Here is a 71,828-nt window from a genome sequence, read left to right as displayed (position 1 = left end):
ACACTACCATGCGTAAAACAGATAGCTAGCAGGAAGCTGCTATAAAGCACAGGGAGCTCAGTTCGGTGCTCTGTGACAACCTAGATGGGTGGGATGGAGGGTAATGGGAGGGAGGTCCAAGAGGGAGGTATACATAGAGCTGATTCACTTCATTGTACAGCAGAAACTAACACAACATTGAAAAGCAATTATACTCCAATAATAAAAAAAGATTACGTTGTATGAATAAAACACAATTTATCTGTCCTTCTGTTGATGGACATTTGAGTTGGTTTTGGTTGGAGGAGGGTACCAACAGAAATACTGAGAACATTCCTGCCTTTGACTTTGGAGGCTCTATGCATTCACTTCTCAGTTCTCTCTCTCTCTTTTTAATTTTATTAAGTTTTTTAATTTTTTTTTTGTGGTACACGGGCCTCTCACTGTTTTGGCCTCTCTCGTTGCGAGCACAGGCTCCGGACGCGCAGGCTCATTGGCCGTGGCTCATGGGCCTAGCCGCTCCGCGGCATATGGGATCTTCCCGGACTGGGGCACGAACCTGTGTCCCCTGCATCGGCAGGCAGACTCTCAACCCCTGCACCACCAGGGAAGCCCTCAGTTCTCTCTTTTTTTAAATTCAAGTACAGTTGATTTACAATGTTGCATTAATTTCTGCTGTACAGCAAAGTGCTTCAGTTGCATATATATGCATTCTTTTTTAAAATATTATATAATAGCTTACATCTGCTGACCCCAACCTCCCACTCCATCCCTCCCCCAACCCCCTCCCCCTTGGCATCCACAAGTCTGTTCTCTATGTCCCTGAGTCTGTGTCTGTTTCATAGAAAAGTTTATTTGTATAATTTTTTAGATTGCCCATATGAGTGATATCATATGATATTTGTCTTTCTCTGTCTGACTTATTTCACTTAGTATGATAATCTCTAGGTCCATCCATATTGCTGCAAATGGCATTATTTCATTCTTTTAATGGCTAATATTCAATTGTACATATGTACCACATCTTCTTCATCCATTCATCTGTTGATGGACATTTAGGTTGCTTCCATGTCTTGGCTATTGTGAATAGTGCTGCTATGAACATAGGGGTACATGTATCCTTTTTAATTATAGTTTTGTCTGGATATACGCCCAGAAGTGGAATTGCTGGATCATATGGTAATTTGATTTTTAGTTTTCTGAAGAACCTCCATACTGTTTTCCACAGTGGGTGCACCAACTTACATTCCCAACAGTATAGGAGGGTTCCCTTTTCTCCACACCCTTCCCAGCATTTATTTGTAGACTTTTTAATGATGCCCATTCTGACCAGTGTGAGGTGGTACCTCATTGTAGTTTTGATTTGCATTTCTCTGATGATTAGTGAGGTTGAGCATCCTTTCATGTGCCTGTTGGCTATCTGTACTTCTTCTTTGGAGAAATGTTTCTTTAGGTCTTCTGCCCATTTTTCAATTGGGTTGTTTGTTTTTTTACTGTTAAATTGTATGAGCTATTTGTATATTTTGGAGATTAATCCCTTGTCAGTTCCATCATTTGCAAATTATTTTCTCCCATTCCATAGGCTGTTTTTTTGTCTTTAAGCCATTTTGAGTTTATTTTTGCACATGGTGTGAGGGTGTGTTCTAACGTCATTGATTTACATGAGTTTGTCCAGCTTCCCCAACACCACTTGCTGAAGAGAGTCTTTTTCCCATTGCATATTCTTGCCTCCTTTGTCGAAGATTAATGACTGTAGGTATGTGGGTTTCACTACTCCTGAGTATAAAAACTTAGGAGTGGAATTGCTGGGTCAGAGGCTATAGGTGTGTTAAGCCTTAGGAAATTATGCCAAACAGGTTTCCAAGGCAGTTGTGCCATTTTACTCCTGCCTGGGATTAGTTAGCTTTAAGGACTAGAAACATGCCTTTAGAATTGAAATAATTCCAGTATTTGAACAAACCCAGCTGAGGCCTGGTATGACTTGAGTGATCTGAATCATCTTTATTTTCAACAGAGGTTTGGAAAATGTTACTCAAGGGCACAGAGAGGAGGGTCATTCTGGAAGATGCCAGGCGGTTTCTTAGTTCCAGATTCGAACCTGTCTCTCCTCTGCTTAGAGCTCTTCTCTGTTAAGTTTTATGCTGGTGGGAAATCAGCCACTGGGGCTGAGGGTAGAGAGCAGAGCATCCAGAGCTGGTGTGTCCCGGCTGTAGACACAGCCTTCGAGGACAGGATAACTGGAAGATCCTTGCCTGGCCCTGTAAGAAAATCTTGCAGTAAAAGTAAATGTGTAATTAACTCTTAGGAGAAAGTATCATTATTTGTAGGTGATATGATTGTGTATCTGGGAACCTGGGAGAATCAACTGGAAGATGAGTAGAAATAATGAGAAAATTCAGTAATGTGACTAATTATAAATCTAACATACAAAAAGCAATTGCTTTTTGATGTGCAAAGAACCTGTCAGAAAATACAATAAAGGAAAAACCCCACTTACAATACCCACAAAAGATAGAATATCTAGGAATAAACTCAATTAAAATGAATTTAAATGAGCCAAAGCTCTAGCAAAACTTGAATAAAAAACAACTGAATAAATAGCAAGACATACCCTATTTTCGAATAGGAAGAAGTGATATTGTATTTTTTTCTCCCTAAATTTATCTAAAAATGCAATCTCAATGAAAATATCTACTTTCTAATTAGACAAGCTGATTCCAAGGTTCATATGAAAAGTAAAACATGCAAGAATAGCCAAGAAAACTCTACAAAAGAAGGTTAATATGGGGAGACTATTCCTTCTAAATAATAAAAGGTATTATAAAACCATACTTAATTAAAGGAGCTTGAACTAGTATATGAATGTACCAGCTAGATCAGTGGGACAAATAATAGAACCCAGAAATAGACCCAAATACATATGGAAGGGTGGCATTTCAAAGTGGTGAAAAAAAAGATAGATTATTCAATAAATGACTTTGGGACAGCTGAGTGCCAGCTGGAGCCATACCTTACTCCTTACACCAAAGTCAATTCCAGATGGATGAAAGTACTTTTAAAAACATAAAAGTACGAGAAGTTAAGGTTGTTTTTCTTTTTAAAGAAACCATCTCCAAGTAGGGAAGCTCTTTCTAAATAAGACATAAAACCCAGAAGCCATAAAGGAAAAGACTGCTACGTTTATGTACATATAAAGTTTATTTATAGAAGATTAATAGGTACAAACTATTATTCATAAAATAAGCTATAAGAATACATTGTATAGTATGGGGAATATAGCTAATATTTTATAATAACTATAAATGGAGTATAAGCTTTAAAAACTGTGAGTCACTATATTGTGCACCTGTAACTTATATAATACTGTACATCAACTATACTTAAAAAAAAAGTAGATTGGGACTTCCCTGGTGGCACAGTGGTTAAGAATCCGTCTGCCAATGCAGGGAACACGGGTTCAACTCCTGGTCCGGGAAGATTCCACATGTGGCGGAGCACTAAGCCCATGGGCCACAACTACTGAGCCTGTGCTCTAGAACCCATGCACCGCAACTACTGAGCCCACACACCTAGAGCTTGTGCTCCACAACAAGAGAAGCCACTGCAATGAGAAGCCCGCGCACTGCAACGAAGAGTAGCCCCGCTCGCCGCAACCAGAGAAAGCCTGTGTGCAGCAACGAAGACCCAACACAGCCAAAAATAAGTCAAATTAAAAAGTTAAAAAAAAAAAGATTAATACTCTAAGGAAAAAAGTTTATTTAGGGAAAAATACTTATTTTAGAAGTTTTTTAAAATGACAAACTTGGAAAAAATATTCGCTACTCATACGACAAAAGGCCCAATTGCCTTAATATTGAAAGAACTGTTATTTAAAAACAAAAAGAGCTGGTAAATATTGATAATCCAACATCCAAAAGAAAAGGGAACAAAAGACAAGAGTAGGTAATTTATAAATGAAAAGGTGCTCAACATTTTTACAATCAAAGAAATGGAAATTCCAAGGAGACAATAAAAATTAAAAAGATGGATAATTCACATTGTAAGCATGCAGGGAAAGAGGCACTGCTGAGGAGAGGTAAATGGTTCTGATTGCTCTCTAGGGCCCTTTGATGTTAACTGTGAAAAACTAAAATGCATGTAGCTCTTCATCTAGCAATTTTTCCTCTACCAGGGATTTACCTACAGATAGATATATCTGAGGGCAAAATCCAATAAATGAGAATTGTTTATAATAGCATTGAATTGGAAACAATTCAAATGGCCTTTCAACCGGAGTCTGGCCAAGTATGTTCTGGAATGGGGATTGACAAGCTTTTTCTTAAAGGGCTAGATAGTATTTTAGGCTATAGAGGCAACATAGAGTTTATTATGTAGGTACTACTTTAAAACTATTCTCAGATCAAGTATGAAAATAGGTCGCTTTGGTCTCAGGTCTATAATATCCACACAATGAAATGCTATCCAGAGTATGATGAGGTATGTCTAAATATTAAATGTGTGAAAAAGCCCCAATGCATACTTTTTAAATAAAAAAAAAAAAAAAAAAAAAAAAGTAAGCGAGCAGGATACAACATCAGCACACAAATATCAGCTGTGTTTCTATTCACTAACAATGAACAATGTGAAAAGGAAATTAAGAGAATGATTTCATTTACAGTAGCATCAAAAAGGATAAAATACTTAGGAATATTTTAAAAATAAAATACTTAGGAATTAAGTATTTTAAGTAGTTTAAAGTAAAATACTTAGGAAATAACTTAGTCTTAGGTGAAAGACTTACATACTGAAAAGTATAAAACATTGCTGAAAGAAACTAAAGAAGACACAAATAAATGGAAAGACATTTCATGTTCATGGATTGGAAGACTTAATATTAAGATGTTCATATTACCCAAAGTGATCTACTGAGTCCATGTAATCCCTATCAAAATCCCAATGACATTTTTTGCAGAAATAGAAAAATCCATCCTTAAATTCATGTAGGATCTCAAGGGACCTCAAATAGCTAAAACAATCTTGAGGGAAAAAATCAAAGTTGGAGGACTCATACTTTATGGTTTTGAAACTTACTACAAAAGCTACAGTAATCTAAACGATGTGATATTGGCATAAAGACAGACATACAGACCACTGCAATAAAACAGACAGCTCAGAAATAAACCTCATATATAGGGTCAAATGATTTTTCACAAGGGTGCCAACACCATACGATGGGGAATGACAGTCTTTTCAACAAATGGTAGTGGGAAAACATTTCAACAAGGAAGATACACAAATGGCCAATAAGCACAGAAAAAATGCTTGACACCACTAATCATTAGGGAAATGCATATCAAAACTACAATGAAATACAACTTCACACCAATAAGGATGACTACTACCAAAAAACAGAAAATAATAAGTGTTGGTGAGGATGTGGAGAAATTGGTTCACTTGGGCACTGTTGGTGGGAATGTAAAATGGTGCAGCGGTTCTGGAAAACAGTATGGTGGTTCCTCAAAAACTTAAAAATAAAATTACTGTATGATTCAACAATTCCACTTCTGGGTATATATCCAAAAGAACTAAAACAGGGTGTTGGAGAGATTTCTGTCCACCAAGTTCGTAGCAGTATTATCCATAGTAGCCAAAAGGTTGAAAGCAAACCAAGTGTCCATTGACAGATGAATGGATAAACAAGATGTGGTATATACATAAAATGGAATATTATTCAGCCTGAAAAAGAAATGATGTTCTAGTATACACTATAATATAGAAGACATTATTTGAATGAAACTTGATATTATTTGAAGTGAAATGAGACAGATGAAGAAGGACAAATATTGTATGATTTCACTTATATGAGGTACCTGAAATAGTCAAATTCATAGAGACACAAAGTAGAATGGTGGTTGCCAGGGGCTGGGGGGAAGGGGTATAGGGAGTTACTGTTTAATGGGTACAGAGTTTCAGTTTGGGGTGACGAAAGAATTCTGAACATAAATAGTGGTTATGGGAATTCCCTGGTGGTCCAGTGGTTAGGACTTGGTGTTTTTACTGCAGGGGCCCAGGTTCAATCCCTGGTCGGGGAACTAAGATCCCACAAGGCTTGCAGCGTGGCCAAAAAAAAATTAGTGGTTATGGCTGTACAACAATGTGAATGTACTTAAGGCCACTGAACTGTACACTTAAAAATGGTTAAAATTTTATATTATGTATATTTTATCAGAATAATAAAAAGAATATTATTTAATATTTTTAAAAAGCAAAGGAGGACTTCCCTGGTGGCACAGTGGTTAAGAATCCACCTACCAATGCAGGGGACACAGGTTCGAGCCCTGGTCTGGGAAGATCCCACATGCTGCTGAGCAACTAAGCCCATGCGCCATGACTACTGAGCCTGCACTCTAGAGCCTGCGAGCCACAACTACTGAGCCCGGGCGCCTAGAGCCCATGCTCCACAACAAGAGAAGCCACCACAATGAGAAGCCCGTGCACTGCAACAAACAGCAACCCCTGCTCGTAGCAACGAAGACCCAACGCAGCCAAAAATAAATAAATAAATTTAAAAAAAGAAAAAGCAAAGGATATAATAATAAGCTGTCATTTGTGTAAATTTGTATGTGTGTATGTGTGTGTGTGTAGGAAATTTCTGAAGGCTATGTAAGGAATATGGTAGGTTTCTGGGATAGCAGAGAGTCTTACCTTTTCAATAAAAACACTGGGTTTAGAAAGAAATATTTGCCGTAAAACAGTAAAATAGTTAAGATCTAGTCATAGATCATCAAAATTCCTCCTGCCACACCAAACTTGCATTTCCCAATCTGCTCCCCACACCGGTCATACCACACCTACTGCTAGAGCCAATACTAGCCTGTTCAGCACCTTTGTGTAATTAGAATAAGGCAACCGTTCCTCTGGGTAGATGTCACCTTACAGGCATGCAGCTTGGAGGGCAGAGAGAAGGATGGGTTTCAGCCTCACTAGCTTTTCATCGGGGTGCCTTTTTTTTTTTGCAGTACACAACATGCACAACTGTTCGTGGTGGCCCTGCCTGGAGCCACTTTTTCCCTACTTGACCAGTGTTATTATTCATAGACCAATAAAGAACACACAGAGCCTTTGTTAAAAACACAATTTCCTTAAAAATAAATGTTTCTTTGAAAAGCTTACAAAAGGTAGAAAAGGGGAATATTCCACTTTTTTCAGTTGTTTCATTGATGGTACAAAAGGCACCATCCAAAATTTCTGCTAACTGTTGGCTGCAGTGATTTTCATAACCACAATGACCTGTGAAACTTTCTGGTTACTTGAAATTTGATGTTTTTCCCAGAAGGGCCTAATTGTTTAGTTAGTAGGGAAAACTCCCTTGCTCTCTATTTTCCTTTCCATCAGTTGGGTCCACGTAACGGAAGCATTGTGTTGAGGGATGTGGTCTTTCTGGATGTGGTCTGAGGGCTTTAATGCGCCAATGTGAGGCCAGAAATTATAGGGTCAACATGACATCTGATTTTGGGTAAACAAAATGCACACCAAGTGGTTTCTGTACGGCCTTTTTTTTTTAAGAACAAGGTACTGTATAAGCCACATTACCTCATGCAAAGAATTGTAATCATTTGTAATACTTTTGAGCCAGGGGTTCATTTGTACAAATCTGGAAAACCAAAACGACCTGGAAATGCCAAGTCAGCAAGGGGCAAAGCAAGAAGGAAAGTCTCAGCTACGCTGACAGTTGGTTTTTGGTGCTTTCTCCACAGACACACAAGTTTGCCTCTCTCAGCGACCCTAAGTCCATGATAAACAGGTGCTTTGTAAAACCAGACCATTCTGAACCTAAAGGTAAACCTTTCTCTCTGTTTTCTTTTTCTTTTTTTTTTTGGCCATGATGCGTGGCTTGAGGGATCTTAGTTCCCCGACTAGGGATGGAACCCATGCCCCGTGCAGTGCAAGCATGGAGTCCTAACCACTGGACTGCCGGGGAATTCCCGCTAAATCTTTTTCTATGAGACATAAAATAGACCTACTTTCAAATGTATTCTGTCCTTTAACAAATTTTTTTAGACTTAGAGAAAAGTTTATTACTTACCCTTTACCCAGATTCTCCTAATGTTACTATCTAACATAACCATATAAAATTAAGAAGTTGTCATGGGTACAATACTAGTAACCAATCTGCAGACTTTATTTGGACTTCAGTAGTTTTCCCACTACTGCATTTGGATGTCACATATCCTTAATCTCCTTGAATCTGTGACCGTTCCTGTCTTCCCTTGTCTTTTTTTAAAATTTATTTTTGGCTGCGTTGGGTCTTCGTTGCTGTGTGCGGGCTTTCTCTAGTTGCAGCAAGCAGGGGCTACTCTTCGTTGTGGTGCACGGGCTTCTCACTGCAGTGGCTTCTCTTGTTGTGGAGCACCGGCTCTAGGCACGCAGTCTTCAGTAGTTGTGGTGCATGGGCTCAGTAGTTGTGGCTTGCAGGCTCTAGTGCGCAGGCTCAGTAATTGTGGCGCGTGGGCTTAGTTGCTCCGCAGCATGTGGGATCTTCCCGGACCAGGGATCAAACCCGTGTCCCTTGCATTGGTGGGTGGATTCTTAACCACTGTGCCATCAGGGAAGTCCCTTCCCTTGTCTTTCATGACTTGGGCATTATTAAAAAGTACTGGTCAGTTATATAGTAGAATATCCCTCAGTTTGGGTTGTCTCAGCATCAGATGCAGGTGAAGTGTTTGGGCAGGAACCCTGAGGCACTGTGCCCTCCTCAGTGTATCGTGTCAGGGGAGAAATGTGTTGACATATCTTTTTATAGTGATGTTGCCTTTGGTCACTTAGTTATGGTGCTGTGTCCTGGATTTGTATACCATAAAGTTACTAGTTTTCTCTTTGTAATTAATAAATATCTTGGGGGAGATACTTGAGATTGCAAATATCCTGTTTTTCCTCAAACTTTTGCTGACTACTTTAGGATTCATCAGTGAATCTGACATTAGATTTGTTTTCTCAAGGAGATTTTCTGTTTCCCTTTTTCTTTCTACATTTATTAATTAGAATTCTCCTATAAGGAAGAGCTGTCCTTTCTCCCTTATTTATTGACTGATTCTTTAAATTTTATTTACTTATATCAATATGTGCTTACGGATTTTTTTATTCTATGGGTTATAATCCAACATTATTGTTATTTATTTCATTGCTTCAATTGTTCCAGCTTTGGCCATTAGGATCTCTGTCAGCCACTGACACATCCCCACCCTTTTCAAATACTTCCTTACTTACTCACACCACAAGATGCTTCAGGCTCTTCATAGCAGCTCTATTTACAATTGCCAATATATGGAAGCAACCTAAGTGTCCATTGACAGATGAATGGATAAAGAAGATGTGGTGTATACATACAATAGAATACTACTCAGCCACAAAAAAAGAATGAAATATTGCCATTTGCAGCAAAATGGAGGGACTTGGAAGATATGCTAAGTGAAATAAGTCAGACAGAGAAAGACAAATACTGTATGATATCACTTATACTTGGAATCTAAAAAATAAAACAAACTAGTGAATATAACAAAAAAGAAACAGACTCACAGATGTAGAGAACAAACTAGTGGTTACCAGTGGGGAAAGAGAAGGGGGAGGGGCAAGATAGGGATAGGGGATTATGAGGTCCAAACTATTATGTATAAAATAAATAAGCTACAAGGATATATTGCACAGAACAGGGAATATAGCCAATATTTTATAATAACTATAAATGGAGTATAACCTTTAAAAACTGTGAATCACTATGCTGTACACCTGAACCAGATAATATTGTAAATCAACAATACTTCAACTAAAAAAACAAAGATACTTCAGGCTCATCTTGCATTTTCCCTGTCCTGGTCCTAGAATAGAAGCATAAATGATATTGCTATCTAATCATGAATAAAACAAAATATAATTATTGATATCTGCATGATAGGACTAAAATAATATCCCAGACCTCTATATCACCACCATTTAGAAACTCTGTAATTAGTTTAGATACTGTGATTTTGTTCATTTAAGTAATTTCTAGAACAGTACATGGCACATAGTAGGTCATAACAATATCTCTGAGAATGTAAGCTCCACACATGCATTTTTCTTTCTTAGCCTCAGAAGACTTATCCACTTGGCTGAATTTGGGTTTCTCTTCCTTAGGACACTGGAGAAGATGGTTGCATTGCATCTCTGTTCACCCCAGGTCTTGTGCTCTGAACAGCGCTCAATTCTGGACCTTAATCGCAGAACCCAGGATGGGAAAGGTAAGGGAAAAGATGGCAGAACATGGCAGGGATTCAAATGAAAGTCAAAAAGTCACCACCTCCGGAGGGCCTCCGAGTCTGCCGGCCCAGCCAACAGGCCTGGCCAGCTCACTTCCCAGGTTGTTATTGTTGCCATTTTTTCCTGAATCTGCTCATTCTCAGCCTCAGCACTGTTTAAATTTTGATGAGAGAGAGCAAGAAAGCAAAGTAAGCAAACATAAGGATTTTTCTCTGCAAACGTTCCCTGGGTTATGTTGGCTCTGGCCTCCAGCCAAGAAAAACACAGATGACCCAAGAATCATCACCCTCAGTGGGGACCTGCCACCCTTCAGCTCAGAGGTTTTCTTATTTTGCAGGCAGGGGTGAAGAAGTGAGAGGCTGGTTTAATCCCAGTCCCGAGGCTCCTCAGCCTGCGGCTCTGCCTCCATGCACTGTCAACTTGTCCCAGCATGAGACAGGGCACCCCTGGCCATGATTTCCGTGGGGACCAGCAGAGAAGCCAGCGGTGTTCACGAAAAAGCAAAGCAGATTATAAAACAGAAGACTGAGGTTCACGAACCCTCTTCACGAGTCAGCCTTGGGCTCAGAGAGGGCATAAAACCAGGCTGATGAAGAGACACCACCTGCTTTCTGCTTTCTAGGTTCCTGAAACTGTTTTTTTTGTGTCCCTGTTGACTGATAGGAAGTCCCATAGCAATGACAGGAATTCCTAGGCCAGGTTTAGAATTGACTTAAACCTGAGGCTTTTGGTATAGATACTATTTTCCCAACATTGAGAGAGGTTGTTGCAAAGGAAGTATTTATTTTTTTCTTTCTTTTTTTTTTTTTGCGGTACGCGGGCCTCTCACTGTCGTGGCCTCTCCCATTGCGGAGCACAGGCTCTGGACGCGCAGGCTCAGCGGCCATGGCTCACGGGCCCAGCCGCTCCACGGCATGTGGGATCCTCCTGGACCGGGGCACGAACCCGTGTCCCCTGCATCGGCAGGCGGACCCTCAACCACTGCACCATTAGGGAAGCCCATTTTTTTCTTTTTTTAAGGAGTAGAATTCTTGTGTTTCTTTACCTCTCTATAATTTAAAATAAATTTATTTATTTATTTTTGGCTGCGTTGGGTCTTTGTTGCTGCACACAGGCTTTCTCTAGTTGCGGCGAGCAGGTGCTGCTCTTCGTTGTGGTGTGCATGCTTCTCACTGCAATGGCTTCTCTTGTTGTGGAACGTGGGTTCTAGGTGCGCGGGCTTCAGTAGTTGTGGCACACAGGCTCAGCAGTTGTGGCTCATGGGCTCTAGAGCACAGGCTCAGTAGTTGTGCCACACAGGCTCAGTTGCTCTGCAGCATGTGCGATCTTCCCGGACCAGGGCGCGAACCTGTGTCCCCTGCATTGGCAGGCGGATTCTTAACCACTGTGCCACCAGGGAAGCCCCCGATTTCGATGTTTTTTAAATGCTCTCTTGTGGGGCCTCACACATGGTGGCCTTTGAACAGATGTTGGTTCCTTTCCTAACCAGCATGAAAGGAGACCCTTTGCTGATGTCTCTTCAGCCTAATAGGGGTTAGTAAGCGTAATAGAGCCTGTCAGGGCTCTGCCCAGACCCCTCTGCGTCCCTTTAAGTGTTTGGCTATCACCCCTTGAATGTGCTTCCATGATTCACAGTGATACTCTTCAATAGAGCAGTGTTCTTGGTAAAAAGCTGGTAAAGTGCTGGTAGAAGCATCTGGGAGTTAATACTCTCCCCTGAATTCCTTTGTCTCAGGTCAGGGAAACTCCGAGGCATAACTTACACTCCTGAGCCCCCAGGATGAAGCCACAGGACTTAACTTGAAAGCACAGAGCTGCTTACCCCTCCCAGTTCTGCTTCCCTTACTCCCACACCAGTCTTCCCAGGAAGCACATCCTTATTAAACCATTAACACTCAAGTCCTCAGCCCAGAGTCTGCTTGTGACCCAAGACAGTCAGCTTCAGGATGCCTCATGCAGAAAAGCTACATGATACTGAAGTTCTGATGGTCACAGTTAAAAGAACTGACCAGATGGTACATTCAAATCATTCAGTACTTAACAGCCATAATAATACTAGTGACTATGCGTTCACGTGCCTAATACCTGGATTACGTTCAACACTAATCCTCATCACCAGCCTATAAGATAGGTAGTTTCATCCTTTGTGGCAGTTTTTTTAAATGGCACAAATCTTTGACTCTCTGTTAAGGTCTTTGTCCCTCCCCCTTGAATCCTGCTGCTTTTAGAGAGATCTGCTCTATTTTGATAACTTGTTCTTCAGTTGACAGGACCCAGCCACCCGAGGACACTCTTCACCAGGTGAGGACATCCAGCCATGCGGGTTGATTACACTTCAATTTACCTCTAGTAGATGGCAGAGTTAGGTCTTGCTTTTACATCGGTAGGTGGTTCTAAATAAGTACACAGAGGTTGAGCTTTTCTTTTTGTTCCTTTGAATGAATATTCCTACTTGCCATGGTTTGTGCTTTGGTTTAAAAACTCAGCTTTGAATAAAGCATTTGCAGACTGAGTCATTTTGACTCACTCCATTTTCAGATGGTTGTGTCAGCCTCTGGGTGGTGGCACTGCAGTCATGGAGTCCATCAATGGCTTCTGCTGGCAGATGTGAACAGCCAGTGCGCAGGGCTCTGCTGGGGTGGCTGCCAGCACCAGTGCCGGCCCTCCATCTCCCATCACTGCCATATGCCAAGTGAAGTAACTCTCCAGGGTGACATGCTAGTAAACGACCAGTAAGTAACAGAGCCAGGTCTCAGGCCCTCACGCTGTGCACCCGGCGGTGGAGGGGAGAGCCCTAGACAGCAGCCAGGAAGCTGGGCCCGCCGAGGGTGTTGCCAGGATCACCTTGTTAATTTTCTCAAGCGGCCTCTCTCTCTTTCTTCATCTTCTGAAATAACTCAGAATCCCTGTGCCCCACCAGCAAAGTTGGAAACACCATCAAGCTACATGAAATAAACTCTTAATAAAGTCCAATTGATCAATTTTTCCTTCACGGTTAATGTTTTTGTTTTTTTGTTTTACTGCTTGGTGTTGGCCTTGTCCATGGTTGCCTCTCAGAAAACTTGTGATGAATGAACGGGTGGAGGAATGAGCAGACCCAGTGGCCCGGAGGTGGTCTGGCCTGGCCTGGCCTCGCCAAGAGACGCCTGGACTGGGAATCGAGGCCAAATGGCTAATGTTCTTTGTCTATCTCAAGATGCTCTTCTGGAAGCTTTATTGTTTTGCCTTTTATGTCTACAACCCACCTTGAATCGATGTTTGTTTTTGTGTCACCCACTGTGTGCAGGTGTCCCCTGTCCTAACTGCGCTGCCGTGTGAGAATCAGAACGTGAAGAACTGGGGCAAATGCTGAAGCCCTGGCGACTGCCATGGCTGAGGTGAACAAACCACCCCTCACCTTTGACCCAGAAGACTCACGTCTCCTACCAGCCCCCGTGAAACAGTCCAGCTCACTTGGTAACTTGGAAATAGGATAACATCTGAGACCCTTCACAGCTCTTGACACTCTGTGTGCAAGAGAAGTGTTGATGATTGTAAGTCTGCGTTAGGGGTGGCTTGCTACACGCCAGAGTTGTGGCGATAGCGGACTCCCAGAGGGTAGATTTGGTCAAAGGCTGGGACTGTTTTCAAATTCTTGGTATATACTGCAATTTGCCTTGCCGAAAGGTGGCTCCAATGTACACTCCCACCCCTCCAGGGATATCTGAGCAGATTTTTCCTACTGAAATGCTAAGGTTTGCTGTCCTTTTCCCCCTGCACGCCTCCCCTCAAGTAAGTTCTGCCTTCATGCTGGTTTTTTAGGTTCGGTTTTGTTTTCCTGTTGGCAATAGGACCCAGGAAATGGAGCTTGTGAATGGCAGGTGGATCTGTTGCCAGGAGTAACGGGAGTATCTGCAAGGCCCAGAGCGATGCCCCAGTAAACCCATGGCCTGGGAAGACTAGCTCCAGATTTACATAATAAATTGCATCTCACAATCTACTCTCTGGCGCCTTCCTGAGTAATCTGCAACGGCAAGCTTGGTGGAAAGTGCCAGAGGAATGCAAGCTCGCCAGAGTTGGCCCTAAGGCCAACACTTAACAGCCTAACTTAAACAGGACTGTGGCCCTTGTGGCAGGAGGGAGCCGCTATCGCTCTGGGTGGAACTTTAATCCCCGAGGGCATGTCTGCACCTCTCTCCTCACCTGTCCCCACTCAGAGATGATAGTTCAAACCCACCCACCAGCCAAACAAAGGGCCACCTCCGAGCCTCCTGAGGGTCTCTTGAGGACCAGGATTAAGGCCAAGGAAACCCTTGGGGGTCAAGGGGGTTTGCGCAGAGAGGACAGCTGAGGCATTTAAACATGCAACATCCACAGAAGCCACTTTTTCCGTCAGAGCAGTTCGCATTGAAGCTGCAGCAGACCATGGCTGATGGTGGGTTTAGAAGACTCAGGGCAGGGGTCAGTAAGCTCACACTGGAAAAGGCCGGAGGATAAATGGTCTCTGTTGCAACTACTCAACTCTGCCACCACAGCGTGAACGAGCCTTAGACAACACACAAGCCAGAAAGCGTGGCTGTGCGCCAATCAAACTTTACTTACAAGACCTGGTGGCAGGGAAGCTATAATATGCTGACTCCTGACTCAGGAGATGGTGGTCAAAAAACAGGGCTAGACCTTGCCTTCAGCTGCTCAGGTGGAAAATATCTTTTTTTTTCATGTCTTCATTTAACAAACACTTAAACAGCCTCACTATGCCCCAGACATTTGGAAGAGCTTTATAAATACTGATGCACTTAATCATCACAGTGATCCTGTAAGGCAAGTAATATTATCCTCCCTGGTTTGGTACAAAGAGGTTAGGTAACTGGCCCAAGGTCACACAGTGGTAAGTGAGAGTGTCAGGGCTTGGAAGGCAGGCAGCTTGTGCTCTTACCCATCACCCCGTGCTGTACAGAGGCAGGCTGGCCTTCATGGAAGGCACATCCACTGGGCACCCTGCTCTGTGTTAGTCTGGAGGGAAGGGAAACAGGGACAGAGGTGATTAAGACCCACTCCTGAAATGGAACAGGACCCTATAGGGCTTTTACAGGACACAAACTCCCTACACCCGCCCCCCACCATGAACTTCACCTGCCTCTTGTCCGTAGAAAACCTTAGCCAAAGAATAAATTTAATCAGAGAAATGAGAAAATATAGAAACAAAGGAAAGCAGTCAAACAGGACAAAATAATAATAGTTAAGCCATTAAACAAAGTCAAGGACCTTTAGTTCCTCCTCAAGGGCTATAGATCATATTCTGAGCCATGTCCTATGAGCTATCTTATAGATACCGAAACCCATACCAGGTTGAAGAAGTTAACTACCTGATGACCAGGCTGTAGCCATGACATAAACTGCCGCAATTCCGAGAACTGGCCTCAAAGAAATGGCAACAAACCGACCCTGGAACTGAAGACGGACTGTGCATAAAACAATCAAGATGATGCTGATCAGACCACTGGTGACATTTTGAGATGACTGTCAGAGCTGACTGTGCTGTGCTGCATGCGGCCCCCTCTCTCTGCCTATAAAAGCTCTTGCCCACTGATGGGCAGTGGGGAGTTGGCCTTTGGACAGGAGTCCGCCTTCTCCCCCTGTTGCTGGCAACTGGAATAAAGCAAACCCTCCTTTCCATTAACACTTGCTTCTCGAGTATTGGCTTTCCAACTAGAGCAGCTGGAGCCCTCAAGGAGCCCTCGGGGGAGAGACCAGTGCAGATTAACGATGAGCGTAACCTCGGGAAAGCAAGGGATGCAGGATGAGTTGAGAACTTGCAAAACTCACCTAAAGGTCAGAAAAATGGTGGCCATGCAAAGTAAAGATGAGCACAAGTGACCTTCTGCAGTGCTGGAAAGGGCCGGTGTCTTCAACTAGGTATCTCATATAACTAGGTAAAAAAGTCATCAAGCTGACCCAATAAAATACACAAATTTGAAAAAAAAAAAAAAAAAAAAAAAAAAGAGCCTGGTGGTGCTGGGTGGAAGCTGGCAGGTGGTGAGACAGCTGTTCAGGCTGCTGCTCTCCAAGGCCTCTTCTGGGCGCTGGAGGGTTCCTTGGCCCCCATCCCATCTCCTCAGAGTTCTATGGGAAGGAAACAGGGTCATGGACAGTGACATGACCAACTATGAACCAGTGCATTTGGCCCACCTGGCAGGCTGATGGCTGGGGGTGGCTTCCAGAGCAGAGTCAAGGCCTTTCCCACAAACCCCTTTGGGATGGCCTGGGATACTTGACACACAGCCTGGGCACACATGAGGGATCCACAGCACAGCCACCCAGGTGACCCCACAAAGAGGGACGGAGAAGGCCGCTCTCTTCTCTTTGGCCATCAGCCAGGACTTGTGCCTGCAGACTGTGTCCCTGGCCTTGCCCAGGGCCCTATGAGGGGACTCAGACTGTAAACTCCTTGAATATAAGAGTCCTCTTGGGAATCCTGGCGCCTTGCACGGGGCTAGAGACTTGGGAAATGATTGGTCCAAACCCTGGCACTGAAGACTCTCTTGTAAAATTCGCTTGGGGCTCTCCCTCCTCTGCACTCACCGTCTCCAGCTCAGAGGACCTCTGATTGGAAAGGCCGCCTCATCCCAGTGTGGATCCCACACCTCAGGCCCTCAGCCTGATGGCCCCAAGAAAGTCCACCTGGAGGCTCAGATTTATTTCCTGCCCCTCCACTTCAGAAAAAACCCAAGCGGAGATGAGGTGACAGTTGTCCTCAGCCCTCTCACATCATCTACTTGCCAACAAGCCATCCACCCACCGATCCACTCAACCCCCCAACCACCTGCCGGGCCATCTGTCCAAAACCTCCTCCAACTTCTGTCACATGCCTGTCCTTCAAGGAGCCAAGGGTCTCTGAAGATGATTCTCTCCTTGAGGTTGACTGGGTGTTGGGGATTTTCAGAGATGGCGAGATGATTCCGCAGTCAGGAAGCCTTCATGGACGCGGGCAGATGGGAGAGGGGCTGGATGCTGGGGCACTGCTGTCTGCCCGCCCAGGTCCGGACCTGCCATCTGCTGGCTCTGTGAGCTCGGGCGATTTAAGTAACCTCTCTGTTCCTGACTCATCTGACCTGCAAAAGCTGGTGAGGTAAACCACCAAAATGGCCACAGACCTTCACCCCTCCTTGTATCATGCCCTGTGCAATGTGACTGCAGCTCCAACCACCCACAGGTGGTGTGATTTTGCTACCTCTTCAATCTGGGCTGACCGTGTGATTTGCTTTGGCCAAGAGAATGTGGCAAAAGTGATGATGTGCCGATTCTGGGCTAGACCTGAGCAAGCCTTGGTACTCTCTGTCTTTCTCCCGCTCTCACCCCTTCCCCCAGCACGTAAACACGCCCAGGCTAGCCTGCTGGGGGATGAGACACCACGTGGATGAAAATCCCCGTCACTCCAGCCAACAGCCAGCCAACTCCCAGAAGCCTAGTAGGGAGCCCAGCCGAAGCCAGGACTGTCCATGTGAGCCCAGCCTAAATCATTCACTCACAGAATCGCAGGCAAATAACTGGTGGTTGTTTCAGGCCGCTAAGGTTTGGGGTGGTTTCATGCAGAACTGCTGTGGCCACAGGTGAGTGATGCGATAGGATTATACGACTCTTGTACCTCAGGGTCACAGTGGGAGTTAAACGAGATGCTCTATGGAAAGCGCTTAGCTCCCTGCCTGGCACGAGGCAACATCCTATGGATATTAACTGTCATCCCTGCTGCGGGACACTGTCCTGTGTGAAGATCACAACTACAATCTCAGCCACATCAACTGGACTACAAGTTGTCTCCACTCGAGAATCCAACCAGCCACTCGGCCCCACCTACAGAAGCCTGGGCTCTGCCTGAAATTTCTAGCAAAACCTTCTTAAAGTTATATAATTAGCAGGTGCATGAACTAGCTGAGGCAGGACGTGCCAGGTCTGGCTGACACGTGGAAATGCTGGACTCCCCGGCCACCTCGATATGGGGCCCCTGCCACAAGACAGCAGACCGTTCCAGCAGTCTCTTCAGGTCCAAAGAGAAACGTGGGTGGGGGGGGGCACTGTTTTTCTTTTTTTTTTAAGCTTTCCAGAGGACATTCTGGCCCGCCTTGGAAATGCTGGGCTTGCGTGCAACTGGACACGAGGGTGAGCAGATGGCTGGCCTCTGGAGACCAGCCTCACTCCCACGGTGCGACAGCTTTGAACACGATGAATTGCAAAGGGTTTGTGGTGCTACCTGACTCTGACTGAAATTCTAATTCCAGAAGTGAGTCACGGACTGGGCACCAACACCGTGGGTGATACGTACAAGGATGGTTTTTGCTGCCTCGTTTGTGGTGACAAAAAAACTGGAAACTGCCGGAATATCCAACAGTAGGGGGATGGTTGAAGAAACTGTGGTACTTATAAACCTCTGTTTCAAAATAAATTAAACCTAGATTAAACCTAAATTTTTGACCTAGAAGGACTGTTACGATGTATTGTTGAGAAAATCAAGTTGCACGATAATTAATGCACTGAGAATAATCCTATTTTAATAAAATGATAAAAATCCCATCTAAGTGTATAAATATTAGTACATGTTAGTGTGGGTAAGGAAAGCATATGGAAGGATACACACCTGAAGGAGTGGAATAGGGGTGAGACTATTAGCTTTTCCTTTCTTTTTATTTTTTATTCGGAGATCATTTTAAACTTACAGAAAAGTTGCAAAAATTAAAATAGTACAAAGAATACCTATATATCCATTGCCCAGATTCACCTACTGTTAACATTTTACCCCTTTAGCTTTATGATTTGTGCATGTTCCCTGTCCCACCTTCAGTTAATTGCAATCTACACACACACACACATACACACACACACACACAGAATTCTTCCTTGATCCATCTGAGGGTAAGTTACATGCATCATGGACATTTACCGCTAAATACTGCAGCATGTATTTTCTAAGAAAAGAGATGTTCTATTACATCACCACAGCATAGCCTTTGGCTTAAGAAATTTAACACTGATACAAAGTATGTCCTCTGATCATAAGAGAATTAAACTAGAAATCAGTAGCAGGAAGATATATGAAAACATTCCCCCAAGATATGGAAACTAAATGACTCACTTCTAAATAACCCACGGGTCAAAGAAGAAATCACAAGAGAAATGAGGAAACATTTTGAATTTAACAATGTTAATACAATCTTTGATCTAATCCACCGATGACACACTGTTTATTAATTCTTCATATCCTTTGACATGTGACTTGATACTACCATTAACTGGCGTGAGTAGAATTTACCTCCCCTCCCTGCTGAAACTGGCCTGGGACATGGGACTTGCTTGGGCCAAATGAAAGGGGGCAGAGTGAGAACGTGCCAGTTCCCGACCGACGCTGGTGTTCTTCCTCTATCCTGTGTCACTGCCACCATTATGTGAAGAGCATCGCTCCAGCACCTGCTGCACTGCTTCCCTGGGACCCAGGGGATACACCTGTGGGGCAGACCTGAGCTGTATGCACAGATTGAACGGGAGGGGCCGAGCCAAGCCCTGCCAACCTGCAGATGCGCGGGAAAGAAATGCTGATTGCTGTGGACCACCAAGAATTTCCCATCTGTTACGCAGCGATGACTGATCGTAGAGTAGCCGACACATACAAAACACTTCCTTCACATGAGGGATCATTGTAAGGCCTTTACTAATGTTAACTCACTGCACGGGCAACGGTCCTTTTTCACAAACGAGGACACTGAGTTTAAGCTGCCAGCCCAAGCTCACATGGTTAACACGCTAATGGTTGCGTGACCATGGGATGCACTTCCTCTGGATGTCTGCTGGGTGAGACCACAGTTGGTGGTCCTCTGAGCCAGTCTGAGCCGGGGCTTCTCCTACTTGCAGCCGAAAGTATCCTGCCAAGCCCACGTGCACAGCCTGCCTCACTCCCCCGGCCTTGTCCTCTCCAGCCCCGGGGATGTCTGACGAGCTTGGGGAGAAAGATGCACTTTTCCCAAACACTAGTTTACAGTCGGGAGCCTCCAAGATGCCCCAAGGGTCACAAAAGACAACGAGTCTGGTTTTCTGTCCACAGACGTGCAGGCAGGAAAAGAACAAACACCAACATGTGCAAAAGAAAAAGTGGTGCGACAATAAAATGGAATTAAACCCCGAGTCAGGAGAGGAAGTGGGCCCTGCTCTGGCTTCATCCAGGGAAGGTCAGTTACCAGAAGCTCAGGTAGGCCTTCGGGCTTGGAGAAGGGATGCATTTTGGAAAGTGAGATGAGGAGCCTCCCCTTGGGAGGCCCGGGGTGGTGGCGGGAGATGACGGGCAGATCCCCCCCGGACTAGTCCTCCCAGCCTGTGCGTCTCAACCTTGGCCATCAGAATCGCCTGGGCTGGGAAGCCACACCCCAGCCCAACGACATCAAATTCTCGGAGGACGGGACCCAGGTGTGGGCGATTTTGTGGCCGAGGCTGAGAAACACTAAGCAACAGCCTCATTTTAACTAGGGTCTCCCCCCTCCCCTGAGGGTAACCACCATTGTTCCGTGGCCCCCAGCTACCAGGCAGCCTGCCGAGTACTCCTCATGTTCTCACGGGTCCTCCTCACAACAAATCACAGGTTTTTAGCAAACAGGGAACTGAGGCACAGCCAGCAAGCAGCAGGTGCGGGACTTAGGCCCGAATGGACCAGAAGCCAAGCTTCTTACAGCCATGCCACACACCTCAGTGATTCAAATGACCTGAGAACTAGGAGAGGGCAGAAATTTCCAAAAGGCCCAAAAGGGTATCCGGGCTGGGTGGGCAGAAAGAGGGGACTGCCGTCGGACTGGGGAGGAGGGCCCAAGAGGGAAGCGGGGCTCCTGGGATGGCCAGTCTGGGGAGACCAGGCCTTCGTCGACTAATGAGAGCAGATAAACGAGGGAACCAGGCCAAGGGCCCCAGAGGCAGAGAACAGATGTCCAATTCTTCCCTGCAGCCTGCTCTCCCAGGACTGGGGGAAACAAGGACACGGGGTTGGCTGAGGACCAGGACCTACCTGCCTCTGAGTTGTTTTGTTTCTGTCTTGGTCCTTCCCTTCTCTTACCCCCTCCTCCACCTCCCTCCTGAATACCACATGAAGGGGAATTTTGAGGGACCCTCTCCACAAATTCCCCAGATGGGACCAGCCAGTTAGACTGGGTTGAGAATCACCACTTCAACTGCGGGAAGAACTCATATGAATAAATGATGAGAAACACCAAGATCTCCCTACTCCCTGGAGATTAACAGACAAAGGATGCAAACAATTTATAAAACAAGGAATGCCACTAGGAAACAAAAAATGGAAAATGTTCAACCACACTAATAATTTTTTAAAGAGCAAATTACTGCCTATGTAAAAATTAGCAACAAGTACTTCAAGTGATAATAATTAATCCTGGTAGTTTGAGGTGAGACTGGTACCTTAACACATTAATGACAGTGTTGGCAATGACAAAGTGACAATGAAAATGTTCACATCTTTTGACTTAAGAATACCATTTCTGGGATCTAACCAGAAGAAAAAAATCCAATCCATGGCAAAAAACCTTAAGCACAAATGTGTTCACTGCAATGTTATATATAAAAGCAGGAATCTTAATGAGGAACACTAAAAGAATAAGAAAATAGAACCATTAAAGAATGGTCACGAAAACCATTTAGCAACTTGAAAAAAAGGACTGTGATGTAACATGAAGCGACACAAGTAAGTAATCCCTAATCTAGTTTCTGTCTCTATTAACTTGCCTTTCCTGGACATTTCATATAAAAGGAATCATACAACATGTGTTCTTTTGTCTGGCTTCTTTGAAATGTTTCAATTCGTGATGTTTAACCCCTGTTGTAGCATTTATCAGTGCTTGCTCCTTTTTATTGCTGGGTAGTACTCCACTGTACACATCTATCACATGTGTTTATCCATTCATCAGCTGAGGGTCACTTGGGCTGTTTCCACCTGGAGGCTATTGTGCATAATTAATATTCATGTACAAGTCTTTGTGTGGATATATGTTTTCATTTCTCCTGAGAGGAACTGCTGAGTCATATGGTAATTCTATATTTAACATTTTGAAAAGCTGCCAGGCTGTTTTCCAACACGACTGCACCATTTTACATTCTCACCAGCAATGTATGGGGGCCCCGATTTCTGCATAGCCTTAGCCACCTGATTATTTATGTCTTCTTGATTCTAGCCAGCTCTGTGAATATCATTTGAATTTCTCTAATGACTAATGATGCTGAGCATCTTTTCATATGCTTACTGGCTATTTGTATACCTTCTTCAGAGAACTGCCTAGTCAAATCATTTGGCCATTTTAATTGCAGTACCTTTTTTTTTTTAACACTTTATTTTTTAGAACAGTTTCAGGTTCACAGAAAAATTGAGCAGAAAGTACAGAGATTTCGCAAATATCCCTGCCCCCCATACACAGCCTCCCCCATTATCCACATCCCCCACCAAGGTGGTACCTTTGTTACAGGAGAACCTACACGGACACGTCACTGTCATCCAAACTCCATAGTTTACATTACATTTCATCCTTGGTGTTGTGCATACTATGGGTTTGGACAAATGAATAATGACGTATATCCATCGTTATACCATTATGCTATCACACATTTTCACCACCCTAAAAATCCTGTGTTCTGCCTGTTAATAATCCCACCCTCCCTCCCTAACCCCCAGAATCTGATCCTTTCCCTGTCTGCAGTTTTATCTTTTCCAGAATGTCATATAATTGGAATCAGACAGCAAGCGGCCTTTCCAGACTGGCTTATTTCACTCAGTAATATGCATTTAAGGTTCCTCCATGTTTTTTCACGCTTGATAACTTGTTTCTTTTTAGTGCTGAAAAATATTCTGTTTTCTGGACATACCAGTTTATTCATTCACCTGCTGAAAGACATCTTGGTTGCTTCCAAGTTTTGGCAATTATGAAAAAAGGTTCATGTGCAGGTCTGTGTATAAACATACATTTTAACATCATTTGGGTAAATATGAGGAGTGTGAATGTTGGATCATGTGATGAGAGTGTGTACGCCTATTTTTGTAAGATACTGTCAAACTGCCTTCCAAAGCAGCTGTACCATTTTGCCTTCTCACCAGCAATGAATGAGAGTTCCTGTTGCTTCACATCCTCGTCAGCATTTGGTGTTGTCAGGTGGTGGATTTGAGCCATTCTAATAGATGTGTAGTAGCATCTCATTGTTTTCATTTGCATTTCCCTGATAACATGATGTGGAGCATTTTTTCACATGCTTGTTTGCCCTCCGTGTATCTTCTCTGGTGAAGTGTCTGTTTAGGGGTTTTGCCTGTTTAAAAATCAGGTTGTTCATTTTCTTATTATTGAGTTTTAAGTCTTCTCTGTATATTTTGGATAACAGTCCTTTATCAGATGTGTGCTTTGCAAAGATTTTCTCTCAGTTCGTGGCTTGTCTTCTTAATTTCTTGACAGTATCCTTTCACACAGCTGAAGTTTTAATTTTAATGAAGTCCAGCTTAGAAAATCTTTCTTTCATGAATTGTGCCTTTGTAGAACCAACCAGGACCCTAAGGGGTCTTCCCTGGGACAGACCCCTCCCCCCACATCCTCTGCTTCAGCTCCTCTCTGAAGTACCCAAATAATAGTACCTGATGCACATTTCCTGAGTTGTTCTACAGATGCCAAAACCCCCACTAGATAGAAGAGGTTAACTACTTGACCATGAGTACATAGCCCCCCAGGCCTACTACAGCCTAAAGACTGATCATGTGAACCCCTGTGACACCACCCTGTGACCTCACCAATCAGAGATGATCACTTACCCTGGGACTCCCTTCCCTCACCTTACCTCTCAAAATGCTTTGCTGAAAACCATCGAGGAGTTCGTGTGCTTTGAGCATTAGCTATCCCGATTCCTTGTACAGCACGCCCTGCAATAAATGCTGCTCTTTCTTTCGCCACAACCTGGTGTCAGTTGTTTGGCTTTACTGAACGCCGGCGAGTGGACCCAAGTTTTGGTTTGGTAACATTTCATGTTGTATCTAAAAAGTCATCACCATACCCTAGGTCATTTAGATTTTTTCCTATGTTAGCAGTTTTATATGATCCATTTTGAGTCAATTCTTGTGAAGGATTTAAGATCTGTGTCTAGATTCTTTTTTTTTTTTCCTGCACGTGGATACCTAGCTGTTCCATTACTGTTTGTTGAAAAGATTATGTTTTCTCCACTGTATAGCCTTTGTTTCGTTGTCAAAGATCAGTTGGCTATATTTACGGAAGTCTATTTCCGGGCTCCCTGTTCTGTTCCATTTATCTAGCTATCTGTTCTTCCACCAATACCAGTGTCTTCATTACTGTAGCTTTAGAGTATGTCTCAAAGTTGAGTAGTGTCAGTCCTCCAATTTCATACTTTTCCCTCAATATTGTGTTGGCTTTTCTGGGTCTTTTGGTTATAAAGTTTAAAATCAGTTTGTCAATATCCACACAATAACTTGCTGGGATTTTGACTGAAATTGCTTTGAATCTACAGATCAAGCTGGCAAGAAATGACATCTTGACAATGTTGAGTCTTCCTGTGCATATATATGGAACACTGCCTCATTTACTTAGTTCTTTGATTTCTTTCATCAGAGTTTTGTAGTTTCCCTCATATACATCTTGTACATATTTTGTTAGATTTATACCTGCTAATGTAAATGGTACTGTTTTTAATTTCAAATTCCACTAATTCATTGCTAGCATATAGGAAAGTGACTGACTTTTGTATAAATAACCCCATATCCTGTAATCTTGCTATTCACCTGTTAGTTCCACTTTGGGGTCTTTTTTTTTTTTTTTTTGCATTACGCGGGCCTCTCACTGCTGTGGCCTCTCCCGTTTCGGAGCACAGGCTCTGGACGCGCAGGCTCAGCGGCCATGGCTCACGGGCCCAGCCGCTCCGCGGCATGTGGGATCTTCCCGGATCAGGGCACGAACCTGTGTCCCCTGCATGGGCAGGCAGACTCTCAACCACTGTGCCACCAGGGAAGCCCTGGGGTCAACTTTTTATCAATTCTTTCAGATTCTCTACATAGACAACCATGTCATCTGCATACAAACAGTTTTATATCATCCTTCCCTATCTGTATACCTTTTATTTCATTTTCTTGCATTAGCCAGAACTTCCATTAGCTAGTACGATGTTAAAAGGAGTGGTAAGAGAGGACACCCTTGTCTTGTTCCAGCTTAGCTGGAGGGCTTCTAGTTTCTAAGTATTCTAGTTTCTCACCGTTAAGTATGATGTTTAGGTGTAGGTTTTTTGCATAAGTCCTTTATCAAGTTGAGGAAGTTCCCCTGTATTCCTACTTTGCTAAGAAAGTTTTTTTTTTTTTTTTTTTTTTTGCGGTACACGGGCCTCTCACTGTTGTGGCCTCTCCCGTTGCAGAGCACAGGCTCCGGAGAACGGCATGTGGGATCTTCCCAGACCGGGGCACGAACCCGTGTCCCCTGCATCGGCAGGCAGACTCTCAACCACTGCGCTACCAGGGAAGCCCCTGCTAAGAATTTTTATCATGAATGGGTATTGGATTCTGTCATGTATCATGTGATATGACCATGTGATTTTTATTCTTTAGCCTGTTGGTATGATTGCATTATTTGGAAACAGGGGTATTTGTTAAACTATGGTACATGCCTATAACAAAATATAATTCTATCATATATGATTTTTTAGAACATATGACAATGTGGAATGTTATCTGTGATCACCTAAAAAAAAAAAACCCCAAAAGTCGTGTATCTTATAGAACAAGATATACAATATGATCACAGTTCATTTTAAAAACTAGTATATGAAAAAAAATGACACATGCAAGGGCATATGTATGTGCATAAGACAAAAGGCCTTGTAGGATTTATACCAAAATATCTAAAGCAATGGGCTATGCTGGGTTAGAGAAGCCTCTCTGGTAGCTGGTAACAAGCCAACGTGAAGTAAAGCAAAAAGGGTCATTTGACATGTAACATCTAGAAAAGGCAAATCTATAGGGACAGAAAACAGATTGGTGGTCGTCTGGGCTGGGGCAGGAGTGGGGACTGACTGCAAATGAGCACCAGGGGCCTCTCTGGCCCCATGTTCTACAACTGGATTGAGTGATAACTCCATAAATCTACTAAAAACCACTGAATTGTACACTTAAAATTGGTGAATTTTATAGTATGCAAATTACACCTCCATAAAACTTTAAAAAGAAGGCGGGATGATTTACTATAAAATGGGATGGATGTAAGGGGAAGCCTTCCCCAATCCTGAGGGGGAGCCTCAGCCAGCCTCAGGGAGAGGCGTCACCAGAAATCTATCTGAAACTGTCTCAACCCTTCCTGTTCTCTAGACTGGCCCATAAACAAAATAAAAAACAAAAAACCGTGGCCACCTAGAGCTCCTGCATGCACTCTGGCCTCGAGGTACGCCCTCACTGCCTTCCTAGCATGGATGAGGTGTCCACCAGCTACAGCCCACCCAGTTGCCCCAAAGGGGAACAATTCCAAGCCGGGCAGCTGCCCTCTGGGTGTCACAACTTCACAGGCTTTTCCATAATGACCCTTTTGGTTGACTATACTTTGGTGCTTACCATCCCCCTCCCCTCGGGAACCACATATCCCAGTATTTGTCCTTGTGAAGTGCTCCCTCCGGTGTGGTCTAGAAGTTCGGCCACGTCACTGGCTCCGGCTGATGGGTCAGCAGTAAGCACGATGCAAGCAGAGGCTTGAGAAGCACTTGCAGTGGGGTCTGTCTTCCTGGAAAGTTGGAAGACTATTCCTTCTTGGAACCCAGCTACCTCGCCATGAGGTGTTGTAAGCAGTCCCACGGGGAGGCGGGAAGAGAACTGAAGCCCCCCGGCCAGCACCCCAGCTGAGCTCCCAGATGACAGGGGCTGCCCCAGTGCCCCAGCCGGCACCACATGGAGAGAACCAGCCAGAAAACCCTCAGAATCCCAAGAGAAAAGAAACTGCTATGGTGTTAAGTGGCTAGAGTCTGTGGTGGTTCCTTACGTAGCACTAGGTAACACAGACATCCTTTGGCCTCTTGGTCACCAGAGAAGTCCTGGTGAGTGTTGAGAAGGACCACCTGTAACACCGAGTGCCCGGCCCACCTGCCCAGGACACCCTGCTGTGCTCCTGGGGAGGCAGGAGCTCTTGCCAGCATCTTACTGAAGGGTGACAGACAGGCCCTCACTTAAGCTCAGGCCACTGCGGAACCCACTCTAAAAGCCGCTTCCTCAAGGAGATATGAACCTAGAAGGCTACGACGCATTGTCTGGATACTAAGACCAGGGGTGCAAAGTCTGAGTAGCAGGGTACTGACGTATCCTCAGTGAACCTCTCTATAAGACACGTACTTGCAAAGTGAACCCTGCCTGCCTTAACTAAAAGTTAACCTTGCCAGAAACAGGACTTATGTCCATGGTATTCCTGCCCGAGTGCCTACAGAACCTGAACAGGAGCAAAGAGCAGACGCCCCCAAATCCTGGGACACTGTGCAAACCAACTAGTCAGGATGCTTCAGAAATGTCCACATTCACAAAGACTTGGGGACTGTTCCTGATCACAGGAGACAAAAGGAGCCTGACAGCTGAATGTGACATGCAATCTTGATCTTCTTTTGCTATAAAGGGCAGTATTAGGACAATCAGTGAAATGTGAATTAGGTCTGTACAGTAACAGCAAGAGATCAAGGTTAACTTCCCTGATTTTGTCACCGTACAGCAGTTAGGTAAGAACATTCCTAGCTTTTATTAAGGGTAAAGGGGGCACAGTATCTGCAACTTACTTTTAAATGGTTCAGAAAAAAGTGTGCATGTGCACACACATGTATGTGTACAGGGGGCACAAACGTGTGAAATGTTAACATTTAGGGAACTGGGATGAAGGGTACCTGGGAACTCTGTACTCTTTTGTAACTTCTCTGTCAAGACTGAAATTATGTCAAAATTAAAATAAAACATTTCTAAGATACTGTTTGGTGAGTCATTCCTTTTGAACCTTTGTTCCAACCACCCAGCTGGCTCCAGAAAGGTCTTCCCTCCAGTCTGAACAGGGCTAGTTACTGCTTTTTGGCTCACACACGCCTCTGAACGTCTGATGAAGTTTCAGGCCCCTCCCCCCAAAAAACATTCACACTCACACTCACACACACCTGCCTTTGCACACGACCACGGACCCTGACCTGGGAGCCCAGCAAGGAAAACATGGAAGGTCAGAGTGGGAAGCGAATCAGCTCTGAATCCAGGCCGCCTGTCAGGGTCCAGGGGCTTTAGGCCCCGGGGAGAGTTCCTCCCCAACGTCACACACCCCGCAGGCAGGGAGGAGCCGGCGCCAGGACTGCGGTCCTGTCCTCTGCTTTCTGTCTGTGTGCCCTGGCACGGACTTACTCATCCTCTCAAGCCCACTTTCTCTTCCCTAAAATTGAGGCAACGGCACGACCACCTCATGGAGTCGCTGGGAGAATTCAGAGCTCAGAACAGGGCTCACGTTTTTCCTACTCCTAGCACCTTGTACCTTGTCTACTCAACGATGCCCACCCCCGAGCCCACCAGGCTGGGTGCTGGGTGCTGCTCAGGGCAGCCAGTGGCACAGCCAGGAGGCCCCGCCTCAGGCTTACGCCCCAGAGGCCCCAGTTGCCAGCAATTCTTGTTTTTCCTGATACTCTCTGAGATCAGGCCTTTGTTTTCCATCCCACTTGGAGCCCACTGCCTTTTGCTAGACATACCTTTGATTTAATGTAGCCTTTAGCCACATTCACTTTAACTAGAATACTAGACATTTTGGCCAAACGTGAACATACGAGCAGTATATCTGCTTTTCAGCCGCCACTCACCCTCACCTGGAAGTTCTCTCTCAAAATGACACGAACTATAAGGTGTCACTCAGAGTGCAGGTTGGTCTGTCTTGAAGCCCTGGAGTTTCACTGCGGAGGAAAGTATGAAAGGGGAGGTCCACGGACACACACACACCCGGGGGCACGTACGGGCTGGGGCTCAAACCGCCCGTCTCCCACAAGTGTCAGCTCTTCCTCGAGCTCTGGGGTGAAAAAATCCATCACTTTAGCCATAAAACAGACACACTCAGATAGTAGAATATAACACACCTGTAATCTTAAGAACCTAAACCTTAAAGGCCAAGCAGGCGGCAGGTGACAGCCGATCCCTCCCAGCCTGTTGGGGGTCCCCGCAGGGTCAGGTTGGGAAATGCTGATTTTGACCCTGTGGAAGGGGAGAGGGTGAGGAGGAGCCCAGAAGACTCCTTTTTGGAGGCTGACCATCACTGCTTTGATCCTGGCACCTGAGTGACTCGGCATGTCCAGCCTGGGGCCTCATGCAGGAGAGGGGAAAGGGAGCCCCGATCCCAGCTAGGTTAACAGAGATAAGCGACAGGACAGCTGCAGACTCTTCCTGCAGGGACGACACACATTACCCTGGAACGAGGGGATTCAAGCTCCCTCTAAGCACAGCTTCCAGAACAGAGATGCTGTGGTCCACGGAATACCAATGCAAACTTTGAAATGTGCAGAGTTTTCTAGAGAGTGTTCAGCCTTTTTTGGATTCTCAAAGGGATTCATGTCCCCAAAAGATAAGAACTACCGCTCTTAATTAAAAAGAGTTTGAAAGTAAACTGATGAGATTGAAGCTCTGGACATGGGTTGTCACAAGGAAAGATTTTTATTTGAGAACGTCGGATACTTCTGGAAATGTTCCTGCTAAATCCAAAAACACCTGACAGTCCAGCTCCAACACTCACAAACCCACCAACAGCCTCGTTCCGCAGACAAGACGGGACCGTCCATGGCCGGCTCCCCTCCCACCGCCGCTCGCCTCCATCCAGGGGCACAACTGAAATGCCAGGCCACTCAGCTACTCTGGCCACAGGAGGGGAGAACGGGATCCCGCCTCCCAGGCCAGGGCCCCGGTGGGGGATGCTCACGGGGGCACAGCTGAGGCAACGTCACACACAAACACCATGACCAAAGTCAGTGAGTGCCCGAGGAGTCCCCCTGGCTTCAGTGACAGCACAGCCAGGCTGGGACGGGCTGGCGTCCCCCGTGTGATCATCTCACCACCCCAGGACAGCACAGTGCCTCTGAAGGAAGCACCGCAGGAACCCTTCACCGCGATCACATTTCTCACACTTTAAACGGGACAGAATCTCTCTCCCTAAGAACATCAGTTTGGACCTTCCTGGCTCAATAGGCTGTTGGGCAAAGGACAGCACACCTGCCAGTCTTAGTTGACTGTGGAGTCCAAGGTGTGGACAAAGGCCTGTCCAGAAAGGGCTGGACAGCGACTCAGCCAAAGGGGCGCCCACTACTGACGCCACTGCCCACGCTGCTCTCAGCTCAGCCGAGATCAGAACCCGCGGTGAAGCGAGCACCTGCTGCTAGGGGTCTACTGATGGCCCTTCTCTGCGAGCATGTGTGCCCTCTGTGAAGAGGTGCACTCACATCAGCGTCGCAGCCGCAGGAAGAACGCGTGTTTACACTCCGCGCTCTCCAAGGGGTAATATTTATCGTAAAAATCTAAAACATATTCTTCAGTCTTGAATCCAAACTTCTGGTAGAGCAGCATAGCAGGGTTGCTCGCTGAGACGTGAAGGGTTACGTCCTTGCCCATGCAGGTCTGCCGAAAGAGTGGAAAAACACAAGGTGAAAATGAAAAAGCCGGAGGGAAAATGAGTGGGTGAAGTAACTTTTAAGTGTAGGCAGTCAGTTACAGAAACCAGAGACACTGGGGCCTGAAGCTGAGACACTGCAGCACCAGCAACAGCAGGAAACCTGACCCGTCTCTGCCACCACCAAAACACTGCGCCGAAACGTTCAAGGCCAAGGAAACAGACGGTAAGCTGGATGTGTTCTTTTTCTCTTTGGAGCAAAGAGCCAACAGGGATATTTCGCTGTCAATTGTTTTATATTCAATTGCATTTAAATACATCAAGCATATCAATACCAACATCACAACAATCTTGAAGAAAGAGAGGACAAGAGGAGACATTCTGCTTTTAAAAACCAGATGTCATCCTACAAGGGAATCGTAAAAATTCCCTGCCTAGACCTTCTAGATGTTAAATTATGTAGCCAGATATGAAATATTAAGACTTCTGTTTAATTATACAACTTGAATACCTTATACAGACATTCTGAATCCCAAAGACACTCTCATCACTCCCAAACTTCTCAGAACTGAGGTTTCTGCATTTAGCATGGGCCTAATCCTAGGGGAAAAGAGTGATGCTTGCTCTGTCAAGTCTAGGCAAGTTCTTAGATTCTTTAATTAGCTACACAGAAGAAAGTACTCCAAAAGTCACATAAATTCAGAACTTGCTCTTTAATGAAGAGCCACTGAGATCCTGGACTTGATGAGTTCCTGAGATTTTACAATCCCAGGTCAAAGGCAGACAGATACCTTCTCTTCCCTGCTTCCCTCACATTCTGCATCCAAAGGCATTTTTAGGACAAGAAAGAACGACAAGCACACCAAGGACGACAGTCCTCTTTACGCTGCAAGTTGGCACAATCCCAGCAGCCCTGTCACCGAGCACAGCTGACCGTCTGGGTGGTACTGTGTCTGGGCCGGGGTTTATGGTCTGGCTGGGGGCCAGGCACCCACATACAAAGACGGACACTCCTCCTCCCAGCCAGGGAGGCTCAGTAAGGACTGGGTGTGCTACCAGAACATCACACCCCTGCCCTATCCACTGGCGTTGCTGGTGAAGGAGGAGGCAGGAGCCCGTGGCCATCCTACCAGGACAGGGTGGACAGGGGGAGGTCGGCCCTGCGCACGGGGTGGGTGAAGGCAGGGTGTGGCGGGGATAATGGAGACAGCCTCACACTAACTGCCAAGAGAGGAGAGGAGAATGCAACTCCTCGATAAAGGGTTCTCACCAACATCTGGGAATTACTGAGCAAGTTTCATTAAAAACTGGAAAAAAAAAAACACTGAATCATCTCCATCTTCTATTTAAAAAGAATCTTGCCCACGTGACACACAATGCTCCATACCCAATGGTTTCTAAATAAGCTACCAGATAAATTCTGGGGGAAAAAAAAAATCCTTGCATGTTTTTCTGGTGTTAGTATATAAATATATGGTCTATTTTCCTCAAAGGTGATACAGATATATCAAAGGATGAATTACCTAGAAGGTTCACAGCAACAGTAAAATAAAAACAAGCAACATTAACAGAATGCACATACCACTGACTGACAGTCTGGCTAAAATGTTTAAAATTACTTAAGAACTAAAAGTCACTTCTCACTTCCACTTCTCAGAGTCACCGCGGTGGTGATTCCAAGAGCAGCAGCAGTTACGATACGGACGGTACAAGTGCTTTAGGCTCCCACTTGTGGTACTTTCCTCATTTCATTTACTACACATGGTCACAAACTGATTTCTTTGAAACCTCGGTCTGAGGAGTGACCCTCTTTTAGGGGGTGAAGGCTTCTCTCTGGGTGTTAATAACCTCGTGAGCAACACAGACCGGCTCCTCTTCACTGGCGTCACCCGGTGCTGGCCTCCTCCTCCTCCAAGCCTTTCAAGGAAACCCAGAGGCAGGTGGGCAGACAGTGAGCAGAGACAACATACCTGAATCAGATGATAAATCATGAAAGTCGCGATCCCTGCTCTTCTCCACTCAGGATGGACAAACAGAAATGAAATGTACGCTTCGTTGTACTTCACATCGGGGACCATGAAGCCAAAGGCAATGATGACTTTCTTATAGAGGACGACGACGCTGAAGTCCGGGTACTGCAGGCACTCGGACAGGTCAACACCTACGGAGAGAGGCCAGCAGGGTCAGCCCAGGCTCGGGGGCTAGTGAGCAACAGGCCACTCAGTCTGTGCTTTCAGCTGCATCTGCGTGCTAAAACACCCATACTGGAGACAGAGACATTACCATAGACACCACACATTCAGATCATAAAAATAAAAAAGTGAATTTTAGAAAATATCAAAATTAGCATCGCCTGGTCTACGTACATATGTTAAAAGAAGAGAAGCAGGACAGGGTGGGTAGGAGAGAGCACACAAGCTCAGAACTGGACGCACCTAGTGTTGCACTCAGCCTCCGGGGCTGCGAGTGCCAGCTGGTGCATCCCTAAGCGCCCCGCCTCGGTATCTGCCTTGGGTAAGATGAGAGATACCCAGACCCCAGGGGGCTGAGGAAAGATCCCGAGACCGCCCGTACACAGACAATTGACAAGCTCTTTAGTACAAATGCCACATTTTACAATAAAGGAGTAAAATATAACATAACTCCATGTTTAACGCTTGGAAGGCACCCAGTGTAGAGGCAGGAAGTAGCAGACACTCCCAGAATGCTCCTTTCAGCCCCATCCCAGCCCCCACCACGTGCACCGTGACATCCTGACAAAATCTCATCCAGCTCCTAGAAGACACGTATTATTTCCTTTACATTCCAAAGCAGTGCAGTAAAACAGATCCACAAAGAACGTGTTTATATTTAGCAATGAAACTGTGTTCCTTTGATCGATGGCTTCAGAGACAATATGTTAAGGCTGATAAAATCACGAATCACATTGGATTTATTCTTATTTTCAAAGTCTGTGGTTGGGGTATTTGGCTTTTTTTTTTTGGCGGTACGCGGGCCTCTCACTGTTTTGGCCTCTCCCGTTGCGGAGTACAAGCTCCAGATGCGCAGGCTCAGCGGCCATGGCTCATGGGCCTAGCCGCTCCGCAGCATGTGGGATCTTCCCGGACCGGGGCACGAACCCGTGTCGCCTGCATCGGCAGGCGGGCTCTCAACCACTATGCCACCAGGGAAGCCCAAGGGGTGTTTGGCTTTTTAAAAAACAACTTTTGGGACTTCTCTGGTGGCGCAGTGGTTAAGAATCTGCCTGCCAATGCAGGGGACACGGGTTCGAGCCCTGGTCCGGGAAGATCCCACATGCCACTGAGACCATGTGCCACAACTACTGAGCCTGCACTCTACAGCCCGCGAGCTACAACTACTGAAGCCCATGCACCTAGAGCCTGTGCTCTGCAACAAGAGGAGCCACTGCAATGAGAAGCCCGCGCACCACAATGAAGAGCAGCCCGTACGCAGCAATGAAGACCCAACACAGCCAGAAATAATTAATAAAAATAAATAAATAAAAACAATTTTTGGCTGTGCTAACACTCTCAAAAGGACCAGCTAAATAAACACACAGAATTATTACGCAAAAATCACAAGTGTCCAAATACGCCCAAGCTACCAGCCTGTGTGGTACTGATGGACATTACCTGGGATCTAGACACATGTGGAAGCAAAAGAGGGTGAATCATTTATTCTGGAACCAGAGACAAACAGGGAAGAGGAACAAACAAAAACACTGTTTATTACTTTAACTGTTCGCTTCTTCTTGACCTTAGGAAAGAAAGAGATGTTTATATTTTAATATTTCTATGTTAGTAGAGACAAACTGAATGAAATCATATAAGGTTTGGGGGTCACACGACATACACTAATTTTAAAAACTGCTAAAATGAATGACACAGAAAATGGATCTGCCTAGTTCGGGAGGGGAGAACATACCAGGCCAGAAAAACTCCTGACACATGGAGTTTATCGTCGGGATGTGATTTGGCCGGACATAGCAGTAATCAAGAGGTGCGTCCGGCTCTGGCGTCCAGTGAGGGTCACTCCTGTGTAGGTGGGAACGAATCTGGGACAGCAGCTGCAGTTTGGGTGGCTTTGTTTCATAATCACGCCTCCAGAACCCAGAAAATAAACAAACTGAAGTCAAGAAAAATACCCATTATTCCCAGCCATTTGATTCACAAAACTCTTTGATCTGCTTGAAATTTTAACTTAATTTGCACTACTTTATATATGGCGGCTGACTTAACAGCTACAATACATTTCTGGTATGAAATTTAAAATTCATTCTATCAATATTTGTCAGACTCAACCCCTCAGTACCTGCCAGGAACTCTACTAGTGCTGGTAAGCCTTGATGAACAGAATGGGGAAACAGAAACAGCATCCTAATTCAACGCTCTGAGTGCTGGGACACAGGACAGAGCCCAGGAGAGGAAGGCCCAACCCTGCCAGGACAACTGGGGACCAGGAGCTGGAGGAGGCTCGCATGCTGCTTCCCCGCGTCTGCCCGGGAGGGCGGGGCTGTGCCAGGAGGACCGCATGACTGGGGGCTGCAGAGCAAGCGTGGTCAGCAGAGACAACTATCAATCATGCACAGCCCGGTGCTGGGGCCTCTCCAGCCAGCTCGGCGTCCAGGGCGCTGCCTACACAAGGAGACTCATCAGCAGTCCACAGACCGACTGAGACATCATCCCATTTTTTCATTTCACAGACTAAATGTATATAGAACTTTGAAATTTAAAACAAAACAATGAGTATGATAATCATAATGAAATCTAACAGAGTTAACTTATCCTTGCCTTTTATGTTTCTTTCAAAGGACCATCCTTTCTGCAAAAATGTACAGTTGAAACAAGCCAAGGATGAGACTGGACACAGAGCACAGACTCGGTCCTTGCTGATGCCAGCTCACAGGTCTTGGTCTTTATTCGCTCCAGTGGGGGAACAGGGCTTGAAAACCACAAACATTACTCCCCGCGACACACTCGACATCACAGCTCTTCTCTGTATACCTGATGTAAGGCTTTAGGATCCGAGAAGTGTAAGGGCTGACAATGCTCTGGTCCACAGCCATATCTTCCGACCCCACCAAACGGTACAAAAACTTCGTGGTCTGGTGCCGAAATCCTTTCCTGGATGGCAAGGCAGTCTATGAGAAAGACATGTTAGTTATATAAAAATAAAATTACTCAAAGGATTGGTTTAATTTCCACAGATAAGTAGTACTTACAACATTTTTATGTGTCAGAAAGTAAGTCTTTCCACAGGACTTAACTGGAAAGCTCAAGGTTCAATACAAACTTCATAGGTACCTTGACATAAAAATGGATATGAAAAACTAATCCCGGTTTAATAGTTTAAAAGCAAAATAATTTAAAAATTTTTAAAGTTTTGTAAAGATTTTAAGAGATTTAGACAGGTGAAATGCAGAATTGATCCCTGGATTTACAGCCTCTCCAGGTTTCATGTTGTCTATAAAGGCAGTCAATCCACTCATCAAATGTTCACCAGTCCAAGCATCAGGGGGGAGGGGTAACACACCTAGGCTTCCTGTCTCATGAGTGGTCTCTGTTATCACAGGGGCGTGGGGGCCAATCACTGCTGCATCTGTATGTGGATCTATTACAATATGTCTCTACCAAGTAAATCTGACAAAAGTAGGACTGCTGCAGATTATCATCCGTAAAACACAGCATGAGCGGAGAGGCCCGACCAGAGGGTCAAGGGGGACACAGTCCTGCTCCTCCAGAGGATGTCCCCACAGAAGGGCTGCAGACGTCTGCTCTCCAGGCACTGCTGCTCCAGGGCCCTCGGTCATGTCGTAACAGAAAATTAGGGTTTTATAGCAAAGAGCTCAGATGGAAAGATTAAAAGGCACATTTATAAAGTGGTTTGCCAAGGGTTGGATGAAGTTTAGAAACCTGAGTTGTTTTTGTAGAAACAGCTTGCTCTTAGCATAGAAAATAACTTTGTTGGAAGAAGAGCAAGAATTCTTTCCTTAATAATTTGCTCTGATTACTTTCCCAAACCGGACACCAAAACTTTCAAAGGCCAACTCTGAAATTCTTCCAGGACTTTGCATTTCAAAGTGAAATTCAAAGTTGTGGTATACAGTTTCCAAATATGGCTCAATGCTTCCTCCTGTGCCTGAAGGTACAAGTGTCTCCCCATATGGAAAGGCGGAGCCAATGTCCCCTCCCCTGGAATCTGGTGAGCCTGGGACAGGCTGGACCAGTCAGAACATGGCATAAAGTAACATTCTGGGACTTCTGAGCCCAGGCCATAAGGGAGCCGGCGGCTTCCACTTCCTCCCTCCTCGAGCCCAGCTGCCATGGTGTCCAGGCGCAACCACTGAAGGGCTGGCGGCCACATGGAGACAGGCTCTGGAGGACCCAGCTCCCAGCTGAGTGGAGCCACAGGGTGCCCCTTCCTTCAGCACATGAAGGAGAAGAACACCCAGCTGAGCCAGTCAACCCACAGACTCAGAAGAAGAATTAAATAGTTACTGTTTTTTGTGTGTGTGTGGTACATGGGCCTCTCACTGTTGTGGCCTCTCCCGTTGCGGAGCACAGGCTCCGGATGCGCAGGCTCAGCGGCCATGGCTCATGGGCCCAGCCGCTCCGCGGCATGTGGGATCTTCCCGGACCGGGGCACGAAACCGTGTCCCCTGCATCGGCAGGCGGACTCCCAACCACTGCGCCACCAGGGAAGCCCAATAGTTACTGTTTTAAGCCACTAAGCTTTGGGCTGGTTTGTAATGCAGCAGAGATTACAGCAGCCCCTGAGCCCATGAAACAGCATCAGCTTAAATGGGAAAGTGAGGTCTGTGAAAGACCTGGATGCACACAGTCCCCACCCCTTTCCTCTCCCTTGCTTCCACACCAGTTTAAACATCCTCAGCTTCTGCCTGGAACACTACTCTAGAATCTACTCCTGGTGAAGGTGCTGTGAAAACTGCTGAAATGACAACAAAGGACTTAGAATATTGCAACTTAGTTGACAAAGCAGCAGCTGCAGGGTTTAAGACGACTGGCTCCAATTTTGAAAGAAGTTCTAACTGTGGATAAAATGCTATCCAACAGCACTTCATGCTACAGAGAAACTGTTCATGAAAGGAAGGGTCAATCAATAAAGCAGACTTCACTGTTGACTGATGTTAAGGAACTGCCACAGTCACTATGATCAGTCCACAGCCATCAACATCAAGGCAAGACTCTCCACCAGCAAAAAGATTACAACTCACTGAAGGCTCACATGATGGTTAGTACTTTTTAGGAATAAAGTATCTTTTTTAAAAAAGAATAAATTTCTTTTATTTATTTTTATTTTTGGCTGCATTGGGTCTTCATTGCTGCATGAAGGCTTTTCTTTATTTGTGGCAAGCAGGGGTTACTCTTTGTTGCGGTGCGCAGGCTTCTCACTGCGGTGGCTTCTCTTCTTGCGGAGCACGGGCTCTAGGCACACGGGCTTCAGTTGTTGTGGCGCACAGGCTTAGCCCTGCACCACGGCTCGAACCCGTGTCCCCTGCATTGGCAGGCGGATTCTTGACCACTGCACCTCCAGGGGAGCCCCAGGAATACAGGATCTTTTAATTAAGGTATATATATTGGATTTTTAGAGATAATACTATTACACACTTGTTAGACTACACTATACTGTAAACATAACTTTTACATGCATTGGGAAACCAAAATATTCACGTGACTCTCTCTGTTGCAATATTTGCTTTAATGAAGTGGTCTGGAACTGAACCCGAAACATCTCTGAGGTCTGCCTGTAAGCACTCAACAAACAATGTTAAGGATAGGTCTCTTCAAAAAACCAAATGAAGAGATAAAGAAGTAATGGCGTCAACATTCATATTAGGAGTCCAGAAGGGGAGGAAAAAAATAAAGGAGGAATGTATTTAAAGAGCATGATGAGGAATTTCCCAAAATAAAGAAGCATGAGTTCCCCTTCGGGTTCCAGTCCTGCATGTAAGGAGCTCGGAAGTCCTCACTCCACCATAACAAGGAAAAGGCTGCACAAGCTGAAAATCAACAACTCTTCTCCGACCCATCAGAGAAGTAAGGTCACAGGGCAAACCGTTGCCTCACAGACTGGAGACAGACAAGTGGATACAGAGGTTCACAACCTACTGGAGTAAGAAGCCTCGGGAAGCAGTGCCGGGAGGGGAAAACCTTACCTGCAATCGATGAACTGCTGGCGGCTCAGTGGGGACAAGTCTGAGAGAACAGAGACCAGGGAGGCCCCGCACTTGCGTGAGTTCTACCTCTAGGAGGCTCTACCAGGTGCTCACTGTGAAGATCAAAGAAAAATCCCCTCCTGCTGCCATTGGCAGTAGCTCATTTTGAACTGTCAGGGTATCTGTGCTCCTTAACAAGGCTGCCCTCAGGCGAAATTATTCTGCCAGAGCCTAACCTACCTGAGGGAAGGGAATAGCCAGCCCCTGCCCCCTCTAGCCACCCTGTCCCACCTAACTGGGGAGGAAAACTGAGAAGCCCTTGTGGAGTCTCAGCCCAGGGGCACACGCTCACTTAGAGACCGAGGACCAATCCGAGGACTGTAGAACACCTCCCCACCACATCACTAATGGCCTATTCCCACAGTGCCTTGTACCCAGGACACCATCCCTGGCTGTCAATTACAAGGCAAGCTAAAAGGCAAAAACACAGTTTGAAGAGACAGAAGCATCAGAACCAGACTCAGATATGGCAGAGATGTTGGAATTACTGAACTGGGAATAAGTATGATTAGCATGTTAAGGGCTCTAATGAACAAAGTAGAGGTTATGAAAGAACAGATGGGTAATTTAAGCAAAGATGGAATTTATAAGAAAGAATAAAAAAGAAATGTTAAGATTAAAACCACTGTAGCAGAAATGAAGAACGGCTTTGATGGGCTCACTGGTAGACCGGACGTGGCTGAGGAAAGACTTCCTGAGCTTGAGGACATGTCAACAGAAAAGCTGCCAAAACTGAAAAGCAAAGGGAAGAAAGAACGGAACAGAATATCCAAAAACTGCGGTACAACTACAAAAGGTGTAATATATGCATAATGGGAATAGCAGAAGGAGGAAAAAGGAACAGAAGAAACACCTGAAGCAATAACAACTGAGAATTTCCCCAAGTTAATGAGACACCAAACCAAAACCACAGTCCCAAGGAGCTCATAGAATAAGGAGGATAAACGCCAAGAAGCATGTCGGACACGTGTAACTGAAAAAGAAGAGGTGCCAAGCAAGATAAATGAGAGCAAAAAACACTGGAAACGCATGAACACAAGTCAAGATCAAAAACAAAGGGAAAAATCGGAAAGCTACCAGGACATGGGACAATAAAAAAGGAGGCCACCTACAAAGAAACAAGAGTAAGCCTGACATTGTGGCTCCAGGAACGACACTACAGCAAGACGATGATGGAGTAATAATGCTAAAACATTAAAAGAAAAAATGACAATTTTATATCCAACTATGTTAGCATTTAAATGCAAGAGTGAAGTGAAGATCTTCTGAGGCATACTGGTTTAAAAATTAACCTCAGGGCTTCCCTGGTGGCGCAGTGGTTGACAGTCCGCCTGCCGATGCAGGGGACACGGGTTCGTGCCCCGGTCCAGGAAGATCCCACATGCCACGGAGTGGCTAGGCCCGTGAGCCATGGCTGCTGAGCCTGTGTGTCCGGAGCCTGTGCTCCACAACGGGAGAGGCCACAACAGTGAGAGGCCCGCGTACAGCAAAAAAAAAAAAAATTAACCTCAAAAAGACCGTATTTTAAAGAACTATCAGAGGAAGTACTCTAGCAAGAAGTTAACCCAGAAGAAGCAATGGGAAGTGAGACTGAGTGAACACTTTAGTGAGATTTACTGGTACCTAAACAAGCAACACAAAAGAAAAAAGGCAAAGGAGAGCACGCAAAGGTATTTTTTTGTTTGCAGGGTGAAGAGCACATGATAATATTAAAAAATTAACAGAGAAAAATCAATACATGTCTTAAGTTAGGACCTATAAAAAGAATAAAAATAGAACATACAATTTTCTTTATAGAAAAGATTCAACATCACAGACTATTTTCTTTGACTAGATATAATTTGACTAGAAATTTCACTAGATAATTTGACTAGAAATTAAATATAATTTGACTAGAAATTAAATCAATTACTAAAAGATACTGTAAAAATTCTCATGTATCTAAGAAAACTATGAGCTATTTACCACTAAATAACTCTTGGGTTAAAGAGGAAATGCTGAGAAAAATTATGAAACACAAAGTACTGACTGATAAAAAAATCACATCATTTCAAAGGTCATGAATCATGGCTAAAATATCATAGGGACAGTTATAGCTATGAATATATTGATCAGAAGACAAGAAAGAGAATGGATTGAACAAATGCATTTACGGCGGCTCCCCTATGTAACTGCATTAAAGTGATACTAAAATTCCAGGTTAAGATGGGGGATTAAACATAAACATCCAATTTTATTTCCTCCCAGAACCCAACTACAAGAAACAGACTTTAAAAAAAAAAAAAAAGACAAGCAGGCAAGAACAAAAAGATCAGGAGAAGAAACCAAAGTAACTGGGAAGCAGATGGACACAAAGTAGCAGATTTAAAGCCAAAATCCCAAGCTGGCTTTCAGTGAAGTGAGAACCGGCCCAACCTGTACTGCAGAATCCTCCTAAATTACGCAGGTGGCAGCACCAGGTTCCTCTGGAACTGGGAAAAACTAAGGAGCAGGTAAAAGCTGTGGGTGAGGCAGGAAGGCCCCAAACCTCCAACCCCTCTCCCACCCACAGGGTGGCTGCCCTCCCACAGGAGTCTGGGGCCCAGATCTACAGAAGGCCTAACCAGGCTCCGGACGGGCAGCTCACGTGGCACTGAAGGGTGAGGCCTGCACCAGCTGAAGGCTGAGACCCCCCTCTCCCGGTGGCCACAAGGGTCCCGAGACTGAGGAGTCTTCTACAGGGACTCTGACTGGCCTAAGGGCCTAAAGGAAGTTATACTGGGGGTCCTCGGCCGAGGACTGACTGGCCTAGAATTCCCAGTTCAACCTAGCTTTCCCGAAGACTCTGAAAGCACTGCTCCACTGCCGGCTTCCTTCCAGTATTGCTGTTAAGCTGGCGCTCAGCTTTACCCAGCGCTAGCTGGGGATTCTGGCTCTAAATTCAAGGCCTTTCAGACTCACAAGGTCTCAAAGTTTACTTCCCGGGCAGCTTTCCTCTGGAAGCCACTAGGATGTGCTTCACTAAAGAAGGGAATAAACCTATGAAAAGGTAAAGATGGGGAGCAGGAAACAGGGGGTTCAATCCAGCAGAGGGGAAGATGGGGCTCCGGCGAGGGGAGATGCCAGGACCACGATGACGGCCAGTACAGAGCGACAAGTGTGACTCAAGGGGCAGACACCCTGAGGCTACCGTCACTAAGCCTCTGCCCCACTGGACCGTCTTGTAAACCTGAGGAGGCTTGTCCGTGCTCAGCTTGGTTCACAACGCATGTGAGGCTCCCCTGCTCCCTCTACAGACTCCCTGGGTCAGCGGAGGACACTTACCCCACAGATAACCGCCCTGACCTCTGACAAGCTGGAGGGAAGCACGGCAGCCCTGATGCAGGACAGGGACCCAACCCCCCGGGACCCACCTCCCGGCAACCCCGACCAGATTTCCGCACATTCCCTGGTACACACTGCAGCCCGCTGATGCTCAGACTCCCAGGACTCCTTAACGACCTTAACTACCGACTTCCCCAGGAAGGGGTCACGTCACGGCAGCTGAAGCCAGAACACGACTGGATGAGTTTCCTGAGGCTGCCGTATCAACACTGCACAAACAGGGGGCCTTAAACGACAGAAATGTTATGTATTCCTTCTCTCATGGTTCTGGAGGCCAGAAGCCAGCCATCAAGGTGCCAGCAGAGCCGTGGTCTCTCAGAAGCTCTGGGTGGCAATCTATTCCATGTCCTTCTCTCGGCTTCTGGCGTGGTTGGCAAGGCTTGCTGCCCCTTAGCTCTGCAGACACATCACTCTAAAAGCTGTGAAAGCTGCCTCAGTCATCACATGGCATGTCTCCTGTGTGTCTCTCCTCTTGGAAGGACAGAAGTCACACTGGGTTAAGGGCCCAACCTACTCCAGTGTGACCTCAGCTTAACTACTTATACCTGCAAAGGCCCTATCTCCACATGAGGTCACATTCACTGGCATCAGGGGTCAGGACTTCAATATACACTTTTGGGGACACAATTCAATCTACATCAGTGACCCAAAAAGCCCGTAAAGCTTATCTTCTCCTGGAAGCCTTCATCTAATAGCGGCAATTTCCTCGCACAGCTCCATCTGTGCTTCCTACTTAGTTTGCAAAACAAATAAACAAACAAAAAAACAACTAAAAGTACATTGTTTAGGGATAAAGACGTTAAAAAGGCAGAGGAATGATTAACACTGAAAGTCAGAAAGTAGCTCCCTCTGGGGGGAGCAAGCAGTGCCCAGAAGGATCTTTAAGGTGTTTTTAATGCCCTGTGTCTTAACCCAGGAGCTAGATTCATAGTTATTTATCTTATTAACCTCTAAATTATATCCATATGTTCTATGCATTCTTCTATGGGTACGATGCATTTCACACTTTTAAAAATTACAACGCATTTCATACTTGTAAAAATTAAGTATAGGGATTAAAAAGACAAACCTATGAGCACAAAGAAGAGGTGAGCAGATGACAGCAATGAAAGCATATGAGTAACTGGCAAGTGACTAAGACCAGCAGAGCCAAAACCTAAGGCAGGCTAGACTCTGGCGGCTCCAAAGAGATTCTGAGGCAGCCAAGGGTGGAAGCTCTGTCCTGAAAACAGGGAAATTCAGGTGAAGTTTAACAATAGCGTGGTCAGCTCCTGATCCTCCCTTTGAGGCTTCTAGGATGTAGGCAGGCAGGTTACTACTTCCCAGGAAAGGAAAGCTGGGAAATAGGGAAATAAAGAAAATTAAGGGGATCCAGCTACAGCAAGCGTCTTTGGCAAACTACAGACCCCACAGGCCAAATCCAGCCTGCTTTTGTAAATACATGTTATTGGCATACAGCAACGCCCATTCATCATGTATCATGTATGCTGCTCTCACACTGCACAGCAGGGCTGGCCTGCAAAGCCACAGCTACTTACTATCTGACCTTTTACGGAAAAGGCTTGCAAATCTCTGGTCTAGAGCGTCCAATATCCAAACAAGAGGGGTGCTCTAAAGAGACAAACCAGAGAAAACAGAAGCTAGGAAATTCCAGAACTCAAGAAGGAGCATTTCAGGGACTTCCCTGGTGGTCCAGTGGCTAAGACTCTGCACTGTCTATGCAGGGGGCCTGGGTTCAATCCCTGGTCAGGGAACTAAATCAAGCATATCATAACTAAAGAGCCTGCATGTCGCAAAGAAGATCCCACGTGCCACAACTAAGACCCAATGCAGCCAAATAAATAAATAAATATTATTTTAAAAAATAAAAAGAAGGAGCGTTTCAAATGGCAAGGCCCACAGAGCAAAGGCCCAGCCCCAGGGAAGAAAAGCCCCACATGTGGTATCATCACTGGGTAATATCAGAACACTGGCAACAAAGACCGGACCCCACTAGTGTCCAAAGAAGCAGATAGGAAAATGTGCAAAGAGTCCAAACAGGCAATTCGCAAACAACTAGGAAACAGGAAAAATGTTTAACTTCACCTGTCATCAAAGAAATGTAAATAAAAAACAAGGCTTCATTTTACAGCCATCAGATTAGCAAAACCAATTAAAGGATGGTTAGTAGCAAACTCCACCAAAGATACAGGAGAGAAGCCGCCTTGCTCCTGCCGTGGGAAGACGGATTCCAGCACTTCTGGGTGGAATCAACTGTTCCCGGGAGCGCTCACACACAGGCATCTTCCGGCCACGCTGACCCACACTGACCCCAGCTGCTCTTTCTGCAGGGTGTCACCTAGCTACACAGATGTCCACATGTCTTCACTCCTGCTCAGCTCAGTGTCCAGTATGTTTTATGTCCTCAACAAACCTGTCCATCAAAGCCACGACCCAAACCATGTACAGCCACCCTCAGGGACTAAGAGATACAAAGAAAACATTTAGGTTCCTTCTGGAATCCCCAAAAGGAAAACAAAAATCCAAACTCAGATGTATGAAAGGATGTTCATATTGGACAAATAAAAAAAAATACAGCCCAGACATTTTTGTACCTCTCTCCCTTGCTGTTTTCTTCCACATGCCCACGTGCTCCTTGGAGCTGTGGCCCCAGGAGTTGGAGAGCGAGGCCAACACTTACCTGGTACCGGTCAAGGATTCTGAAGTCCTGACAGGTCGTCCTGTACATGGCTTGTCCAGCTGGAAGCCTGGAAACTCCTTCTTTGGCCCCATAAATCCCGTCCACTAACAGAAGCGTGGCATTCACAACCTGATCCAGGTCAAAGAGCGGCAGCCCCCGATCCCTCTTCGCCTGCCGGACAATCAGCTTGCGCTTCAGCCGCCGGGCCTCCGGGGTCATGGCCACGGCCCCAGGACAGGCTTCCAGCCGCTTGAGGAGCAGCTTCTCCTCGTAGATGCTCACGGGGGTGAACCTGGGCCCTTTGGGCTTCCGGTCCTTCTCCAGCACGGGCTTCCTTTTCTCTCGAGCCCTTGTTTGCAAGGACGTGTTGGAGTCTGTGTCCTCGCTGTCGATGTCCATCCTGTCGGGCTTCTCTTCCTCACTCTCCACCTCCTGCTTGATCTGCTCAGGGGCTCTGACCTTCTTCCTGCCTCCAACTCCTGGCCCCGACGCGGCCGAGCCGGGAGGGGGCGGGAGGTACTCCATCCCAGGGTCGATGACACCGTCGCCTTCCATCTCATCGTCATCTGCACAGAGCAGAAAGCAGAAGGGGAATGCACATCCGCCGCCCACAGGGACAGCGCACACACTGCCATCAGAGCCACACACAACCCAAGAGACCCGAGGACGGGCCGTCTTACCGTGAAACAAGGCTTGTGGTGGCATCACGTCTGGAATCAGATCGGCTTCTGAGAGCAGGCTGGGCGTGGCTGAGTGAGAGGCAGGGGTCCCAGGGGCAGAGAAATCCAGAGACGGGGAAGGAGATGGGCTTGTCAGCGGGGTGCGGTCGGAGGAGCTCAGGGACGAGAAGTCGATCACTTCTCCTTTTTCCAGAATCACATCCGGCCTACGTCCTCGGCTGATGAACTTCACAGGCGTCGAGGAGGTGCTGCGGTCAAGAAAGCCAGCTGCCTCTTTCTGGGCTCTCCGGATGTCCTTCGCTTCCTGAGTGCGAGACCTTTTCTCTTTCAATTCCATGGCAGATTCCACAGGATTCCGACTCACCCGCTTTCTAAGTCCCTCGACAGTAATGATGGGATCTAAAGTTGGTTTCGAGGCTGCTGGAAAAGAATAAATATCTAAATTTTTTAATAGCTATTCAACGTTAGCTGCTTCTTCTACCTTATTATGACTCTACTTCCATGTTTGAAAGAGAAAAATGTTCAATGAATGCCCTAAACTAAGACTTAGACTTCTCTTCTTAACCAGGAAAAAGGAATTATAATGCAAATGTAAACACTTCTGCACCGTCTTTCTCCTACTGGAATTGGTAAACGTTAAAAGTTTGATAATGCTCAGAGAGTGTAGGGGGAAAATGGATAGTTCATGCCTTTTTGATAGGGCATAAATTTTATTACAACTTTTTGGAGGGTAATTTGGCAATATGACTAAAATTTTGAAAAAATATGCCCTTTGATACAGCAACCTATTTCCAGGAATTTATCACAAAAAACTGGCAAATGTGTGTAATTATAGTATTGTTTAAATACCAAAAAAGGACAGAAATAACCAAAATGTCCATCAACAGGGTAAAGGTTTAATAAATTATCACATAGCCATTCAATGGAATGCAATGAAATAAAAAAAATAGGGTAGATCTACATGTACTGTTATGGGAAGATGTCCAATGTATACTGACTGGTAAGTGGGGAAAAAAATGGAGAACAAGTAATATAGTATGAATCAGTTTATGGGGTTTTTTTTTAGTAAAAAAAATGCTTCAATATGCAGAGAGGACTTCTGAAAGCTTCACAAGAGACAGCAGTGGCTCCGCTGGAATGAAGCTGCAGGCAGGGTGGGCATGTGGGGAACTTTCAGACTTTACACCTTCAATACTATGAGATTTGTTTCCAATTATATTTTGAAAACTTTAAAAGGTCATTAAAAATTTTTCAGATAAAAAAAATCAGATCAATGTGTGATATAAGGAGCTACTGTTAATTTTTTACAAGTGTGAAAATGGCATTATGGTTAGGCTACAAAAGAGAGTCCTTATGGATAAGAGATAAATCATGAAATATTTAAGAAGGAAGTGCTGATGCCTGGAAGTTGCTTCTAAATAATCTGAGGGTGGGGATGTGTGGAGGATTGGGAGAAAGGACCCAGGGGCCAAGGTAAAATGAGACTGGGACGTCCCAGGTGGTCCAGTGGTTAAGAATCCGCCTTCCAATGCAGGGGACGAGGGTTTGATCCCTGGTTGGGGAACTAAGATCCCACATGCTGAGGGGGAACGAAGACCCAACACAGCCTAATAAATAAATAAATATTTAAAACAAACAAACAAACAAACAAAAAAACCAAGATTGCCAGTGATAACTGCTGAAGTAAAGACAAAGGTACCAGGGGACTCACTATATTACTTCACTATATTACTTCACATTTGTATATTTAAAATTTTCCATACTAAAAAGATTAAAACCATAAATAAACAGATTGAAAATAGAGAACCTTTCAGATACTAAAGGAAATTTATTAAACTGGTAACTTGATTAGGCAGTTATAAAACATTTTTTGTATAATATTTATTTACGGCATAAAAAACTGTGTTAGAATAAAACTGTGGGGCAGAGCAGCTCCGGGGAGGCAAGGGCTCCGTGCCTGGTCAAAGCGGATTGTCTACACTGGCACCTCTCAGCCAGTGTACGACAGTACCTTTCACTTTCAGAGTGGAAATGGACAGCTTCTCTCCCTCGGGTTTCAGGGTAGGGGGCCTGTTGTGGACGAGCTTCCACCATCCCGGTTCTCCAAATTCCTGAGCTCCCGAGCGGAAGTACATGGGGCTCCCCACGCTAAGGCAGCCCGCCACCGTGCTCCACCAGGTGGAGGTCTTTTTCCTGGAGAGTCCAAGAATGTAAAAATTATTGGCTTTTCAACTCTATCCTTACATAGACAGTGCAGTCTCTGCCTCCAAGTCTGTGATAGGCTATGGAACTTCCCCTCTTTGAAGGAACAGAGCACAATGGATAAAGGAGAGGCTCGGGGTTCTGCGTGGCTTCAAATCCCAGCTCCATCACCTTCTAGCTGCCTCAGTTTCTTCATCTTTAAAATTAGGATAATAGAATGTGCAAGACTGCTGTGGCGATTAAATGAAGTTAATTCAAACAAAGCTCATAAAACACTTCTTATCCATGATTATGGAGTTCTACAGGCTAATTTTATTTAACTTGAGCTGCTTTTATGTATGAGTTAAACACAACTCTCAGGAAAGAAAGCAGGAGAGTCATTAGCCCTGGTAAACAGTTCATTTTACCCATGGAGGAGGATGCATCCCTCAGTCTGCTACTTGCCTTCGCATAGTAAAGTAGGAATAAAACTATATGGTATGTCCCACAAACACAGAGTTGAACCTTGGGGGAATTACCAACTCTGACCAAAACCCCCCAAAATACAGCAAGCGTTTCAAAGTAACTACACAACAGTGTATACAACAAAAATTTTAAATGATATATAAAATGTCAACTATTCAGGTTCCTGTTAAAAGTGCTTTTTTAAGGAAACTGTTCTATTTCCACCTTGAAAACATAAATCAATGACCGGAAATCCTAAAGAACAGTTCTTCATAAGAAAGTCAGTCTAACAGATGAAAAATACTGCTAGGAAGGCAAGAGAAAAAAGTATCCTTAGGAACAGAGATGTACTAGAAAAATACAAACCAAAAGAACTCCGCAAAAAACAAAAAAACTTTATAAAGGCATGAGCACATATCTGAGACAGGAGAATGACCCCCAGCATTCTGGGTCAGAGCAGAACGAGGTCTCACCTCATTCTGACCTTTCCAGGCCCCCCTCCTGTTGCCCAGCGGTCTGACCAGAACGAACCCATCCCACTTGCTTTCTTACACTGCCCAACACTGTCCCACAGGCCCCTTGGGATCTGTTCACTTTTCTTCCCATTGTCCTATTTGGCTTTGAATCCCTCTGGTGAATTTTCCATTTCAGTTATTGTACTTTTCAGCTCCAGGACTTCTTATCTCTTTATTGATATTTCTGTTTTGTCCATACATCTCTTCCCTGATGTTCTCCACCTCTTCCTTTAGTTCTCTGGGCATCTCTAAGACAGTGCTTTAAAGTCTTTGTCCAGTAAGTCCACCATTAGGTCTTTTTCAGGGGCAATTTCTGTTAGTTTATTTTTTTCCTTTGAATGGGCCATACTTTCCTTGTTCTTTGTATTCCTTGTGTTTTGTTGGACAGTGGACATTTGAATCTAATAATGTGTTAACTCTGAACACCAGACTCTCCTCCTTCCCCGGGGTTTACTGGTTTTTGACAGCTGCAGGCTGTCTCTGTGCCAAAGATCAGCCGGAGCAGAAACTCAAGGTCCTCTCAGTTCATGTCTAAGCCTGTGCCTCCCCCTGGACATGCAGGGTGGCTAATTCCCCTGTATATGTGGGTGCTTTTGAATGTCTTAGTCTCCAACGTCTGGCTCCAAAAAGGGGACAAAGAGGAAAGTGAAAGTGGGGAGGTAGGTGCCAGCCCTATAAGTCCCGTTAAAGTCACCTCAGCCAGACGGGGAGGGGCTTGCAACAATGGAGGAGGTGCAACAACAAAGGCCGCCCACGCCTTTATCAGCACCTCTGTGATCAGAAGCAGCAGTCAGTGATCAGCACAGATATGATATTTGGAGGACAGCGTCCTTTGTGTCCACCCCGGATCCCATACTGTGTGCAAGCTGCTCCAGGAATATGTGCATGGCTGTCTGCCACAGTTAAAACTGGCCAACACTGATTGTAATTTATGGTCCAAGGCTTCCTTTGGAAGTTGCAAGCCTTCAGCTGACTCCAGAGTTCCAATAAAGGTACACTGGATTCTGCCAATGCAACTGCTACCTAGGTGGGCAGACAGATTTCTGGTGCTTCCCACTCTGCCATCTTCCCAGAACCCTCATCATACAGGCACAGCTCATGTTACTGCACATCACAGATACTGTGTTTTTTAAAACCTGAAGGTTTGTGGTAACCCTGAATCAAGCAAGTCTATCGGTGCCATTTTTCCAAAAACATCTGCTCACTTCATGTCTGTGTGTCATATTTTAGACCTTGTAGTATTTAAAAGTTTTTCATTATTATTGTATTTGTTATGGTGATCTGTGATCGGTGACTTCTGATGTTACTCCTACAACTTGCTGAAGTTCAGACTATGGTTAGCATCTTTTAGCAATAAAGTATTTTTGTTTAATTTATTTTTTATTTTTGGCTGAGTTGGGTCTTTGTTGCTGTGTGTGGGCTTTCTCTAGTTGCGGTGAGCGGGGTCTATTCTTTGTTGCAGTGCACGGGCTTCTCATTGTGGTGGCTTCTCTTGTTGCAGAGCACAGGCTCTAGGCATGCAGGCTTCAGTAGTTGCAGCTTGTGAGTTCTAGAGCACAGGCTCAGTAGTTGTGGTGCATGGCCTTAGTTGCTCCGTGGCATGTGGGATCTTCCCAGACCAGGGCTCGAACCCATGTCCCCTGCATTGGCAGGCGAATTCTTAACCACTGAGCCACCAGGGAAGCCCAAGTATTTTTTAATTAAGGTGTGTACACTGCTTTTTTAAAAATAATGCTATGCATACTTAACAGACTACAGCATAATGTGAACATAACTTTTATATGCAGTGGGAAATCAAAAATTCACGTGACTCACTTTATTGTGATATTTACTTTACAACAGCAGTCTGGAACTGAACCTGCAACATCTCTGAGATATGCCTGTATAATATTTTTAATTTTAAATACTATGAATGTGTTTTATCATATTTCATCAAACATAAGATCCACTGACTTTAAGACACACTGTTTTGTGTACAAGAAGGAAAACTAGTTATCAAGTAAGCTATGACACACCATCACTTCTAAGATGTATCCAGCTGTCAGAGATGTCAAAGTGTGAAAAACTGTTTATCTTAAAATCAATGAAATATGGTAATAGAAAAAATATCCAAACTATTCTTCACTAATCAAAATTATAACTTTGGGAAAAATTCAAGGCCAGGACTGTAAAACCAGATTAAATGACCACATATAAAATAGCAATTAAACTGTAGTAATTAAGCTTTTGTGTACTTTTTAACTTGCTTCTACAATAGGTACATAAAGTTATTTAGGTTAGCCCTTAATAAACCTGTATACGTTTAAACCTTAATAAAATATTAAGGACATATAAGATCTGAAAGAAAATGTATTCAAATTTAAAACTTCATTATACAGTATACTATTCTCTCAGATCCTATGGCAAATGAGAAATGGTTAACATTAAGAATTTTAAAGTATGCTCCATGGATAGCAGACTGTAAATCTTTAGCAGCTATGAGAAATGTTTAATTGCGGAGGCAGTGAGTCTGTGTTTTCATACATGGACACATCTGAGCACTGGAGACCACCTCAGGTGAGTGGTTTGGGGGCTTTTCCAATCACTGATGCTTAAAGCAGAGTTCCCAAAGGGAAGGACAGCACTGAGGCAGGAAACTGAGTGCCAAGGAGTCACAGAGTAATTTTTAATTCTCTTTCACTCCTCTAGTTAGATCAAGGAGAAAGTTAGCTGCTTTAAATTCTCACTAACACACATAGTCTCCCTTTTTGATCAAGAAAGAGGCCTCACAAAAAACTCATACAGTTTAGCATCAAAAAAATGAACAATCCGATTAAAACATGGGCAGAAGATCTGAAAAGACATTTTTCCAAATAAGACATCCAGATGGCTAACAAGTACATGAAAAGATGCTCAGCATCACTAATCATCAGGGACATGCAAATCAAAATCACAATGAGCTATCACCTCACACCTGTGAGAATGGCTATGATTAAAAAGACAACAAATAACAAATATTGGTGAGGATGTAGAGAAAAGGGAACCCTTGTGCACTACTGGTGGGAATGTAAATTGGTGCAGCCAATGCAAAACAGTATGGAGGGTTCTCAGAAAATTAAAAACAGAACTACCGTATGATCTAGCAATTCCACTCCTGAGTACTTACCCGAAGAAAACAAAACACTAATTTGAACAGATATATGCACCCCTATGTTCACTGCAGCATTATTTACAGTAGCCAAGACACGGAAGCAACCCAAGTGCCCATCAGTAGATAAAAGGATAAAGAAGATGTGAGGGGGAGACCTTCAAGGTGGTGGAGGAGTAAGATGTGGAGATCACCTTCCTCCCCACAAATACGTCAAAAAAACAATTACACGTGGAACAACTCCTACAGAACACCAACTGAATGCTGGCATAAGACCTCAGACTTCCCAAAAGCCAAGAAAATCCCCACATACCTGGGTAGGGCAAAAGAAAAAACAAGAGACAAAAGAATAGGGACAGGACCTTCGCCTCTGGGAGGGAGCTGTGAAGGAGGAAAAGTTTCCACATACTAGGAAGCCCCTTCGCAGGCGGAGACTGCGGGTGCTGGAGGGGGGAAGCTTCGGAGCCACAGAGGAGAGCATAGCAACAGGGGTGCAGAGGGCAAAGCAGAGAGATTCCCACACAGAGGATCGGTGCCAACCAGCACTCACCAGCCTGAGACGCCTGTCTGCTCACCCATCGGGGTGGGTGGGAGCTGGGAGTTGAGGCTTGGGCTTTGGAGGTCAGACCTCAGGGAGAGGACTAGGGTTGGCTGCGTGAAGACAAACTGAAGGGGGCCAGTGCGCCACAGCTAGCCAGGAGGGAGACCAGGAAAAAGTCTGGACCTGCCGGAGAGGCAAGAGATCATAATTTCAGAGTGCACAAGGAGAAGGGCTTCTTGCTCTGTGTGCCCACAGACAGCAGAGCACCGCCCAAGCAAGCTCCAGAGATGGGTGCAAGCCGCAGCTATCATCTCGCACCCCAGAGACAGGCATGGACCACTACCGCTGCCGCCACTGCCACCAAGAATCCTGTGTGCAAGTGCAGGTCACTACCCACACCCCCCTGGGAGCCTGTGCAGCACGCCACTGCCAGGGTCCTGTGATCCAGGGCCAACTTCCCTGGGAGAGCACACAGCATGCCTCAGGCTGTTGTAATATCATGCTGGTCTCTGCTGCCACAGGCACGTCCCACGTTCCAATTATGACTACCGTACCCCTCCCTCTCCCTGGCTTGAGTGAGCAAGAGAGCCCTAATCAGCCGCTACTTTAACACCCTCCTGTCTGGGCAGGGAACAGAGGCCTGAGGGCAGCCTACACGTAGAGGTGGGACCAAAACCAAAGCTGAACCCCAGGAGCTGTGCGAACAAAGAAAAGAAAGGGAAATTTCTCCATGCAACCTCAGGAGCAGTGGAGTAAAACCCCTCAATCGGCTTGATAAACCCTGCATCTGTGGAATACATGCATGAAGAGACAACAAATGTTCCCAAAACTGAGGCGGTGGACTTTGGGAGCTACTGCAGTCTTGGGGTTTGCTTTCTGCATTTGATTTGTTTTTGGTGCTATGTTTCTCTTAGTTTAGTTTTTAGTGCTTGTTTTCATTGGTGGGTTTATTGGTTTGGTTGCTATCTTCCTTTTTTTTTGTTCTCTTTGTGAGTATGTGTGTGTGTGTATGTGTGTATATGTTTCTTTGTGTGATTTTGTCTGTTATTTTTTATTTTTTGGCTGTGTTGGGTCTTTGTTGCTGTGTGCAGGCTTTCTCTAGTTGTGGCGAGCAGGGGCTACTCTTCATTGCAGTACATGGTGGCTTCTCTTGTTGCAGAGCACAGGCTCTAGGGGCATGGGCTTCAGTAGCTGTTGGGCGTGAGCTCAGTAGTTGTGGCTTGCGGGTTCTAGAGCACAGGCTCAGTACTTGTGGCGCACAGGCTTAGCTGCTCTGTGGCACGTGGGATCTTCCCAGACCAGGGATCGAACCCACATCCCCTGTACTGGCAGGCAGATTCTTAACCACTACACCACCAGGGAAGTCCCTTGTCTGTTTAGTTTTGCTTTTACCATTTGTTTTGGGGCTCTGTTTTTAATTTTTTTCTTTCTTCCTTTTCTTCTGTGCTGTGAAGCTGGCAGGGTCTTGGTGCTCCGGCCGGGTGTCGGGCCTGAGCCTGCGAGGTGGGAGAGCCAAGTCCAGGACACTGGACCACCAGAGGCCTCCCAGCCCCATGTAATATTAATTGGAGAGAGCTCTCCCAGAGATCTCTGTCTCAACATTAAGACTCAGCTCCAGTGCTGGATGCCCCATACTAAACAACTAGCAAGACAGGAACACAACCCCACCCATTAGCAGAGAGGCTGCCTAAAGTCATACTAAGTTCACAGACACCCCAAAACACACCACCGGATGAGGCCCTGCCCAAAGAGCAACAAGATCCAGCCCCACCCACCAGAACACAGGCACCAGTCCCGCCCCACCAGGAAGCATACCCAAGCCATTGAACCAACCTCACCCACTGGGAGCAGACGCCAGAAATAAGACGAACTACGAACCTGCAGCCTGCAAAAAGGAGACCCCAAACACAGTAAGTTAAACAAAATGAGAGAACAGAGAAATATGCAGCAGATGAGGGAGCAAGGTAAAAACCCACCAGACCAAACAAATGAAGAGGAAATAGGCAGTGTACCTGAAAAAGAATTCAGAGTAATGATAGTAAAGATGATCCAAAATCTCGGAAATCGAATTGTGAAAATTCAAGAAACCTTTAACAAGGATCTAGAAGAAATAAAGAGCAAACAAACAATAATGAACAACACAATAAATGAAATTAAAAATTCTCTAGAAGGAATCAATAGCAGAAAAACTGAAGCAGAAGAATGGAGAATAATGGAAATAACTGCCGCAGAGCAGAATAAAGAAAAAAGAATGAAAAGAATTGGGAACAGTCTCAGAGCCCTCTAGGAAAACATTAAATGCATTAAAACCGGGGCGCGAACCTGTGTCCCCTACATCAGCAGGAGGACTCCCAACCGCTGCGCCACCAGGGAAGTCCCAAATTAAAACTTTGAAGACAAGCAAAAGTTAAGAGAATTCAGCACCACCAAACCAGTTTTACAACAAAAGCTAAAGCAACTTCTCTAGGCAGGAAACACAAGAGAAGGAAAAGACCTACAAAAACAAACCCAAAACAATTAAGAAAATGTCCTAAAGATGCTACCAGAAAACTACTAGAGCTAATCAATGAATTTGGTAAAGAAGCAGGATACAAAATTAATGCACAGAAATCTCTCACATTCCTATACAACATTGAAAAATTTGAGAGAGAAATTAAGGAAACACTTCCACTTACCATTGCAACAAAAAGAATAAAATACCTAGGAATAAACCTACCAAAGGAGAAAGGCCTATATGCAGAAAACTATAAGACACTGATAAAAGAAATCAAAGACAATACAAACAGATGGAGAGATATACCATGTTCTTGGATTGGAAGAATCAACGCTGTGAAAATGACTATACGGCCCAAAGCAATCTACAGATTCAATGCAGTCTAAATGCATTAAACTATCAAACTACCAATGGTATTTTTCACAGAACTAGAACAAAAAAATTTTACAATTTGTATGGAAATACAAATGGCCAAAGCAATCTTGAGAAAGAAAAACAGAGCTGGAGGAATCAGCCTCCCTGACTTCAGACTATACTACAAAGCTACAGTAATCAAGATAGTATGGTACTGGCACAAAAACAGAAATATAGATCAATGGAACAAGATAGAAAAGCCCAAAGATACACCCACGCACCTATGGTCATCTTATCTTTGATAAAGGAGGCAAAAATATACAATGGCGAAAAGACAGCCTCTTCAGTAAGCGGTGCTGGGAAAACTGGACAGCTACATGTAAAAGAATGAAATTAGAACACTTCCTAACACCATACACAAAAATAAACTCAAAATGAATTTAAGACCGAAATGTACGGCCAGACAGTAAAAACTCTTAGAAGGGGACTTCCCTGGTGGCACAGTTGTTAAGAATCCGCCTGCCAATGCAGGAGACACGGGTTCGAGTCCTGGTCAGGCAAGATCCCACATGCCATGGAGCAACTAAGCCCGTGTGCCACAACTACTGAGCCTGCGCTCTACAGCCTGTGAGCCACAACTACTGAGCCCACATGCCACAACTACTGAAGTCCACACACCCTAGAGCCCATGCTCAACAAGAGAAGCCACTGAAATGAGAAGCCCGTGCACTGCAACGAAGCGTAGCCCCCTCTCACTGCAACCAGAGAAAGCCCACACATAGTAACAAAGACCCAACACAGACAAAAATAATTAAATTAATTTTTTTAAAAAAACTCTTAGAGGAAAACATAGGAAGAACACTCTTTGACATAAATCACAGCAAGATCCTTTTTGAACCACCTCTTAGAGAAATAGAAATAAAGACAAACAAATGGGACCTAATGAAACTTAAAAGCTTTTGCACAGCAAAGGAAACCATAAACAAGACGAAAAGACAACCCTCAGAATGGGAGAAAATATTTGCAAACGAAGCAACTGACAAAGGATTAACCTCCAAAATATACAAGCAGCTCATGCAAGTCAATATCAAAAAAACAAACAACCCAATCCAAAAATAGGCAGAAGATCTAAACAGACATTTCTCCAAAGAAGATATACAGATTGCCAACAAACACATGAAAGGATGCTCAACATCACTAATCATTATAGAAATGCAAATCAAAACTACAATGAGGTATCACCTCACACCGGTCAGAATGGCCATCACCAAAAAATCTACAAACAATAAATGCTGGAGAGGGTGTGGAGGAAACGGAACCCTCTTGCACTGTTGGTGGGAATGTAAATTGATACAACCACTATGGAGAACAGTATGGAAGTTCCTTAAAAAACTAAAAGTAGAACTACCATATGACCCAGCAATCCTACTACTGGGCATATACCCTGAGAAAACCATAATTCAAAAAGAGTCATGTACCACAATGTTCACTGCAGCACTATTTACAGTAGCCAGGATATGGAAGCAACCTAAATGTCCACTGACAGATAAATGGATAAAGAAGATGTGGCACAGATATACAATGGAGTATTACTCAGCCATAAGAAGAAATGAAACTGAGTTATTCATAGTGAGGTAGACAGACCCAGAGTCTGTCATACAGAGTGAAGTAAGTCAGAAAGAGAAAAACAAATACCGTATGCTAACACATATATATGGAATCCAAAAAAAAAAAAAAAGTTTCTGATGAACCTAGAGGCAGGACAGGAATAAAGACGCAGACGTACAGAATGGATTTGAGGACACGGGGAGTTGGAACGGGAAGCTGGGATGAAGTGAGAGAGTAGCACTGACATATATACACTCTCAAATGTAAAATAGCTAGCAGGAAGCAGCTGCATAGCACAGGGAGATCAGCTCGGGGCTTTGTGACCACCTAGAGGGGTGGGAGGGAGATGCAAGAGAGAGCGGATATGGGGATATATGTGTACATATAGCTGATTCACTTTGTTATAGAGCTGAAACTAACATAACATTGTAAAGCAATAATACTCCAATAAAGATGTGAAAAAAAAGATATGATACACACACATACACAATTGGATATTATTCAGCTATAAAAAAGAATGAAATCTTGCCATCTGTGACAACATGTATGGACCTAGAGGGTATTATGCTAAGGGTATTATATGAAATAAGTCAGAGAAAGACAAATACTATACGATTTCAGTTATATGTGGAAGCCGAAAAAAAAAACAAATGAAGAAACATAATAAAACAGCAACAGTCACAGATACAGAGAACAAACAGGTGCTTGCAAGAGGGGAGGAGAGTGGGGAGAGGGTAGAAATAGGTGAGGGAAATTAAGAAGTACAAACTTCCAGTTGCAAAATAAATAAGTCACAGGTATGAAATGTATAGTATACGGAAAAACAGTCAATAATTATGTAGTATCTTTGTATGGTGACGTATGGTAACTAGACGTACCATGGTGATCAGTTTGAAACATATGGAAATACTGAATCACTATGTTGTGTAACAGGAACAAATGTAGTGTTGTAGATCAATTATACTTCAAAAACAAACTCATAGAAAAAGACAACAGATTTTCCAGAGGTGGGGGGATAAACTTCCCATTATAAGATAAATAAGTACTAGTGATGTACTGTACAATGTGATAAATATAATTAACACTGCTGAATGTTATACAGGAAAGCTGTCGAGAGTAAATCCTAAGAGGTCTTATCACAGGAAAAAAAATTTTTTCTATTTATTTAATTTTATATCTATGAGATGATGGATGTTCATTAAACTTTGTGGTCATCAGTTCATGATGTATGTAAGTCAAATCATTATGCTGTACACCTTAAACTCATACAAGTGCTGTATGTCAATTACATATCAATACACCTGGATGAAAAAAATATATAGATGGTATCATATGATAAAAAAAAGAAAGAGTGTTTCAGATTGCCTTTACAGGTCATGGGATCTAGCTACAAGTCAATAGCATTGCTTTATTTTTAGTGCACTTATTTTTACAGTTTCATTCTATTTATGTAAGTGATATAGACTTTCCACTTACCATGGTGGTGTGAAGTTTCTTTTTTTTCAGTGACATGATTTAAATAAGTAAACGATAATTCAAGTGATACACTAATATGGCCAAAACCCACTAGTTTAATGGTTAAATTACAAGAAGTTGGAGAGTAATTAATGTCTTTCAGCAGAAGTATTGAAAAGAAAAAGAGCCTCAGCTGATGCCTCTCAGAACACGCTCTAGAAATGAACAAATGAAACTGAACACCTGCTGCTAAAATACGCCAACTTCCTTAAAACAGGCAATTTAAATCCAACTTCTTCCAGAAGACAATCCACCAGGCGGAACAGCACTGAAAGATCATGAAAACATTCCAAGATCTAATTTTATCAGTTTTTTTCCCTTCCTTGTCCCTTATAAATGGGGTGTATTAAGTTCCATAAATAGAGCTACATCATTAAACTAAGACAACAGATTTCCTTTCTTTAAGAAAAAGAACCAGTTATGCTGTCAATTCTTTTCTTAGTTCTATTTTTCAATTCTATTTTTCCCTCACAGCAGCCTGCAGAAGGTCACCCCTCCATGATTCCTCAGCAACTTTGGCAGAGCTGTGACTTTTCAGCACCCGAGAAAACGGGCTGCAAGGAGTTCCGAGTGAGGACAAGCACAAACTCCCTGCTCTGACCTTTATCATGTCCACACCGACCCAATCATGCAAGATTTATGAATCTCACACAGGACTTCAGAAGGCAACAAACAATCAGAATTTCAAACACCACTTCCCTAGTGGTCCAGTGGTTAAAACTCCATGCTCCCAATGCAGGGGGCCCGGGTTCAATCCCTGGTCAGGGAACTAGATCCCACATACCACAACTAAGAGCCCGCATGCCGCAACTAAGATCCAACACAGCCAAATAAATAAATACATTTTTTTTTTAAAAAAAAGAAAGAATCTCAAACAATCCACCAATGCAACTGCAAACTTGCTAACCTCTAATAGCAATAAAAATCTTGCTAGATGCACATGGACCCTTAGTTAAAACATCTGGTGTGTATGTCTGTGCCCCGGCATCCCTAAGTCTGATGAACCAAGGAGGGGTCACGGAGAAGCACTCAGCAGCAAATTCAAAGCATCATGATGAAAAGAGTATCAAAGGAATAAACCATATGCGTGTTAATGTGCCCAGACTTGGCCAAGCACTGTGAATACCAAACAGTATACAATGATTTCTACCTCCCAGAGTTAATAAACACAAATACTAATAATTAACCAAGAGCAACTTAAATGAGTGCCGTCAATAACTGCCATCATTTCTCGTCTTCTGACCTCCTACAAGGCACTGATTTTAAAGGACATAATATTCCTCTATCCTCAAATTAGTCACCTATCCAACTATTAAACTGCCTCATTTAATCAAAGTCTCTATTTTTTAACATTCTAAGAATCTGTTCAACTGTCTTCCTGCTCAGTAGAAACCAACAGTTTCCTCCGAAGGTAGGATAAGAAGTATGGAAACCTACCCTCGTCATTATGTAAACTTCTACTTCGATTTTTAACTTCGAGTAACAACATTTTCTGGATTAAAAAATTCTCAGTAACTGCCACAAGTAATTACTCTAATTCTCTAAAGGCCAGCATTAGGCTGTCTCAAGTCTCATATACTTTATTCTTTACATCTTCATTCAAGTATAAGATTTTTTAAAAATCACATTACCTATTCCCAAGCAAAAAAGTCCAATGTTTCTCAATGAAAGCGCAGATGTCTTCTTTCCACCGGAAATAGCCCTGACGCCCACTACCTTCCAGGGACAAGTTGTACATCGCCAGCATGACCACCTGAAACAGAAGCAGAATAGGCTGGGAGAAAAGCACAGACAGGGATGGTAAACTTCAGGGGGGAACGTGTGTTGTTTTATACTCTGAGTATGAATAGAGGGGGGAAAAGGAAGGATAGTATCTTGGAATATTCTCAGGATAGAATCCTACTTCCCTTTTTGCTTTCCATAGATGAGCATCACTGTTCCCCTTAATCACGTGCACTTGTTCCTCCCATGTTACATGTGCAAGGCTGCTGTGTGGCTGAACTGGTGATGAGTGACTACTGCCCTAAGCAGCCCCCATCCCAGTCCCCCTCTACCACTCAAAGGCAGCGCTGAACACCGTGTTAACCAATGGTATCAGGAGGCCACAGGGCCTGCTCCAGCCGGCATTTCTGACAGACAGTGCTGACCTTTACTAAATATTCCAAGCATCACCCCTGCACATATACTTTTCTAAGCTCTTTAGAGGGCAGAAACAATAGACTCTCAGAATTTCAGAGCTGAAGTTAACATGAGGTACCATCCACTCTGGGTTTAGCCTTTCTCAGCTGTGGAAACTGTTCCTGAGATGAAATCAGAATAGACAAGGGGCAGGGACCTGAAAGGCCTGGCTGCCTGGCCCATCCTCAGAGAGGAGGACACCCCCAGCTGCACATCTAATCCAACTTTGTATTTAACAGATAATGAATTCACAGCCCCAAATGGGAAAGTACTTTGCAGAAATATGAATAACACAGTCTCACTGTAAAAGACTTCACTAAAAGAGAAAAGAGCAAAGAAGGAAGTAAAAATCATTTTAAATCCACCATCAAGAAATAATCCTTTTTAACATTTTCAGTGATTATCCTATTAGACATTTCTCTTTGCATCTAAATGCAATTTTGTAATCATAAATGGACAAGAAACTACACATGCTATTCAAAACCATGTTTTCAACCTAATAAAAATAATGATTAATTTTGGGCCAGCGCAATTGAAAAGGGGACAGAACCTAAGAAGAGAATCCTTCCATAACTCTTCTTTCCATGAGTAGCCGCCCAAGGCTGTACAGGGTCTAACAGACTGCAGTTCACGCTCCCCGATATCGATGTTCACAGCCCCAAATCCCGATGGCCCAACAGGGAGACCTACAACCACACCCTCAAAGGGGCGCGGTGATTCTGATGCTCCTACCAAGTCTCAACTTCCCCCATCCTTAAACTTGTAAAATTTGCAGACAGTCTGCCAATTAACCCCATGAACAGACTTTTCAAATCGTTCCACTCATTTTTGCATCGGGTCTGCATCAGCCAACAAACCTCTCCCTTTAAAGTTATCGTTTACAGGGAGTCGTTGTTTAATAGACACAGGATTTCACTTTGGGGAGATGAGCACTTCCTGGAGATGATGGTGGTGATGGTTGCAAAACAATGTGAATGTGCTTAATGCCACTGAACTGTATGCTTAAAGACGGTGGAAAGGGTAAGCTTTGTTATGTATATATACATTTTTATAAATTTATTAATTTCTTTTTGGCTGCCTTGTGTCTTTGTTGCTGTGCACAGGCTTCCTCTAGTTGCAGCAAGTGGGAGCTACTCTTCGCTGAGGTGCGTGGGCTTCTCATTGTGGTGGCTTCTCTTGCTGAAGAGCACGGGCTCTAGGCACGCGGGCTTCAGTAGTTGTAGCACGTGGGCTCAGTAGTAGTGGCTCGCGGGCTCTAGAGCACAGGCTCAGTAGTTGTGATAGGCTTAGTTGCTCCGCAGCATGTGGGATCTTCCCAGACCAGGGCTCAAACCCATGTCCCCTGCATTGGCAGGCGGATTCTTAACCACTGCACCACCAGGGAAGCCCTGTTACATATATTTTACTACAATTTAAGAACGCTATTGCTCAAGAAATACCTTAAGAAAAGGATGGAATGAGCTCTTCTGCCCACTCAGACTCCTAGAGTAACTTGGAAACATGTATTCACTGTTAATCGCCGTGGTACAGACACAAGTATGTTGTTTCATTTCCGGTACTTTTTTTTGGAAACATTTCATGACTTTCGAAAGTTAAAATTCACATACTTACTTGCAAATAACTTTTCCTATTATCACCATATTTACTGAGCAAACTAAAAATCCAATCATGAAGGACACGGTTTTCCCGCTCTTCTGGAATTTGTAATCTTAAAGAACGAATCCCAGTTGCGTTTCTGCTCTTACACCACCAGTCCAAGCTCATAGTAACAGGCTGGCCCTGGGAACCAGCACAGCTCCAAGGCCTTGCTCAGGCTGGCACAGCCCAGAGGGCACCTCCCAAGTATCTGCTGAAGAGCATGTAGAAAGATAATGAGCGTGTCTAGGACGAGAACGTAAAAACTACCCTACTTGATAGCTTCCCTACTTTTCAGACTGTTGTTCACACATCACCAAGGAGGAGGACACAGAAAATGTGTGGAAGGGGCCTTTTAGTCACCCCATCACTGTTGGCATTTTGTAATATAAACAAGCATTTCTACTTCTTATTTTGATAAATCAACAAAATTTAAGATTTAAAACAAAGAAAACCCACACTCCAATTGGAATATGACATCAATAGAGTCTATTCCACCAACGGATCCTCTTTTAGCTCTTGTGTGAGAGAGACAGAGGGAGAGGGAGAGGGAGAGGGGGAGGGAGAAAGAGGGAGAGAGGGGGAGGGAGAGAGAGGGAGAGAGGGAGAGAGAGAGTCAGAGGGAGAGGGAGAGGGAGAGGGAGAGAGGGAGAGGGAGAGAGGGAGAGGGAGAGAGGGAGAGACAGGAAGAAAGGGAGGGGGAGAGAGAGAGAAAGAAAAAGAGATGCAACTAGAAACAATGGGCAGTAGTTTTCCAAGAAACAGATGTGTCTGGTCCCAGTTTTCACTTCATTATCCCAGGGTATTTATTATCCATATGTCTTTTGGAAGTGAAAAAATAATTTTCAAGAGATGTTAGTCTGATTAAATAAGCAAATTAAGGGCTTCCCTGGTGGTGCAGTGGTTGAGAGTCCGCCTGCCAATGCAGGGGACACGGGTTCGTGCCCTGGTCCGGGAAGATCCCACATGCCGTGGAGCGGCTGGGCCCGTGAGCCATGGCCGCTGAGCCTGCGTGTCCAGAGCCTGTGCTCCGCAATGGGAGAGGCCACAGCAGGGAAAGGCCCGCGTACCGCAAAAAAAAAGAAAAAAAAGCAAATTGAGCCAATACTGCCAATATATTAAGCAATATAATCAAAAGCCACTTTTTCTTCTAAAAAGAATCTCCACAGAAAACTCATAGTCTTGAAAGTAACAAATTACATACATCTGCTCTTCTTCCATTTTACAATTTTATGAGAAGCTACCTGCAGGCCAAATGCAAATCTGCCTACGTGTGCACACATGAGAATAATCTACTAATATTAATCTGACCTTGCCTAGACACAGTATCCCATGCACACTTTTAAAAAAATCCCAGTTAGAATACTCATGAGACTGTATCCTCAATACAAACTTCCATTCATTTTCTACTTACATATTTTCAGGCAAGTCCAAAAAGGCTCCCTAAGATCACCACTGACAGATTTCAACAGATGTCCTAATAAAGCACTGATAATTAACACGATAGCCTCTGGCTGCAAACACAGCTACAATTTACAAGGAACACCCTAAGTGCCTTGGAGGGTACAACCTAAAATCTTTCTCATTACCCTGTTTATTTCCTTCACAGCAAAAAGTGCTAGGGGTAATTAACTTGTTTATTTGTCTGCCTATCATCTAAAATAAATGTCTACTGCCTGGGGCTAGGGTCTTGGCTGTCTCACTCACCACGAAGAAACAGCTAGAAGGATCAGCTGGTCTCCACGAGATTCTACTCTCCAGGCCTAGAACAATGCCTGGTTCCTCATGTGCACTCAGTATTTGTCGAATGAATAAACATAAAAACTGAGTGAGTGATGTCTAATACATTTTTAGAACTTAAAGCCTGCATATAACATTGGTGCCTTGTTATAAACATATTAATATAAAAACAAAAAATTAATACAACCTGGAGATCAGTTAAAAGATACTGTTCGGGCTATAGTTGGCTGGGATTACGGTGACCATCTTTACTTTTTTTTTTAATTTAAGTACAGCTGCTCTACAATATACAACTAGTTGCTAGTTTCAGGTGTGCAGCATATTGATTCAGCATCTTTATATTTTTTAGAATGGTTTTATTTTTCTAAAAATAGCTGCTAAAAAAAATGTGAACCTCTTCGATTAAAATCAGAGTTTGGTATTATGTATAAATGAAACCATGGGTGGGATTTTCAGAATCTCAAACCCAATTCACTAAGTGGCAGTATTTTTACTAAGAACTCCTTTCTCCACACATTCAGTATGATTTTCATTGTGAAATAAAGTGACCCTCAAAACAACTCAGAAGCTCGTATGTAGGTTCCTCATTCCCTAGTTACCTATTCCAATAAATTTCGCAGGGGCGGGCGGGGACCAACCCCATGAATTCTAGAGGAAGAGCTTTAACTCACTTGCTGCCATGTCAGCTTCAGCCGCTCATACTGCTCCTTGCCATCTTCAGAGCAATCAGAACAAGTAAACCTAAAAAAATTATCACCCTTAAGGTAACTGAGCTGTTCCCTCAGCTGACCTAGGAGGAAAACAAAAAGGCACATCACAGGTGTATCTAGAACAGAGGTAACCCAAAGTTTTCATCAATCTACCAGCCATTTCCCAAGTTTCCCAGGCTGTGTTTTTCCTTTTCTTTCAGCCAGCCCGTGAGGGCAGGATGGGGATGGGGAAGGGAGTAGAGAACGTTTTTATTCTTCTAACATCAAGTGCATGCCCACGAAGATAGCTCTGTGGTCCCCGGACTTTCAGAAGAGACACTGGAAAGGCAGGTAGGATTGTTCTCACTGGCTGTTCCAACTGTTAACATTCCCGACCCCTACAGGAGGTCTCCTCACACATTCTTCCAAGAAAACATCTGAGCTCCCACTGTGCCACTGGGCTAGGAACCAGGAACACAACACCTGAGACAGACGCGGTGCTGGCTCTCAGAGGCTTACAGATGTGGTGAGGGCTACAGAGGAGAGAGTAGGTAATCACAGCAGCACAGAGGCTCTCCACCCGGACTGTACATCAGAACCACCCAGGAAGTTTTGTGTTTTAAATATGCCCAGGTCGGGGGCTTCCCTGGTGGCGCAGTGGTTGAGCGTCCGCCTGCCGATGCAGGGGACACGGGTTCGTGCCCCGGTCCGGGAGGATCCCATATGCCGCGGAGCGGCTGGGCCCGTGATTCATGGCCGCTGAGCCTGTGCATCAGGAGCCTGTGCTCCGCAACGAAAGAGGCCACAACAGTGAGAGGCCCGCGTACCGCAATAAAACATTTTTTAAAATTAAAAAAAATATATATATGCCCGGGTCTATCCCCTGCAAAATAAATCAACCTCTGGAAGCAGCGCATTTTCTGAAGTTCCCCAGCTGATGCTGATGCTCTGGGAGACATGGAAACCCTGGAGAGGGATGTGATGGGTGCTGTGGGGCAACGTGAGAGCACGTAAAAGAGGTGCCCACCCACATGAGGAAGACAGCAGCACTAGAAAAAGTGAGGTGGACGGGGGCCTGAAGGATGGCTAGAATTGGCACGTGAAGAGGTGTTTGTGTGTGGGGCGGGGAGTACAGAGGCTGTAGAGACACTCGTTCCACAGAGGAAATTTACATGCACAAAGTCCTAGGGATAAGAAAGAACTGCTTGGGCTTCCCTCGTGATGCAGTGGTTAAGAATCCGCCTGTCAACACAGGGGACACGGGTTCGAGCACTGGCCTGGGAAGATTCCACGTGCCATGGAGCAACTAAGCCTGTACGCCACAACTACTGAGCCTGCGCTCTAGAGCCCGTGCTCCGCAACAAGAGAAGCCACCACAATGAGAAGCTCTCGCACTGCAATGAAGAGTAGACCCCACTCACCACAACTAGAGAAAACGAGCGTGCAGCAACAAAGACCCAACGCAGCCAAAAATAAATAAATAAAATAAATTTATAAGAAAAAGAACGAACTGCTTGTGGAGAAGGAAAAGCTCACCCTAAGTGCAAAGCTCTGTTTCCATGTGGGGATAGGAGGGCACGAAGGAGAAAGGCTGGAGCAGTTAGCAGGGGCCCCAGGAGGCAGAGCATCTACAGCGCAGGCTGTGAGGATGGGGGAAAGCCACCCAGGCTTTCAGGCAGAACCCTGAATCTATAAGCAGAGACAGCTGGAAAGCAAAAACTAGCTAACTTATAATAAATTTTAGATTTGCTTTCTGTGAAAATGGTGTTAATTTATTAACGATGAATCCATCTTAAAAACACCTCCTCATACCAGAAAATGACCCAGTTCACAACAATATATATACACATACACATATGTAAATTTCTCTGACCTAGTTACAAATTCTATTACACAGAGTATTCCTCTAGTACATACGTCTTTACTACTCTCCACCTAATGGAAACATCCTGTTTTGGTTAAGAGCCCTGATGACTGGCAAAGCACCTTATTGTGTGTATCTACGGCCAGCAGATCAAGGAGGCCAGCAAGGAGAAAACACGAATGGCCCTAGAAAAGGCATAATACATATTTAATCTCCTAATTCTGACCTTATATCAACATACTATAGCAGTTGTTTTCCATGTAAGTTAGACACTACCAGTTATGCTTATGAGTCTGAAGTTTAGCTCTACACTGGGCCTAGAATTTGGCCCCAAAACCACAATAACGTGACCCTGATAGAAAAATGTGGCTAATTCTTTAAGTAACACAGAATTTCTAATTTTCTAATTTTTATTTGGGTTACAATTGAGAACGTTAATTTAACAACGTGATAGAGGTTGGCAGTAATATATATTAGTACAAATGTGTTTATGTTTTATATAAATTTGCAGTTAATCAACTACACTAATAATAAATATAGGAGTTATCTTTTTATTGGGGTCTCTTTCACATTCATGTTTCTCTCACAGGTTAGAAAAACAAACCTTCCTGCAGGAATTGACAAAGGAAAGGAAAGGAGAAGCTCTTACTGGCTGGGATCCACTTCTGGCACTTGTCGCAGAAGTAGGACAGCTGCTCCTCCATCCACGACACGTCCCCTTCATCACTGTTCAGGGAGTCCCCGCTCTGGTCATGAGACAAGTCCACAGACGCCTGGTCCTCTGACTCGACGATCAGCAGAGTCTCCCCCTCCACCTCCCCCTCCTCCAGCCCCTCCGAGGTGGACGTTCTTGTGGCTTCATCGTCGTGCCGACTGATCAGACTGCTCAGATGGATGTTACTCTCCATCCTTCCCGGCTTGCAGGTTCAGTGCTCTCAGGAACAATCCCAGTTTCTGGACACTAAGCTTGAAGGGGCTCCTTGCTGACCACACAAACAAACTCTCAGAAGAGCGTCTGCCTGACTCTACTGAGACACAAGGGGCACTTAAAGCAATTATTTAGAATATACGATCCATCGTCCTTTTCCTGATCAAGTTTAAAAGGACGGTGACCACAAAAAGGCTGAAGATCTCACTAAGCTGTTCTCCATCAACACTCACACACACTTAACGCTGTCTGTTCCATCAATATCTCACACGCATTTCAAGTCACGTTTTTTGAGATCCTTTTGCCAACACCATCTTCTCTCTTTCTGCTTCAAGTTGCTCAGTCAGAAGAATCTGTTCTCCCAAAAGACGAATATTTTCTTTTTTCCGATTTTGCCTCTCAATGTCTCTGATCACTCCGTCACGAAGCCTCTAAAAATGTTAAGAAACAGATTTTAGTGAAACTCGGAACAGGTGGTTCCCTTCCTTGTGTCATTCAAGTCCTAAAATCAGTGTTACCAAAATACACTTAAAACTCTCAGATTCCAAGTACTCAATTTCTATTTTAACTTTCTGTGTAGATGTAAATGTAATAAACCATCAAATTAACTTGGTAGCGTGATAGTATTATTATAGACCTCTCATCATACTTTAAGAAATTTTGCATCATTTAATATAAAAATGGGAAATAACAATTAAAAAAGAAAAACTGCCACTATGCTGAATTTTAAAAGTTTAGTTAATATATGGTGCTTTAAAAACTTGATGAGGGACTTCCCTGGCGGTCCAGTGGTTAGGACTCCGCACTTCCACTTCAAGGGGCATGGACACTATCCCTGGTCAAGGAACTAAGATCCTGCAAGCAACGGCTCAGCCAAAGAAAAAGAAAAAACACCTTGATGAGAGTTACTTGAGTAACTGTGAACTACATTCCTGTTAGCAATTGTCCTAATTGAATAATAAACATCCAAGAAAGAAAACTACTAAAATTTGAACAAACTGTAAGGATGCAAGAAAGTAAAGAACTCGGCTTCTTCTATTATGTACAGAGAAAAGGTAAAAATTACAATTACATAATGGGGAGAGAAGGGAACGCTACCAGCACAGGAAAAAATAACGGCCCATTGATGGTCGTTACTTTGATAAACACTAAAGACAGGTAGAAAATTCCAGAATATGGACCTGGCATCTAAGATGAGACTTTCTAAAGCATCAATCCAGTCATTACTAATAACTTACACTTTACAGGTCATAAAATACTCTAATAACTTAACAGTGGCCTTGTGAGGCAGAATAATGGGGGCAGGGCCTGGGTAGGGTTTTTTTTAATTACTACTATGTCTATTTTAACAATTCACCAAGTACCTACTTGCTGGCCCTCCTCCAGGCCTAGGGCTCCAGTCCCCATTACAGGGGAAGCTGGGTAATTTAAGAGTCCTGGGACTGATAACACAACTGAAAACCAACTGTCCTGAACCCTGTGCCCCTGGCAAGATCTCCAGGCAGAATCCGAGGCTCTCATTCCACTCCTCCCTCCCCAGCTCATCCTCTCCTGTGCTTCTTCCATCAGGACACACCTACACACGCCACCCAAGCCCCAAAGCCCACACCGTCCACACCTGCTCTGAGGTCCTCCCCTCCTTTCTCAGGGACTTTAGCACTCGGCTTGGGATCTTGCTCTCCATCCAGCATTCGCTAGTTTCCTCCAGGTTTCAAAGTCTGTGCCAACTGCCTCGCACATCCCTCCTGCAACTTCCACTTGACTACCTTACTAAGCTCCGAGACCTCTTCACCATCACAGCTCTAACACCTAGAACGCGGCTCCTCCTGTAGTACTCACTGCTGGTTTTGCTGGGCTCCTGTGATGATCAAGGCTGATGTATGTAAAGTGCTTAGTACAGCGCCTGGTATGTGGCAGTCAGTCAGGAAACAATGGGGGACAACAGTCATCGTTTTATTTCTTGCTTCCTTGAACCTTCCAACACACCCACTGTGTCAAACATTTGTCCTCCTCTTTCCCGCTGCTAGAAAGTAACCCCGCAATGAATAATTGGACGTAAAACAAACACAGGTTATTCCGGTCAATCTCAACCTCTAACTTCCAAATACCTAAACCTTACACTTGTCCCATTCTGACAGTGGTTCTCAACCCTGGCTGCATGTTAGAATCCCTGGGTCGCTTTTAAAGCATACCTAAGTGGGATCCGCATCCCCAAGAGATTCTGATTCAATAGGTCAGGAGCAGGGCCCAGGCTGCTACCTGGTAAAAACTTCCAGGAACAATCGCACGTGTAGCTGGAGATCAGAACCAAGCTTTCACCCAGCCGTACTCCATACTCGGAAACTCCCCGCTCGCTGACCTCAGAGCTACATCTGACATAGCATCTTCTAGCCTATCTCAAATTTTCTCCAGCCACCATCTTTTCCTTCTTAGAGAAGAAAATCTCCCGCTTCTGTTCCAAAAGCTAACCCCTTAGAACGGCTACATTAATCCCAATCTCTAATCTCTTCCGCGCCCTGTCACCATTAATCATTTCATTCCCTCCCCTAAAATCTTGTATCATCACAGGCTTCCTCTCCTCTGACTTCGAGTGTGAACACGGGACAAAGGCCTCACCTGCTGCATCTCTGCACCCCTAGCACCCGGCGCGGTCCCACGCAAACAAGCCTGTTTACAGTGACTTACCCAGCGGCCTGCGTCCACCTCGGGCCAACCGGGCTCCACCGCCCCCCCCCCCCCCCCCACACACACACACCCCGGCTGCCCCCGCTCGCGCTCGGCCTTCGCCCCCGGAGCAGCTGCGCATATTCATCTCTGTTTCCCGAGGCGCCCGGGGCGGAGCGTGGCGCACGGGGGCCCGGCAGTAACGTCAGCCGATGGGAAAAGGAAGAAAATAAGACTATGAGACACAGCAAGACTGACAGGCCCCTGAGCGGTCAAGTCAAGGCTGTTTCCCCACATAAAACCACCGGAAAGAGAAAAATTGGAGGCCGCTATCTCTATCGTCCCCAGAATCTAGTTTCCATAGCAAACTGTTCCTTAAGAAGGAAAAACCCACCCCCCACACGAGTATATCTCCCAATTCCCGAAAGCGAGAGGCGGGGGAAGCCTCACCAGCGCTTCGACACCCGCGGGGCGGGGGCGGGGCCGGCCCAGAGCACCGGGGACCACCGCCCACACTTCCCGGATGCCCCAGGGAGCGGTCTCTCCGCCTCGGAGGTGGGAGGGGAGAAAGGAAAGGCGAGGAGGAAGCGGCGCCACGCGGAGCCGGACCCCAGGCCCCAGGCCTCCGCCGCCGCGCGGGCCCGAAGGCGCGGGCACGTAACACCTACCTGCTGGTCCTGCCGCTGCTTCATATGCACGCCCACCACGGTGGCCGCCGTCAGCACCACCGAGACGCCCAGCACCACCTTCGAGCTCCCCGACATTCCAACGCCGGCCGCCGCGGCCTCCGCTCCCCGTGCCCCAGGCCCAGGGCCGCCGCCGAGCGCGCGCCCTTGCCGGGGCGGGCCAGGCTCGACCCCTCGAGCGCAGAGCCCCAGCTGCCGCCAGGCGCGAGCAGTCGAGAGCCGAGCTCCGAGCAATGCCCAGGTTCCGCGGAAGGCGCGGCTTCCGGTGGGGCCAAGGAATCGCAGGCATCCCCTCCCTGCCCTGCGGGCGGGCGGGTAATAATAGTTCCAAGAGCCCCGGCCCAGAGCTGGCCCCAGCACCACCCAAGGCGGGGTTCCAGGCCTGAGCCCTCTCAGTTCATCACCTGCCCCCAGCGGCGGGAGAGTCCGGGGGGCGGGATGCCGGACCCGGTACCTTGCGGACCCTTGACCGCGCGCATCCCTTCGGAGCGCGGGGCTGCCTCGCTCAACGCCAGCCTCACCAAACGCAGCCCTCGTTGCCCTTTCGGCGGGGAGGTGCCAGGAGATGGAGTTTTTCTCGTTAGATGCTGTAGACACGGTCACCTGCTTTCACCTTGACGCTGTGGGGTGGCGGGTCAGGTCTGGTTTTTCTTGACATCAAAAAGCCTTCTGGCTACAGAGCAAGCTCTCTGGGCAGCGGCATGTCTTCGCCTGCTGGCACGAAAGGCGCTGTTCCCTTGTCGCCCAGGTAATCCTTGTGGCATCCCTTCTACACCCAGTTCCCGCCCTCAGATGCCCGAAATG

The 71,828-nt window shown here is 45.0% G+C and overlaps 2 protein-coding genes and 1 non-coding gene across 6 annotated transcripts; 1 reads left to right on the top strand and 2 right to left on the bottom strand.

Moving 5' to 3' along the window:
• Positions 1 to 5,978: 5,978 nt before the first annotated feature.
• Positions 5,979 to 6,050, top strand: TRNAK-UUU (transfer RNA lysine (anticodon UUU)). Its single transcript has one exon. It is a non-coding gene; the product is annotated as a tRNA-Lys (tRNA).
• Positions 6,051 to 29,915: 23,865 nt separating this feature from the next.
• Positions 29,916 to 67,661, bottom strand: KAT14 (lysine acetyltransferase 14). Of its 4 annotated transcripts, none has more exons than XM_024753707.1 (10): positions 67,396 to 67,661; positions 64,865 to 64,983; positions 60,272 to 60,393; positions 47,852 to 48,033; positions 45,841 to 46,260; positions 45,161 to 45,726; positions 35,885 to 36,021; positions 34,806 to 34,990; positions 32,852 to 33,042; positions 29,916 to 30,889 (listed from the first exon to the last, which is right to left on the bottom strand). In XM_024753707.1, exons 1-10 carry the CDS (start codon positions 67,652 to 67,654, stop codon positions 30,716 to 30,718), a joined length of 2,355 nt encoding a protein of 784 aa, XP_024609475.1. In that variant the 5' UTR covers positions 67,655 to 67,661; the 3' UTR covers positions 29,916 to 30,715. The 4 variants fall into 4 exon arrangements, with proteins under 4 accessions (XP_024609475.1, XP_024609477.1, XP_024609476.1 ...); XM_024753709.1 differs by having other exon boundaries at positions 34,806 to 34,981; XM_024753708.1 differs by having other exon boundaries at positions 45,841 to 46,257.
• A 270-nt stretch (positions 67,662 to 67,931) lies between these two features.
• PET117 (PET117 cytochrome c oxidase chaperone) lies at positions 67,932 to 71,237 on the bottom strand. Its single transcript, XM_024753712.1, has 2 exons — positions 71,007 to 71,237; positions 67,932 to 68,105 (listed from the first exon to the last, which is right to left on the bottom strand). Exons 1-2 carry the CDS (start codon positions 71,100 to 71,102, stop codon positions 67,956 to 67,958), a joined length of 246 nt encoding a protein of 81 aa, XP_024609480.1. The 5' UTR covers positions 71,103 to 71,237; the 3' UTR covers positions 67,932 to 67,955.
• Between the last annotated feature and the right edge of the window lie 591 nt (positions 71,238 to 71,828).

This window comes from Neophocaena asiaeorientalis, unplaced genomic scaffold (assembly GCF_003031525.2).
Source record: "Neophocaena asiaeorientalis asiaeorientalis breed wild unplaced genomic scaffold, Neophocaena_asiaeorientalis_V1.1 scaffold302, whole genome shotgun sequence".
Taxonomy (NCBI): Eukaryota; Metazoa; Chordata; class Mammalia; order Artiodactyla; family Phocoenidae; genus Neophocaena; species Neophocaena asiaeorientalis.
Note: the sequence above shows the minus strand (reverse complement) of the source record. Positions and strands in the feature narration are given on the sequence as shown.

Coding starts and splice junctions, on each gene's coding strand:
- KAT14 (XM_024753707.1), bottom strand. CDS start 67,654: ATGGAGAGTAACATCCATCTGAGCAGTCTGATCAGTCGGCACGACGAT. Junction 64,984..67,395: donor CCAGAAGTGGATCCCAGCCA/GTAAGAGCTTCT, acceptor TTTTCCTCCTAG/GTCAGCTGAGGGAACAGCTC. Junction 60,394..64,864: donor TGAAGCTGACATGGCAGCAA/GTGAGTTAAAGC, acceptor CTTCTGTTTCAG/GTGGTCATGCTGGCGATGTA.
- PET117 (XM_024753712.1), bottom strand. CDS start 71,102: ATGTCGGGGAGCTCGAAGGTGGTGCTGGGCGTCTCGGTGGTGCTGACG. Junction 68,106..71,006: donor AGCAGCGGCAGGACCAGCAG/GTAGGTGTTACG, acceptor TAACATTTTTAG/AGGCTTCGTGACGGAGTGAT.